General features: G+C 33.8%; 7 protein-coding genes across 12 annotated transcripts; 2 read left to right on the top strand and 5 right to left on the bottom strand.

Annotated features, from left to right (window-relative positions):
- The first annotated feature begins 1,463 nt into the window (after positions 1-1,463).
- On the top strand, positions 1,464-5,151 carry LOC123893146 (protein SCO1 homolog 1, mitochondrial-like). Its single transcript, XM_045943069.1, has 7 exons — positions 1,464-1,730; positions 1,872-2,063; positions 2,160-2,250; positions 3,267-3,494; positions 4,007-4,096; positions 4,189-4,321; positions 4,727-5,151. Exons 1-7 carry the CDS (start codon positions 1,587-1,589, stop codon positions 4,836-4,838), a joined length of 990 nt encoding a protein of 329 aa, XP_045799025.1. The 5' UTR covers positions 1,464-1,586; the 3' UTR covers positions 4,839-5,151.
- A 1,502-nt stretch (positions 5,152-6,653) lies between these two features.
- On the bottom strand, positions 6,654-8,188 carry LOC123892682 (inositol transporter 1-like). The gene has a single exon (XM_045942531.1). The coding sequence runs from the start codon at positions 8,186-8,188 to the stop codon at positions 6,689-6,691; it is 1,500 nt and encodes a 499-aa protein (XP_045798487.1). The 3' UTR covers positions 6,654-6,688.
- Positions 8,189-19,468: 11,280 nt separating this feature from the next.
- LOC123893057 (disease resistance protein RUN1-like) lies at positions 19,469-26,778 on the bottom strand. Of its 3 annotated transcripts, none has more exons than XM_045942978.1 (6): positions 26,499-26,778; positions 25,286-25,835; positions 23,955-25,056; positions 22,440-22,721; positions 20,463-21,344; positions 19,469-20,170 (listed from the first exon to the last, which is right to left on the bottom strand). In XM_045942978.1, exons 2-6 carry the CDS (start codon positions 25,831-25,833, stop codon positions 19,481-19,483), a joined length of 3,504 nt encoding a protein of 1,167 aa, XP_045798934.1. In that variant the 5' UTR covers positions 25,834-25,835; positions 26,499-26,778; the 3' UTR covers positions 19,469-19,480. The 3 variants fall into 3 exon arrangements, with proteins under 3 accessions (XP_045798934.1, XP_045798933.1, XP_045798935.1); XM_045942977.1 differs by having other exon boundaries at positions 26,399-26,596; XM_045942979.1 differs by lacking the exon at positions 22,440-22,721 and having other exon boundaries at positions 26,499-26,688.
- A 2,163-nt stretch (positions 26,779-28,941) lies between these two features.
- Positions 28,942-43,184, bottom strand: LOC123893056 (disease resistance protein RUN1-like). Its single transcript, XM_045942976.1, has 7 exons — positions 42,919-43,184; positions 39,984-40,575; positions 38,657-39,761; positions 33,732-34,013; positions 32,589-33,467; positions 31,374-32,095; positions 28,942-29,307 (listed from the first exon to the last, which is right to left on the bottom strand). The coding sequence occupies exons 1-6, from the start codon at positions 42,947-42,949 to the stop codon at positions 31,406-31,408; spliced, it is 3,579 nt and encodes a 1,192-aa protein (XP_045798932.1). The 5' UTR covers positions 42,950-43,184; the 3' UTR covers positions 28,942-29,307; positions 31,374-31,405.
- Positions 43,185-46,934: 3,750 nt separating this feature from the next.
- Positions 46,935-59,552, bottom strand: LOC123893059 (disease resistance protein RUN1-like). 4 transcript variants are annotated; one of them, XM_045942981.1, is made up of 9 exons: positions 58,786-59,548; positions 56,414-56,546; positions 55,198-55,419; positions 54,561-55,095; positions 53,064-54,159; positions 51,877-52,158; positions 50,839-51,726; positions 47,512-48,196; positions 46,935-47,150 (listed from the first exon to the last, which is right to left on the bottom strand). In XM_045942981.1, the coding sequence occupies exons 4-8, from the start codon at positions 55,091-55,093 to the stop codon at positions 47,540-47,542; spliced, it is 3,456 nt and encodes a 1,151-aa protein (XP_045798937.1). In that variant the 5' UTR covers positions 55,094-55,095; positions 55,198-55,419; positions 56,414-56,546; positions 58,786-59,548; the 3' UTR covers positions 46,935-47,150; positions 47,512-47,539. The 4 variants fall into 4 exon arrangements, with proteins under 4 accessions (XP_045798937.1, XP_045798936.1, XP_045798939.1 ...); XM_045942980.1 differs by lacking the exon at positions 55,198-55,419 and having other exon boundaries at positions 58,786-59,549; XM_045942983.1 differs by lacking the exons at positions 46,935-47,150; positions 55,198-55,419 and having other exon boundaries at positions 47,941-48,104; positions 58,786-59,552.
- Positions 59,553-62,754: 3,202 nt separating this feature from the next.
- On the top strand, positions 62,755-68,401 carry LOC123890625 (chlorophyll synthase, chloroplastic-like). The gene is made up of 15 exons (XM_045940265.1): positions 62,755-62,958; positions 63,201-63,245; positions 63,347-63,435; positions 65,412-65,499; positions 65,631-65,716; positions 65,815-65,901; positions 65,984-66,049; positions 66,137-66,220; positions 66,300-66,361; positions 66,730-66,805; positions 67,186-67,248; positions 67,352-67,433; positions 67,681-67,757; positions 67,881-67,928; positions 68,041-68,401. Exons 1-15 carry the CDS (start codon positions 62,838-62,840, stop codon positions 68,101-68,103), a joined length of 1,137 nt encoding a protein of 378 aa, XP_045796221.1. The 5' UTR covers positions 62,755-62,837; the 3' UTR covers positions 68,104-68,401.
- Positions 68,402-68,832: 431 nt separating this feature from the next.
- On the bottom strand, positions 68,833-69,386 carry LOC123890626 (protein SLE1). The gene has a single exon (XM_045940266.1). It carries the CDS (start codon positions 69,275-69,277, stop codon positions 68,939-68,941), a length of 339 nt encoding a protein of 112 aa, XP_045796222.1. The 5' UTR covers positions 69,278-69,386; the 3' UTR covers positions 68,833-68,938.
- Between the last annotated feature and the right edge of the window lie 1,764 nt (positions 69,387-71,150).

The raw sequence follows: 71,150 nt of genomic DNA, 5'->3' as shown, positions 1-71,150 counted from the left end.
AAGTTTAGATGAGGCTGGGATTTGGATTCTCTGAAGCTGAGTAGCCAGCAAAGTGTGAAAATCAACCATATATGATTTGTTATTGAATTGTTTACTTTAGTGGAGTCTTGTCTATGAGATCGAGATGTCCTAATATTTTGATCAAATATAAGAATTTGAAAAAAGAGATTATGTCTGGGTTTTTTTAAAGCTAAAGAGATTCATACTATCTAAATTTTTAGTATTTTGTTTATGTTCCTTGGTGTCACTTAAATCCTTAAGTAGGTGTGGATAATAATTCTGAAAATAAGTGTATTGAGCTTTGACTTAAACAAAATTATTTGAAATATCATTGTGATTGTTCTTATAGAGGCCATTAAGAACTTCAAAAAGTTTAACTAGACATACGTTTGGTATAAGAGTGAGTCTCTTTTTGTTTTGTTTTTTTTTTTTTTTTAATATATACCAATTGTCTCTTGAAGGTGTTTAAAAATATGTTTAATATTATTCTAAACGATTAGAACTATACAAGAGCAATATTTTAGGCCAGTCAGAAAAAGATCAATGATATTCAGACGAATTCCAAATATCCAAGTGACCTTTCGCGGAATATGTGTGACTGCTTTCATAATTCAAGCTGGCATGGTAAATCCTTCTTGAGTGTATACGGATGATGAATTGGTTCACGTGATAAGAATTTTGGTTCCCTTAAACATGTGGTCAGGGGAAACATGTGATCAGGGGGTTTGATTTCTGGCTCTGCAAATTGTGCAGTTGTGTCCATTCGGTATGATTCATCAATATTGATGTCGGGTTGGTGTTGGGAGCTATAGGATGCATTTGATTTGTACGAAGAGAAAAATTGAATATAACTACTATTATACTGTGTTTAATTATAAATCTTTGTTTGGAATTAGACAAATTGGAGTCAAAAATCTGGACAAAGACCTATTTGAAATAACTTATTTTTGAATATATGTAAATAAATAAGGTTTATGCCAGTTTATAAGTTCTCATTAATGAAAACTGTATTTTTATAAATTATTTTTTCATAAACTATCTTGACAAACTCATAATAATACATAAAATCTTATTTATTTACATATGATGTTTTGCATAAGTTAAAAAATAAGTCATTCCAAACAAGTCCAAAAACCAATTTTTTTTTATCTCGAGTACTAGTTTTCTAAAAAATCCAAATAACTTTTTGTACAACAAATATTTTATTTTATAAGATAATCGAGAGGGAAGGGGTCAAGGGAACCCCAGTAATCCACAGTTCAACCGCAAGGTTAGAAAAGTCTGGCCAATAATTGTTCCCATCAAGAATCGAACTCGAATTCTCTCGAACAATCCATTCTAAGAAAGTTGGTTAACCACTTGAGTTCAATATCTTGATCACCTTAAGCGAATTTCTATCTGCTAAAATATTTGATAAAAATAAATATAAAATATTGCAATAACACCCTAAGTTGAAGCCGTGATTGAGTAGCAAAAGAAACGAGTGGAGCATGAGGCATGATCGACCTTAAACCTTGACGTCTTTGAAATTACAATCACAAAACCCTCATACTTTTTCAGATTCACACAAGCATTTCATCAAACAAATGGCGTCCCTCATATCCACCAAAACCAACCACTTTCGCTACGCTTCTCGCTCTCTCATCTCTCACCTTCTCCGCAATCCCACACCCACTTCCTCTCTTCTTTCACCATCACTCTCTCCTCACCTTTCACCGCACCCTCGCCAAGTTCATTTTCTTCTCTTTTCACCTTCAATTTCATTATTATATAAAGTTCATTATTTTCCTCTAGTTTCTTTGTTTTCTTTTTCCATTTCAATTTGGTTTGTTCCAATTTTCATTTTTTATCACTTTTTCATGAAATTTTAGGTTGAGAATCAAGGTTATGGTAATGGGTCGTTTATGCTATATCAGAGATTTCTATCTAGTACTTCTAATCAAGATAAACCACCATTGAGTAATAATAATAATAATTCAGTTAAAGATGATCCTGGTCAAGGAAAAGAATCTGGTGGGGAAAAGGAACAGAAAAGTGATGCCGGCAAATCTATTCGTGGATCGGTGGGTATTATAGTTATTGTAGCAATGTATGTAGTTCTTTTTCATTGAGGATTTTGTGTTAATGTGCTTATTTGTTTTTGGCATTATGTGTTGCAGCCGGTTTCTTGGTTGAGTTTAGTTTTTCTGGTTTTAACTGGAGCTGGATTGGTATATTACTATGACAAGCAAAAGAAACTACATATAGAAGGTAGATTACTATGGTGAGTTAGTTGAGTAAGTGGATAAGATATATGCATGTGGAGATTATCTCAGAATGGTGTCTCTGTTAATTGTACGTCTTTTGGATTCGTTTTGTTCACTGAATTATTGTTGCGACATATCAGATGAATCTAGGTGTCAAATGTTAGCATTTAACCACTTAATCCACCGGAATCTAAAATTAGACAGACATGTCTCAACGAATCGGAACTAAGCTATTTGTAAGCAATTAGTTTTCTTGTAGAATACAAAATTAACAAATTCTGACTGTATGTCTTATAGAATACGAACTTGGATTGTATGTCTTATAGAATACGAAATTAACAAATTCTGACCGTTGAATCATGTGATATTATCATCTACCTGATCATGCATATCAAAGTTCAAATAATTTCGACATTCGCAGTTGTGATATCTAGTAATGGACATTTTGTATTTTAAGTTATATATATATATATATATATATATATATATATATATATATATATATATATATATATATATATATATATATATATATATATATATATTATCCGTTGTTGTAATGTAATGCCATGAAGTATTGATTAGTTTTCGATTTGCATGAAATTTTATAAACTGGTCCACTTTATAAGAACTTCAAATTCATTAGCCCGATCAATTAAGTTTTTATTTGACAGAAAGGTATTACTTACTGTAAGTGGTAAAGTTTGATACTTTATGTGGTATGATCCTTTTGCGTTATTATTTTTTATATAATTCTATGATTTATATAAGGGATTCTTCAAAAACATAAGGCATGTGTTCACTACTTGTTGATTATGTAGAACCTTAGCAGAGTAGTCAATTCTAGTTTGAGGGTGAAGTTTGTGTACATGATATCATTATCATGCCATATCTTTGTTCCTTAGTGGTAGCATGACAACAAATTAGATTAAGTATTTTCATTTCCTGTTGCATTTGAATATGATTCTTAAGTATCACCGACGTTTTCTTCATTTATTGATTCAACTTTTATTGCTGTAGAAATACATAGTGCTTCAGAGGCAGTTAAGCAAGGAGCAGTTAAGCAAGGACCATCTGCAGGAAAAGCTGCGATTGGGGGTCCATTTGAGCTCACCAACCATCACGGAAAACGTGTAACTGAAAAGGACTTCGTGGGTAGATGGACATTAATGTATTTTGGTTTTACTCACTGCCCAGATATCTGTCCTGAGGAACTACAGAAGTTAGTAGATGCAGTTGATAAAATAAGTAAGTGTTTGTTGGTGACATGCTGCTGCATTGCAAACTAAGTTTCACATTGAAATAGACGCAATAATTCTCATTGCATTTGTCAATGAACTCATGTAATTAAAATAATGTGATGTCTGAAATAGTTAAATTCCCATGAGGTGCATGTGTGGGTTTGCTGTTACATGGCAATAGTGATGAACATGAGTTGTTAGGATTTAGGCCCTGTTTGGATAAACAAATTAATTAAGTGCTTATAGTATAAGCGTTTTTCATATAAGTGCTTATTTATAAGTTATTTCTATAACAAAAGACACAATATAGTTAAACTGTTTCCATATAAACTATGAACTGTTTTCACAAGTTCTCCCAAACAGTCTTAAAGTGTTTATGTCACTAGATAAACTCAACAAAGTCAATCCAAATAGGCTCTTATAGACCACATGAGAAAGCACACTACAATGTTTTAGATATTAACGTTGTGATGTTGTACAAATGGTAATCATGTCCATTTCTCTTTTGGTTCCTTACAGAGGAGAAATCTGGAATTCAAACTGTGCCGGTTTTTATCTCTGTTGATCCTGAGAGGGATACTGTTGAACAAGTGGCTGAATATGTCAAAGGTGATTCTGTCATACTTCATGAATTACACTTTATTATATCTCATGTCAGTTATTTGTTGCTGAATTCTAATTGAATTATTTTTTTTCTTCAGAATTTCATCCAAAGTTAATTGGATTAACCGGTAGTGTAGAGGAGATAAAAAGTGTTGCCCGTGCATATCGCGTTTATTATATGAAGACAGCAGAGGAAGACTCGGATTATCTTGTTGATCACTCTATTGTCATGTATGTCATTTTATTCCTACTTCATATATAATATACTATTGGCTTCTTTTTAGAGGAAACAAAATTAGAAGGTATAAGACTTGACTGGAAAATCAATTGTTGAGATTATGATCTTATGCATGCACTTGAATACCAAACTACAAAATCGTTTGATTTCACTATTTCAGCCATTGATTTCCTCACCTTTTCCTCCAAAATATTCTTCACTTTAGATGAGTGAAATCCATTGATTTCCTGATAACCACTATCAAACGATTCTCTTTTTCATTTTCCTTTCTTGTCTTTGCATATTTAAAATTCTATATGCCGTTGCATCTGCAGGATTATATAGCTGTTACTTACATACATAGGATGATTCTTGTTGAATAATGAACACTATTCTTATAACATGTTAATTCTTTCCAGATACTTGATGGCGCCTGACATGGGATTTGTAAAGTTTTTCGGCAAGAACAATGACGTTGACTCACTTACTGATGGAGTAATTAAGGAGATAAAGCAGTATTATAAGAAGTAACATGCACGCCTGCGATATTGATAGGCACCTTTTCTTCATTGTTTGAAAGAAATTGGCATTGAGTTTAGGCTTTATGGTAGAAAACTGAACAACCAAGTCTGAATATAATTTGAAGGCTGGTTCCTTTTTAGCTGATTTTGGAGATTTGACAGTTTTAAAAGGGCAACTTAATTGATGTCTTTGTTTCAATTTTCTTTCTTTTTGACAGAGTCATTGTTTCAACTTTCAATGGTTATATTGTACTTGAAAAAAATTAAAGAAATTTTGAGATGCAACAATATTCCAATAACAAAACAACAACGTTCGTTAAACATTTGATTTATCTTATCTGGTATCCTGAAATTAATTTAGCAGTACTGTGGTTTTAGTTAATTGATCGATGTGAGACATTGGAATATGTTCAATCTTATATAAGCCCTCACACTGGATTCATAACTTTCCTATATTTGCATATTAGCATATATATTTTTACCTACCGAAATTGGAAGCAGATTTTAGACATATATATATCATGAATCAAATCCTTACATTTTTTTTTTGTCATAAAAAAATCCTTAACATATTTTTCATTTATACTTCAAAATATTTATCTTTATTATCATTTATCATGACGAATAATATTTTTGTAATGTACATATTTCAAATCCGGCTGTGGCATCTCATTATCCACTTTGTGGCTGGTTTTTATTTTTCTTTCTTACTTTTCATATATGTCTCTTAAAGCTACTCTATTATATTGACTAATTCATCGGTTTCTATGACATGATATGGACTAAACTTACTCTATTATATTGATCGGTCAATTGACTTGAAAATCGGAAAAAGTCAGGCTTGAGCAAACAAGAGAGATATGTATCTATGTAAGCTAAAAAAGCTTCACACCCTCAATTTCTATATTATCCAATAAAAAATTTTTTACAAGTATAATCGAATAAATTAAATAGCACAAGAATTGCATTTCGTTTTAAACAAGAAAAATTGTAAATTTCTTAGAGGAGAGTAAGAGTAAGCAATAGTTATGTTATATGGTACATAATTTTAAAGGATAAGAAAGATAAAAAAAAACCACCAAAGATAAATTATTCTCACATATAATTACATATAATCTCTACTATTCTTCTATCTTTTATTTTTTCTTCGTTCTTTTTATGATATATTTCTTTGACATGATGCATATTGTGGTCAGACTATGGATGCATACATAAGAGAAAGCTAATAGCGGCGGGGATGTCGAAGTTTCCATGATTTGACCCGTTGTATATATTTTGAGGGATACAACAGGTGTCAAAGAGTTGAGTTCCTCTTTTTTCTTTTCTAGTTTGAATATGGTAGTTTTGTCGAGGTCTTTACATATTTTATTCTAATAGAAAAACAACAAAAAATATTGAAAGGCAATTTCCTTCATTGAAAGGCAATTGTTAATTAAAACCATTAAGTCAAGTTCTATGGATGTGCTAACAGTTATTTTGATAACTATATGATAACAGTTTAATTACTTTTATTACATGATCATTTGAATGTTGTTGTAGTCATGCATTTACTTTTTGGATACAAAACAAAGTTTAAAGGAGATTTGGAAGTTATTGACTTAACCATTTCTTGGCATTTAGTAATTATTTAGAGCCAATCCAAGTAAATGTGACACAAAAGTTGAAGTCTGCAAACATATAAATGTATTTATTCATTTGTAACAAAATCCAATCCAGGTAATATCCAAGCTTCAGAGAAAAATATGAAAGACTTGGAGCATGGATCACTCTCTAGTGAGCTTAGTGAATGATCCATTCCACACATAAATACATTTATGTTGCATATATATGAAGAAGGATATAGAAGACTTAAACATTCATTCATTCACTTGCTTTCTCCGCGTGACTTTCTTTGTTGTAGTTCTTCCCATAGGCTCTCTCCTTCCATAATAAATTGACTTCTTCGAACGTCAATCCTTTGGTCTCTGGCATGTAGAATATTATAAATCCAAGAGCAACAATAGACACAGCCAATAGAACCATGAAACTCTGACCAAGCCCAATAGCATCGACAACAGAAAGGAAGCTGGTAGACATAATGACACTGCAAACCCAGTTAACAGTTGCAGACATACCACCACACATACCTCTATATTCTTCAGGATAAATCTCAGAGTTAACAGTCCAAGGTACAGGTCCCATTCCAGGTGCAAAGAAAGCAATATACAAAGCCAAACCAAAAACAGCAAGTTCACCATATAGTTTATTTGTATTTCCGTGTCCTATAATATAGCATGATACCGACAGAACTATCAATGCTCCAATAACACCAACTAAACTACCAAGAGCAAGCTTTTTCCTACCCAATTGGTCAATAAGGTAAATTCCAAGAACAGATCCTGCAGCATTCATGCCAGATACAATAAGGGAAAGGAAAAGAGCTGCTTGGTTTGATTTGAATCCAGCCATTTGAATAATGGTAGGACTGTAATACATAACAATGCTAATTCCAGCAAATTGCTGGAAAGCCTGAAGTCCAGCACCACATATAAACGCCATTCTAATTTCCTTTTGCTTGAAAACATCACTGTACTGAACTTTAGCCATACTTTTAAGTTCTTTCTCCAAACTATCTTCCAAAAGTTGAATCTCATCTTCCAATCGAGGAGACTCGTATATCTTGGAAAGAACACGGGTTGCTTCTTCTTTCCTACTCTTCATGTAAAGCCATCTTGGTGATTCAGGGAGAATAGTCATGAGAATAAGTTGAACAACAGCAGGTGTGCCAGCAATACCAAGCATCCATCGCCATGTACCGGGAACTCTTGTCAAACCATAATTCACAACAAATGAAAGAAATTGTCCTCCAGTAATCATAAGATTATTTGCACTCACCAATCCACCTCTAATTTCCGTGGGAGATGCTTCCGCGATATAAACGGGAGCAGTTACAGATGCCATACCCACACCAAAACCAACAAGAAACCGACCTGCTATTATAACATATGGATTTGGGGCAGCAGCCATTATAAGAGAACCAACAATGAAGTTAATGTCTGCGGTAATAGTGGCTATTTTACGCCCCAAAGCATCGTTTATTACACCTCCAATGGCAGCACCGAAGATTGCACCCAACAACGCCATTCCTACGATTAACTCTTGAATGAAGTTGCTTTTCTTGACCATATCAAAATCCTCTTTTATGTATAGAAGCGCACCGGAGATGACACCAGTGTCATAGCCAAAGAGAAGACCACCAATGCCTGCGGCAAATGTGGTTCCAAGAATGTATGGGTTTTGGAACATGGAGATTTTGCGTTCAGGATGCATCTCAAGGTAGCCGGAGCTTCCGGCCATATTCACTGGCAATCCAACAACCATTGTGACTCCTCAGTCGCAGCGGAACCTTGTTTGAAATTGAAATTGAAGTTAGACAAAATGAAGTACTAGAGATACAAGGGGATGGAAATTAGGAATAGATAGTGATGATGGAATGAGAATGGGAGAGAAAGGTGTTTAAAGATGATATATATAAAGTGTGGACAATGCTAAATATGGATGGATGGAGTTGAGACAGGTCATGTCTAGAGAGTTCGAATGAATTTTCCATGTAATTCTCAACCATTTGAGGTTTCAAATACAATAAACTAAAAAGGAAAGACGGCGTTGTTAGTTGTTAATTAGCGCGCAGGTAACTAACTAACTTTTGCATTCATTCATTGATGTATTCTTATATGAGAAATTCTTGAGGGAGTCCACACCTAACCATTAATGATTAGACACAACCATTTAGGGATGGCAATGGGTAGGGTATGGGTAGGGTACTATAGTACCCATCCCCATACCCGCAGTTTGAAAAAATACCTGTACCCATCCCCATACTCGCGTGGGTAACAACCTTTGTCCCCGTCCCCATACCCTATGGGTACCTAAGTACCTATACCCGTACCCGTTACCCGCATTTTTGCTAAAAATAAATCGATCGATTATAAAATATCATATTGTTTTAATATAATTAATTTTTTTTAAAGATTTTAATGTCGACTCATGAAAATTATAAACAAAAACTTTACCAATCTCATGTTAAAGTTCATTTATTTGTTAACATATTCACATTGTGTTTGTATTATATTATAAATAAACATTTTTATTAAAAATGTGTAATAGTTTAATAGTTGTTGTATTTTTTTAAATTGATATACATATTATTATATAAAAAAATATATAAAATAAATATATATACATTATGTGGGTATGAGACGGGGTGGGTACTAAGGTACCCGTACCCGCACCCATACCCGTTCATTTTTGCGGGTAATTACCCATACCCGTGCACGTACCCAAAATGCGGGTTTTTACCCTACCCGTTATGGGTAATTTTTGCGGGTACCCACTGGGTATGGGTCAAATTGCCATCCCTACAACCATTCATATAATTATAAATAATTAATTTATTAAATAATTACTAGTAATTAATAAAGTAGTCATTAAAATTAAATCAGTAAAAATAAGGAAAAAGAAAAACATGTGCATTATATAACTTTTTTTTTTCCAATCCTCGTATTTTTCTTGTTCCAACTAAGCTCTATTTTTTATTTTCGTTTATTTCTTTTTTTTATTTAATATTTTCGTTTATTTCTTGTTCCAATTATATTATTTTGCACTATTTCTCTTCTTTATATTTTAAGTTTAACTAGGTGAAGAATGTTTACATTTTTTTTTTAGTATACAGAGGAAATTACAATATTATTATAAACTCACACATATACTACTCATTCTTAATTATAAGCAAAAGTTTGCTTTACAGATTCATTGAATAATTAATGTATCTTTTATCTATATTATAGACCAGATTCATTAGTTATTGAATGAATCTGAAAAGTTGATTTTTGTTTATAACTAAGGATGGAGGGAGTAAGAGACAAATCGGAAGTTCGAACTCTGATCATAATGTTTAGCCTAACAATTTTAACATTTTTTTTATTAGCGCTAGAACTTATAGACAAATGTTTTAATTTTTTATACTATGACAATTTTATTGTTCCAATATTTTTTTATATCTATTATTGTTCTAATATTTCCTACATTAACCAGTTTTATATGTTGTTAAAAAAAAAAGAAGTTGATTTAAGTTGAGATCATGGTTCTACCTCTCTTTTTTTTTTTTATAATACATATTCATGTATCTTTGGTTTTTTTTTTTACAAAACATGTATCTTTGTTTTATAATTTCAAATTTTGAACTTATAACTTATTGTTTCAAAAAAAAAAAAACTTATAGTTTCATGTATCTGTGATGCTGACTGGGCAGCAGACCTTGATGACAGAAGGTCCACTTCTGGAGCAGCTCTTTTCTTTGGACCCAATCTAATATCCTGGTGGTCCAGAAAACAGCAAGTGGTAGCAAGATCCAGCACAGAAGCTGAATATAGAAGCCTAGCACAAGCCACTGCAGATACACTTTGGGTTCAAACTCTCTCAAAGAACCTACTGTTCCCTTTACTGCACCAGTAATTTACTGTGACAACTTATCAGCTGTGCACCTTGCTCACAACCCGGTTCTACATTCCAGGACCAAGCATATGGAAATAGACCTATTCTTTGTCAGAGAAAAAGTTCTAGCTAAGCAACTATCTGTTCTACATATTCCTGGCACTGATCAGTTAGCAGATATACTTACCAAACCTATTTCTTCAGATAAATTTTTACTCATGAGGAACAAGCTCAATGTCAGAAGCTACACTGAGCTTGAGGGGGGTGTGTAAGAGTATATGATGTAATCCTGTACTAGATAGAATACAAGGATTAACTAATCCTAATAGGATAAGATTAGAATAGCTATTGGTGTATTAGTCGGCTTATGTAAGACTAATACACCTCAGGTCTCTCTATATATAAGAAGACCCTAACCAATTGTAATATACACTGAGAACAGAAATAACAAGTAAATGAATCAGTTACAATTCAGTTGTGAATATCTCTCTCTTTCTCATCTTACAGCGAATCACATTTAAAGCTCGCCATGGTTTGAGTACGAAGGAATGGGGGTTTCATGTGCTAACCATGCAAGAAATACAGGGTTGAGGAACTACATCTCATATGCCAAGAAAGAGTGGTTCTTTAACAAAAGTTATTGGTAATGTAATGGAAAACAGCAGCCGCTTTGAGCCTAAAATCCAGCTTCCTTACAACTGGTTACTTTATGAAGAAGATGAAGTTGAGAATCATGTAGCAAAGAGGAAAGAAAATAATCTCTCTAATCTTGGCTTTTATCCGTTCATGTTAGAAGCACGCCGCAAACGAATGCAATAAGTGCAGCTAATGGGTTGAGAACCTGATGATACTGTTATAATTTAAAAACTAGATTGTAATCGTGTTGATCGATATTGTACAAAACAGGGAAAACAGTATGTTTTAGTTTTGCATGACATATAATTCAGCAATAACTGTCATTTCATCAAAATACCAAGTAGAGGCAGCATAATCATTTGAGAAGACAATAATAGAAATTGGGGTGAAATGGATTCCCCTTTATGGATCTGTCTGTAATCTTTGAATACATATAATACCTTTTCCGTTGAGTTGAGCGTAGAGATGATCAACAAAGGTGTTGCGCTTGTCAACACCTCTTAAACTAATAAACACATCGTATCTGTATCTATTTCTTTGGATGTTGTTAGAATCCTTTGAAAAACTAGCACTTGTATTTGTAACTTCTTGACCCAAGATGCTCGAATAGGAAAATGACTGAAGGCCACACATTGTAAGTAAAAGTCGCAAGAGCTAAGGTGTCGATGATCTGTACATTGTATGGATATGCCTCTAATCAATTAAAATATAATAACAAGGGAAACCACCTGTAAATTATTAGATTTTGATTGTGGAAATTATGAAGCATGGATACCAAACACGACATTGACGCCAACACACAGCACATAAAACAGTAAAGGAGCATCGTTTATAAAAGGTAGTAAAAATGATATTTAGTGATTCACATAATCAAAGTTAGAGGCATAGTTCAATCAAAGTTAGAAGCATAGTTCAATCAATTAAAAACATTCTTTTTGAAGAAGAAGCTAAATTAGCACACCCAAATTTGCACCTCAGACCTCAAGAAGAGCACACTCCCAGGTCCCAAGCCAATACCAATGCTCAATTAAAAACATTTAAATACACAAATATGCAAAACAAATAATTGAAACCGATGTTAAGTAGTTTTTCATATTTTGAAAGGGAAATTTACAATGTATATATACTGTTGGAATATATTTAGTTTCCTAAGTTGTTATTCTAAACATATCATTATTTCCTTTTATTTCTCCTAAAATCAAGGAGATAGTCAGTTGTACTTTTATTATAAATACCAGCCTTGAGCTGAGGAATAAATCAATAAAGCATTCTCACATATTTTTAACATGGTATCACAAGACCTAGGTTAGGGTTAGAGTGCTACTGTAAAGCTTTCCACAACTAGTGGGGTTCGACCCGTTCTTTTACCCGACCCATTCCCATACCCGTTTAGCCTCTCATGGCCGACCACAACAAGTGGCCTTCCCTAGGCCAGGCCTATACCGGATCCTCGGTCAATAACGATGGCCAACCTGCAAGTGCTGGCCGCGGAAACGGAGGAGGTGGCCGCGTAGACGGAGCTGGCCGCGGAGACGGTGGTGGCCGTGGTGGTGGGATACCAGACTTCAGAAAGATACCAGACTTTGTCGCTAACAGTAGCGGTAATGGCGGAAACAACGAAAACAGGAATAAACATGTTTATGGTGACAGAGATTTCAACACAGGCTTCAAAGACAAGGAGGGTTCCTCCCTCAAGGTCGATATTCCTAAGATGAACGGGAATAACTATAATCAATGGGCCCAAACTGTTCGCTTGGTATTGGATGGCAAAGGAAGACTTGGTTTTTTGACGGGAGCTTTCGCTGAACCGGCACAAGGAGACCCACTTCATCAACAATGGAAGTCTGAAAACTCCATGATTATTGCCTGGTTAGTAAGCACTATGGAACCTGGCATAGGCAAGCCTTACATGTTTTTGCCTTCAGCAAAGGATGTGTGGGAAGCTGTTAAGGAAACATACTCTGATATCCAAAACGCCTCTCAAATCTTTGGTTTAAAGTCACGATTATGGCATGCTAAGCAAGGTGACCGGAATGTAACTACTTATTACAATGAGTTGCTGACCTTGTGGCAAGAGTTGGATCTTTGTTATGATGACAATTGGAAATGCACAGAAGATAGTGTTTTATTTCTAAAGAGGCAAGAGAATGATCGTGTGTTCATGTTTCTCGCTGGGCTGAATAAAGACCTTGATGAGGTAAGAGGTCGAGTTTTGGGAAAGGTTCCATTGCCAACTCTTCGTGAGACTTTTGCGGAAATAAAAAGGGAGGAGGCACGACAAGGAATTATGATGGGCAAGACACCTCGCATCTCTGAATCTGAAGGCTCAGCTTTGGCAACTAGAAACCCCTACGAAGGAAAAAAAAAAACCAGACGAAGTTCCTCGATGTGATTACTGCAACCGCGAATGGCATACGCATGAAGATTGTTGGAAGCTCAAAGGCAAACCTCCTAACTGGACTCCTAATTGGAAGAAGAAGAAAGGTGGTACGCGTGCATTCCAAGCAAGTAATTCTGATCAAGGACAACAATCTACTTCAACTCAGGGTCCATTCACTACGGAACAACTAGAGAAACTGTTCAAACTCCTCGAGTTTCAAACTCCCTCTTGCTCTGTAGCAACAAAAGGTAACTCTGTTTTTCTTAGTGTCAGTCCCCATCATACTTGGATAGTAGATTCAGGTGCCTCTGATCACATGACAGGTGAATCCACTTTGTTCTCTTCATATAGTCCATGTGCAGGTAATCAAAAAATAAAAGTAGCAGATGGCTCTTTTTCAGCCATTGCCGGCAAAGGGTCAGTTGTGTTGTCTCCAATGTTAACTCTTAAAAATGTCCTTCATGTTCCCAACTTGTCCTGTAGTCTAATGTCCGTTAGTAAGTTAGCCCAAGATATAAATTGTCAAACTAATTTTTTCCGATCTCATTGTGTCTTTCAGGATTTGAACTCGGGAAAGATGATTGGCAGCGCTGAGGAGAGTGGAGGACTCTACTACTTTGACATTGGATCTGCATCACAACTACCTTCTGAAACAATAAGTTCCTGCTTTGAGTCTTTTTCTGTTTTGAATAATCATGATGACAATATTATGTTATGGCATTTACGATTAGGTCATCCTAGTTTTCCCTATTTAAAACACTTGTTTCCAAAGTTATTTCGTAATAAGGATATTTCTTTGTTTAAATGTGAAGCATGTGAATTTGCGAAACATCATCGTTCCCATTTTGCAATACAGCCTTACAAACCATCAAAACCTTTTTCTATTATTCACAGTGATGTTTGGGGCCCTAACCGTACAAGTACACTATCTCTTAAGAAATGGTTTATCGCCTTTATCGATGACCATTCAAGGGTATGTTGGGTGTACTTGTTAAAGGGGAAATCTGATGTTTGTCAGGCTGTAAAAGATTTTTGTACAATGGTGCAAAACCAATATCAAACTAATATTCAAGTCTTTAGAAGTGATAATGGCAAAGAATATTTTAACGCTAATTTGAGTGATTTTTTTCTTAAAAATGGAATTATACATCAAAGTTCTTGTCCTAATACTCCCCAACAAAATGTAGTTGCAGAAAGAAAAAATAGACATTTATTGGAGGTAGCTAGAGCTTTACTTTTCTCAAGTAAAGTACCAAACTATTTGTGGGGTGAAGCGGTTTTGACTGCTGCCTATTTAATTAACAGAATGCCTTCAAAAGTTCTCAATTTTCAAACTCCAATTGATACTTTCAAAGAATGTTTTCCTAGTACTCGTGTTTCAAATGATTTGACATTAAAAAATTTTGGTTGCACAGCCTTTGTACATGAACATAAGAATGTTGGAAAACTCGAACCACGTGCTATAAAATATGTTTTTGTTGGATACTCCCCAACCCAGAAGGGATATAAATGTTTTGATCCAAAAAACAAGAAAATGTATGTCACTATGGACGTTACATTTTTTGAAAACAAATATTTTTTTGATGATACTCATCTTCAGGGGGGCAATTTAAAGGAAGACTCGTTTCAAACCGAGGACATGAGTTTTTTTAATAATTTATCTTTGCCTGAATCAGAAAGTTCTAAGACTTACAGTTTTGCACCAACAGAAAATGGCCATGATTCTTTATCTGAGCCTACTCCTGTTATGAGTAAGGAACTTGGTGAATCTGAGCCTACATTTTCTCATGAAGAAAATCATGAGAATTTTCAAAGTAATAATGATGATCTAATTGAAATGCCACAAAGTAGTGAGTCATCTAAAGAGAATAGGTTTGAAGCAGAAAACAACATTTGGAAAGGAAAGGTTTTTGTGAGAAAGAATCACAAAGGAAGTGATGAGTCCACATCTCAACAGTGTCATGAATCTGAACCGGGGAATGATCAACCTCCTAAAAACCGAAAAGGTAAGTCTATCTCTGTTTCTGAGAGTCGTATCTTGTATCCCGATATAGATGATCCAGTTGCTGTTAGAAAACCTGTTAGATCTTGCACTAAACATCCCTTGTCTAATTTCATATCATATTCAAAATTGTCTTCATCATTTTCTGCTTTCACCTCAAAATTGTCTAGTGTAGAAATTCCAAAAAATGTACAGGTTGCTCTAGAAGTTCCAAAGTGGAGGGAAGCTGTACTTGAGGAGATGAAAGCCCTTGAAAAGAACAAAACTTGGAGTGTTATGACACTACCGGATGGGAAGAAGACGGTTGGATGCAAATGGGTGTTTACTGTGAAGTATAATTCAGATGGGTCAATTGAAAGGTATAAGGCTCGATTGGTAGCTAAGGGGTTTACTCAGACCTATGGTATAGACTACTCAGAGACATTTGCTCCTGTTGCTAAATTGAATACTGTTAGAATTCTCTTATCTGTTGCAGCTAACCTGGATTGGCCCCTACATCAGTTAGATGTTAAGAATGTCTTTCTCAATGGTGATTTAGAAGAAGAAGTATATATGGACATTCCTCCTGGTTTTGAAGACAGGTTTGGATCAAATGTATGCAAACTAAATAAGTCTTTGTATGGATTAAATCAATCTCCTAGAGCTTGGTTTGAAAAATTCACTCAGTCCATGAAGAAACAAGGGTACGTTCAAGGGCAGGCTGACCACACCTTGTTCACAAAGTTCTCCCAAGATGGGAAAGTAGCTGTCCTGATTGTTTATGTCGATGATATTGTTCTTACCGGAAATGATACAGTTGAAATGGGAAGAGTAAAAGAGAAATTAGCAGCAGACTTTGAAATCAAGGACTTGGGATCCATGAGATATTTTCTTGGTATGGAGGTTGCTCGATCAAAAGATGGTATTGTTGTTTCCCAGCAGAAATACATCATAGATTTATTGAAAGAAACGGGAATGAGTGGATGTCGACCGGCATATACCCCCATGGATCCTAATGCAAAACTTTGGGAAAAAGGTAATGTTCCTGTTGATACCGGAAGATACCAGAGATTGGTTGGGAAATTGATTTATCTGTCACACACCAGACCAGACATTGCTTTCTCAGTTAGTGTAGTAAGCCAGTTTATGCATTCTCCTTTTGAGGAACATCTTGAGGCAGTCTATAGGATACTGAGATATTTAAAGGCAACTCCCGGAAAAGGATTATTTTTCAGAAAGACTAATGAAAGAAATGTGTCTATCTTCACCGATGCTGATTGGGCAGGTTCGATTACTGATAGAAGATCAACTTCTGGATATTGTGCCTATGTTTGGGGTAATCTTGTGACATGGAGGAGCAAGAAACAAGGAGTTGTAGCAAGAAGTAGTGCAGAAGCTGAGTTTAGAGCTATGGCTCAAGGTATATGTGAAGGATTATGGATCCATAGAGTCTTAGAAGAACTTAAGATGAAAATTGAGCTTCCGTTGAAATTGTACTCTGACAGTAAAGCTGCCATTAGCATAGCTCATAACCCTGTTCAACATGACAGAACCAAGCATATTGAGATTGATCGACATTTCATAAAAGAGAAGTTAGATGCTGGAATCATATGTTTACCTTTTGTAACTTCAAGTCAACAAACTGCAGATATCTTAACCAAAAGTTTGGCAAGACCCACCTTTGAGCATTTGATAGGCAAGTTGGGCATGACAGATATCTATGCACCAACTTGAGGGGAGGTGTTGGAATATATTTAGTTTCCTAATTTGTTATTCTAAACATATCATTATTTCCTTTTATTTCTCCTAAAATCAAGGAGATAGCCAGTTGTACTTTTATTATAAATACCAGCCTTGAGCTGAGGAATAAATCAATAAAGCATTCTCACATATTTTTAACATATACATGTATACATAAGTCACCAAATAGGTAAAAGGATCAAGATATAAAAACATAATATCTTAAAAGATACTAATCATAAATACACATTATCTCAACACTCTCCCGGTGGTGCATATATATCATATTCATTCATCTTATCACATATGAAGTTATCTGAGGACTCCGTAGAGATTTAATAAAGATAACAGCAAGTTGATCCCTGGGGTTGGCAAAAGATTTTTTATAATTCTTGTGAGAATCTTCTCTCTAAGAAAGTGACAGTCAACTTCTATATGCTTTGTCATCTCCTTATAAACTGGATTGGAGGAGAGGTGTAAAGCTGGTTGGTTATCACAAACATGTTCCATCGGGCCAATTCACAAAAATGAAGTTCTTGCAACAAGTGTTTTAACCACAAAAGCTCACATGTGGCATGAGCCATAGCTCGATACTCAGCCTCTGCACTCAACCTAGCAACAACAGTTTGCCTTTTGTTTTTCCATGATTAAATTTCCACCAATAAAAACACAATAACCCGATGTAGACCGTCTGTCACGTGCATCCCCTGCCCAATCAGCATTTGAATATCCCATAATATTGGTGTTGCCTGTATCAGTAAAAACAAGCCCTTTTGTAAAAACGGAGTGATCAGCCTCACAACGGATCATCCCAAATTGTTGCAAGACTTTGCTAAATCTTCCAAACCATGTACGAGGTGATTGTTTCAATCCCTACAAAGACTTATAAAATTTGCGTACAAGATTACACTCCTCCTGAGCAACAAATCCAGGAGGCTGCTCCATATAAAATCTGGACTTTTGATTTCAGACAAATTGAATTCACTGAGCTGTCCATTTAACAGAGAAATATACAAAATTATCCAATAAAGTATTAGCCTTCAAGAAAAAAAATCAGTTTCAGTACAAAACAGTTACTCAAATCAAATACAACTCAGACACAATCTCCATTACAGAACATCCATATATATGCAATTACCACACAATACAGGATTAAAGACAAATAGAACATAATAACAATCAAATAAAAACCACAACACAATGCAAACTCTTCCCTATCCAGGACTGGAGATGCAAATTTTGATATCATTTATAATCCTTATAAACAACGCGACTATTGATCAAAGAATTTACATCCAGTTACAAATAGGGAACTTTTTGTTTCTTGTCCTTTCTATGCATGCTCATGATGACCGAGACAGCAAAGAACTCAGACTTTTTATACTCTAATTTCTCTCTTAGTTCCCTTTTTTTCTTCTTGTGACTTTACTTTTCTAACTCGCTCTCTGTTTCTGTTTCTCTAATACTAGAAAGCATTTAAATAAGAAACTTTCTCGTCTTATTTGAGCTCAACTTGAGTAAATTGAACTATCAGTAATAATTCAAACTTCAAATTAGCATAAAAGAACCAGATTTCCGAACTAGTTTTCTTAGATAGAATATAGAAACAATAAAGATGATAAGGCAAAGAGTTCTGCTGCACTAAGATAGAATATAGTAAACATGCACATTAGAGAGCCATGTGGTAGTGCAAGGAAAGTGATTCTATTCCATCTTTTAATGGAAAATTGTTCTAGATAGATATTCACATATATGTAATGTAACCATAAGGAAAGTGATTCTATTCCATCTTTCAATTTCAAATTACTATATAAAAACATAAATAAATTATCGTACCAACCAAAAAGTATGGGAAAGGTGAAGGCTGACTAAATACACAACTTATCATTATTAGTAACACTCTCACAGCATAAAAAAAAAACTGTAAACATATTGTTATATTAAAACACTTCAAGTTCCCAACTCTTAGCACCAGATTGATGTTGTCGAGTAAAACTGTTTTCCACAAACTTGAGTCCTTATAGATTAAGCTAGTGGTCATATATAGTTGCATAAGCAAAGATCAGAAACCATATCTGCAGCATACGAAAAGCATCCCCTGACAGAAAGAAAAAAATGTGGATCTATTATCCACATGAAAATGCATAAGAATGACGATGCAAGTTAGCAAAAAATGCAGTGTAATTCATATGTAGAGCGGAGGCCAAATTTGGAACAATAACTAAAAATCTCGAAGTATGTCTCAACATATGGAATGAAAATGAGCATGGTGTAACAGTGATATACATCATTAAATTAACCATGTAGTTAGTCAATAATTAACAATGGCATATAATTTCAATTAATATTTTGTTATAGACTCATATTTAAGAAGATAACTACCTCAGGACTGGGAGAAATATATTGTGTTATTTTCATTGTGAACTTTCAGTGTTTTTTTTTTTTACAACAATTGTGAACTTTCAGTTAAAAGGCCAAGATTAAAGAGATCAGTTTCTTTTCCCTTGGCTTCATCCCTCTCAGCTTCATCTTTGTCAGAAACAAACCAGTTGTAAGGAAATTGGATTTTAGGCATACAGCTACTGCCGCTGCTTCTTTGTTTTATATTCACATTCTCCAAAGAAAGAGATGGTGCATCAAATTCAATTTCTCCGCCCTCCTCTGTGTTTATCTTGGTTAAGGGAAGCAATCCCCATTCCTTGATAATCAAACCTTGGCGGGCTTTAAATGTGATGTGTGCCCCTGTTTTCACAAAATGGCAGTGTTCCTGAGAAATATAGATTACCCAAATGTAGTTTAAGCCGTCAATCTTGTTTAGTTCCAAATTAAGTGGCATATCAAAGCGTTCTTCGGTGTATTCACTCTCAAAAGAAAGATAAAAAGGATGTGGCAGTGACGAAGAGAGCGATTGATGTGAAGAACTAGATAGTACAGGGTGATTATTTAACTCAAATGTTACATAAAAGAGAAAACCGAGGCAAACATCCATGACAGGGTCATTTATTCTTACTATTGAACCCCCTTCAAACCGATGATGAAAAAATATTGAAATGAAGTGATTTCCAACAGAATCACTAGTATTCTTGTACCAAGGAAGAACAATGTCAAAGCCACACCGAAAGGAAAGAGGTTCCTGTTAAAAACAAAAAAGTTAACGGACAAAGGCATATTAATAATGTTACACCGCTCAATAACATTTTAGCGAATATAAATTTTATAAAATCTATCATTAGATTGAAAGTTTATATCATATGGATAATTCACGTAAATTTTTATAAAAATTTAAAACCATTTCATATGTTATTGAGAACCACCAAAATCAATGATTTATGTAGAGTTTGATGACATAATAGTATAGAAAAAACACATATAAACAATATAAATAAGGAAAGAAAGCAAGGGGAGATAGGCAGAGTATTACACACCTCAAACATTGTTAGTATCCATCTCTGGATGAGGGCGTTGACAAAGAATCTGCACTGCGTGCAATTGGGAGAGTCAAACACATATAATCCTGATCTATGATTACGGGATTCAGATGTTGTTTTAAAATATCTTCCCGCAGAATTTGATTGACCACTTCTTTTTGGGAGATAACGCAAACTTTGAAGCTTATGACAGTGAGACAAGTTTAAATATGATAGATTGTCAAGCCAACTCAAGCTGGAAGGAAGTTCAGTAAATTTATTTCCCTGAAGATTTAGTCTTTCTAAACACCTTAATTTTCCAATATCCTTAGGTACTTTAGAAATATTGCAAAAGCTTAAGTCCAGAAAAATCAGAGATTCTAGGGAAGAATGATCATTGACAACTCTCAGGGGCAGATTGGTAAATTTCAAGCAGCCATATAGATCTAGAGTTGTAAGAGATGTCATATTATTAAGGCCGTCAGGTATTCCAACAAGATTTGTGCACTCTCTCAAACTTAAAAATGTAAGCTCTTCAAGAGCCTCAACAGATTCATGAATTGTGGATAAACTTGCACATCGATCCATATCTAGGTACTGGAGATTTGATAATTCGGTAAAATTCAGAGTGTTTTCAAGTTTTGTACAGCCAGAGAGACTAAGAACTCTCAAAGACATTAGTCTTGGTGCATAGCGAAAAACAAGGGTGACTAGACTAGTACAGTTTTGCAAACTCAAAAATTCTAGTTTTGTAAGGAGTCCAATTGATGGATGCACCACCGACAAATTTATGCATCCTGTAAGATCTAACCGCTCAAGATTTTGCATCCCTTCAAACCTTGGAGTCACCTTTAGATTTTTGGAGTTGCTCAGTTCCATCCTTTTCAAATTGGGGAGATCCTGGGCAGCAAGAAATAACCACCAATATGTTATTATTGTTGTATTAAAACTTGAAATTCAACAATTCACTCAATTATGATTTCAAAACTGCAATAATAAATTACAGTAAGAAGCAACTTAATTACAAACCTACTTGCATTCAATATTTTTATACCACAAAAGTTTGCTTTCATTGTTGTTTTATGAATTTTCCTTTCTTCTTTTGATAATTTCAAAGGTATCTGTATTTCATCCAACGGTGGATTCTTTGCTAATATCCTCACCAATATCTAGCATTTTATGAGGCATTTTGTTTGAAGGAGCTAAAGAGTAATTTTTTTAAGTTTAGCTTAAATTAAACATGTAATTTTGTTACATGCTTTCAGTATGATATTTTGGATGTACGCTTACTATTGATTAAGTTTATGCGCATTTAAATACTAAATTTTTATTATAGAATTGCGTCTTGATTTATTAAATAATAGATCTAAATTTGATTAGTTTTTTTAATATGGATCTCAAAAATATAGTATAGGTGAATTCCTATCATGTGAAAAAGAAAAATGATGTTGTGGTACTAATAATTTGAATATTTTACTGCGAAATTACCTGGGGATTGTACCTACGGATCTACCTGAGGATTTTATCTATGGTTTACCTTTGGATTTCACTGAAAGTCATACCCCAACCTACTAAACCTTTATTACTCCAATAATTTTTTTTTAACATTCGTGATTTTGGTTCCCTGTCTTGGCTCTTATCTGTTCCGTCGCAGACTTGGCTAGAAATGGCCTTTGCTTGCAGTTAGTTGCTGCAGCGAGTTGTCGGTTGGTTATCTATTATCGTGTTGACGGTCAGTTTCGTTTGTCGTCCTTAAGAGATTGCAGTCTTTTACACCATTTTTATTTACAATCTATAGTTTCGGATCCCGAATTGGACTTGTTGGATTGTGCTTTGGATGTATGATTGTTTGCTTTGCATTTGGTTTCATTAACTTAATTTTAATCTGGTAGTGCTTTTTATACCATGTAGGTTGAATTTCTGTTGTATTAGACAGAGATAGTACATTTCTACGGTGGATAGGAAAATATGAAAATGCAATAATTAGAGACATACCTGGATTTCTTCCCATAGTTGCACAATGCTACTATCCGGCATATTCAATTCTACAAGGTTATATGGTTGAAAGTTTGATGGCAAACACGTCAAAGGACAACCATTCCACAAAAGATAGCATAGGGAATCGGAAAGAAATTTGGAGCTTCCTGAAAATTTTGATTGATTTAATATGAGCAGTTTCAAGTTCTCCATTTTTGATAAATCTTCATCCCTCAACTGTTTGAATTTGCTAACATCCTCCATTTGATTTAGAATTATGGCTTTAGCTTTTATTGCTTTCTGAAAAATTAAGAATAAGCATGATTTTAATTAGGCTTAACTACACATTTGGTCTCTTACGTTTATTTTAGGTTTCAATTTGGTCCCTTATGTTTAAAAAGTATCAATTTGGTCCCTTACGTTTATTTTAGGTTTCAAGTTAGTCCTTTCCGTTAGTTTTGTCACTAACACCGTTTGAACAGTACACGTGTCAGCGTGTCCAAGTGCCACATGTCAGTCCACATATGCAAATTGACTGCCACATGTGACAAAATTGACGGAAAGGACTAACTTGAAACCTAAAATAAACGTAACGGACCAAATTGATACTTTTTAAACGTAAGGGACCAAATTGAAACCTAAAATAAACGTAAGGGACCAAATGTATAGTTAAGCCTTTTAATTATGTTTTGTGAAACAGAAAATATTATTAAAGAAGTTAGTCTTAAGCACAAGAAGTACTTGAAAAGAGAAAAGAACAGGGACAAGAGCTAAAGTAAGTTCTGCCCCTACTAAGCACTAGAAAAGATAATACACATTAAATATATAACTCAAATCAAACCAAAACTGCACAAAAGAAACAATAGTAAAGATGCCTCATATTCGCTGTGTTGGAACAATTTGATTTCTTGAGGTTAAAGAAATTGAAATGAATGAATGAAATTAAGAGAGAAAAGAGACAATGTAGTGGAAATAAGATGTGTATTATTTCCTTCATGGACCAAGCTTATGTAGCTTATAATCCAAAGTTAGTAAAAAAAAATAAAAATCAAAAGCTCAAGCTGAGCTTACCACCCAGCTAAGGCCTGCGCCTATCGTGCCTATTGACAGGTTTGGCACAGCTTGTGCGTATCGTGCGCCTATGAGTTGCCAACCTCTAACAAACTAACCAACACTACTACCTAACATATTTTCTTAAGAAACAAGTTACAAAACAATATCCATAAAAAAGGATATGACTGGTAGAAAAAAATAAAAAACATAAACTCATCCATTTATAATAGCAATATATATTTATTATTTTGTATATTATTTAAAAATATATATTAAATTAAAAACGGTTCGACCTAGTTAAATTCCAATCCAGTCGATTGAACCTTAAACCTATAAGTATGTCGGCGTTAGATTCTGATTACTTTGGTTCATGTAACAATAACACATGTTTTCTTCACTTGTTTTGTCCTTTACCTTGGGGTAATGATAAAGTAAAATAATAGAGATGGAAAACATAGAATCTATAGAAAGATATATTACCAGTTTTCTAATTGCATCATTGAGATCACGATAAAGCCACAGTCTACTCCATAATCTTGGCTCATCAGGATGTTCTTTCCGAACAATTTGCTTCCCCAACTCTTGCAATATTTTATGCATATGAATTTCCTGGTTTCTAATGGTTATGAATGATTTTTCAACAATAAGTGAAATTCCAATATCAGGTTGCAATTCACAAGCATGTAGAATTCGCCTCACATAATCCTCCCTCTCCCCTTCAAAGAAACAAGCAACATGCAAAAATATTTCTCTCTCTCTATTTTCGAGTCCCTCAAAACTCGACTGAAGCACTTTCATAGTTCCACTATTTGGATTTTTCTCCAATCCATCCAAGGTAGCTCTCCATTTTTTGGTATCTCTATTAAACAAGAAAGATCCCATTACTCTAATTGCTAATGGAAGACCTTGAGCATATTCAAGAACCTTGGGAATAAGTTCGGCATAATCACTACTTGAATTATCACTTTGAAAGGCTTTTCTACATAAAAGTTTACGAGCGTCAATATAATTCATCAATTCAACCTTGTGAATTTTATCCGCTCCATACAATTCAAGAATATTCAAATCTATAGTGGTTATGATTATTCTACTTTCTGGATGAAGCAATCTAGGATTTAGGTGCAGTTCTTGTAGTTGCACAAAACTATCAACGTCGTCTAGAACTATAAGGACCTTTATGTTCTTTAACCTATTTATTATAATTCCAGATATTTCAGAGCGACTGTATGCATCAAGATTTTTTTCTTTCAGAGTTTGATGAAGAATTTGTTTCTGGACAGCAATAGCACCATCCTCTCTATAAATTGTGCTAACATTCTCGATAAAACAACAAGCACCAAATTGGTAGTGATGTGAGATTGTGTCATACAAGACAGTTGCAAGAGTTGTCTTTCCTATGCCATCCATCCCCCATATTCCTAAAACTAGACAACGGTCATCATGTGAGCTTAGTTTTAAAAGTTTTTCTAATGCTCTTACTTGAGGCTGTATTCCGATAAGGTCATCAGCATACCCTGAGAATTTATGACCCAACTTTTCTATTACAGTCTGGACAATATTTTCAATCTCTTCAACTTCTTGCCTGGAAGAGACGTGAACCAACAAAATTATTAAATCATCATTAAAGTAGATAAGGGAAAAGAAAAAAAAAAAGTGGAATTTACTTCCACACAAAAGAGAAATACATTTTGCTTAAAAATAGTTTGATCTTTAAAGTAGTGGTATGATGAACACCAAAACCCTCAGTTGAACACCATATATAAGTTATATTTTTGTCAATAATAACAACAAAAAATAACTTGTATACTTACTTATTCCTGACATCCCAACCGGTCAATCCAGCGAAACAAGTCATAGCTCTCTTCCACCCATCAACCTTGTGTGGATCATCTTTGAATTTCTCAGTGTGTAAAACAAAAGCATTCTCAAAAACTCCATTCTGGTTTCGCACGTGAGATGGATCAACATCATAGAAAACAGGAAACACAATTTGTTTAAATTTAGCACGGCAATCAGCAATGGCAGCCATTTCATCTAAACACCAAGTTGAGGAAGCATAATCTTTTGAGAAAACAATAATAGAACACCGTGAATGTTGAATTGCCTGTAGAAGTTGAGGTGAAATGGATTCACCTTTCTGAAGTTGTTTGTCATCTTTGAAAGTGAAAATACCTTTTCTAATGAGATGAGAGTAGAGGTGGTCAACAAAGGTGTTGCGCGTGTCAGGACCCCTGAAACTGATAAACACATCGTATCTATAGCTTTGGGTTTTATCATCTGTACCTCTCTGAACGGATGGCCGACGACCAGTCAGTGCCTGAATTATATGCGGGAGAAGGGGTATCCAAGAGAGTGACATATCTGTGATATATAAAGAAAGAAAAAATTTAAATGCATATGTCTGTGTCAAATAATAAAAATTAAAAGGGGAAGTTGTGTCTTTAAATATCTTAGAATTGAGTATTGGGTCTAACTCATCCTTACAAAATCGGCTTGTAAGGTGAGGATTGCCTCTAGTATATAAACACTTAGTCAGGCCATCTCTCAACCGATGTGGGACTCGTAACAAAAGAAGTGGAAATTCTTTCACTCACAATAATAAGAAACAAAGCACATCGATCACAGCGATAGGTCCTCTATCGAGTATTATCTTCTATGTATCACAATGTAAAATGTCTCTAACCAAATCATATAGTTTAATGAATAAACTTATAACATTTATGTTTATTCAGATTCCAAACTAAAAGGATATTTCTCAAAACCAAATGTGTAAGCACATTTTAGAACTTAAAACATGATAAGGGATAAAATTGACTATGTTGAATATAATCAATTTACACCTGGATAAAATTAAAAGGGGGAGTAGTGTCTTTAATTCCCATCAAAGAATAGATAAAACAAAAGGGATTTAATCTAAATCTAACCTCAGTTACTAGTATTAAGTTCTCTCAGCTGAAAATGAAGTGTATCTTTTCTCAATTCCTTAAAATCTGAATACACAAAAAGTAAAAGTTGAGTTCTCACCGTTATAAATATATAGGATAATGAATGAATGAGTTGATGAAATTGTTGCATCCGTTGTATAAAGAAGAAGAAATCATATAGAAACAAAGTGTGAGCATCTTTCCTCATACGACTGAAGGAGACACGAAACAGCTGGGTTGACCAAACTCAACTTTGGTACCACAGAAATAAGGCGTCACATAGCTACCACAGAAATTAATGACAAGGAAGGGAGGGTACTTTACGGTCCCGCCAGAGAAATCGGGTTTATTGCCTTTTTTGCAAAATAAAATAAATACTTAAAAAAACCATTTTTAAATAGTACTAGTATGTTTTTAAAAAAATTAAGAATAAACTAAAATAAGTTAACTATAATTGTATGGATTTTTTTTTTTTTGGTACATCGGATTAAACAAAAGAAAACAAAAGAAAACTAGCTCTAGGGTAGGCCTTCCTTAGAGTATCGGATAAGAGAAGTTGCTTCATATCATTGGGTGGTGCATCCCACATGGTAAACTTCTCATCATTAGCCGATCTCAACTTGGCGAAAAAGTCAGCACAAACAATCTCTGATGCAATGTAAAATGGTTTCCTCACAAGAAGAACATCTCGGGCAGATATCGTAGGATGCTAGATTCCGACGACAAAGGAAAGATAGGGTGGGAATCGCATGATGGCAAATACACCAAATGAAAAATGTAATCTTCTCAGGAGCAGCAAGTTTTCAAATCCAAGACCAAGATTGATTGTTATGTGTAGATCCTCTTTGTTGAAGCAACCAATTATAACCAGATGCCACAGAATAACCACCATTCAAGTCATGGTTCCAAATAAAACAATCGGTGGTGTCATTACTAAGAGTAAGATTAGTATTCATGACTAAATCAGTAATGTAATTGTATGGATTTTTTTTTGTAAATCGGGTATCCTCTGCGCACAACTGCAGAGACTAATCCCTCGAATCTTGTGGGGCCCAAATGGGTGGCAAACTCTTCCTGGGGCCCAAATGGGTGGCAAACTCTTCCTAAGAGTTTTAACACTGCTACATGCCCAAGACAGGGATCGAACCCAGGACCTTGTATGGATTTTGAAATCATTTAAGTTTTTGAAATTATTTAAGTTTTTTATTTATTTATTTATTATACGATTAAAAACCTATTTTGTCTCAAATCTCCTTAGATTTAATTTAATCCCTAACAAAAAATAATACCAAATTAAGGTCAGTTAGGTCTAATTTATCCAACTGTAATTTAAGGTCAGTTAGAAAACAAAAGAAAACTAGTTAGAAAAAGTCAGTTAAGGTCAGTTAAGGTCTAATTTATCCAACTGTAATTTAAGGTCAGTTAGAAAACAAAAGAAAACTAGTTAGAAAAAGTCAGTTAGGTCTAATTTATCCAACTGTAATTTATCCATCATTCTAGTCTTCCACACTTCTTCACTACTATTGTCTTTAGCCAATAATTTTAAATTTTTCATCATTCTTCCTTTCCAAACATCATTTACTCCAGTGTCCTTTGATAAATTTTTCATCTTCCAAACATCTTGTTTTTTTTGTCATCAAGCAGCCTTGATCTTCAATCTCATCAACCCATATAAAGAAATTACAATTATACGGATGATTCTAAAGAAGAAAAAAAATCAAACGAAGTTTTTCTAAAAAATGAAATAACAAATTAACAAAACTCATAATTATACACCATATTATCATGATTGTATCAAATTGTGTCAAGCCAATTCACACACTAACCAACACTATGCATGTGTTTGGTTTATAGCTTATATTTGCCGGAGTCGCACATCTGGGAGTGATATTGCCGTAAAAGTGAGAAGCAACTTTTTGTTACTTCAAAAAAAATGTGTGTCTGGTGACCTTATAGACGCGGAAACAAATACAACACATGTGTGCGATGTATTGGAATGAAAAAGAATGCGGTATTTTGGTCCCTTTTTCGTCATGGTTAGGAATTAATGAACATGTTGCTTACACATTAAAATTGCCTCATGATGCCAACATTCGGTTTACATGCATGTGTCTCAGTTGAAACCTTTTAATGGTGTTAGTGTTGAACAACCATACAAGTCTTTACCTCCCAGAAGCTGTCCTGCAACACCATTGTATTTTCAGAGCCAATACTACTCACATTCCCCTAGGGCTTATTAAGTGGAAAAGTTTTGAATACGCTGCTTCATTCATGATTTCATGGCAAGACAGACATGAAAGCTTCCATCATCAGTGCAAGCAATCACTTTGGCTTTTGAGGGACAACTTGTGCATAGCCAAGGAGTTGTTACAGTTACAGTGCAGACCATCCAATTGAGTCATATTGCATTTGAAACTAATAACTGCCAACAAAATCTAATCGACACTACAAACATAATGTCAAGATTAACCTTGGCTAAAAGAGATTATATTCCATATTTTAATGGAAAATTATTCTAGATAGATTTTCACATAAATGTAATGTAACCATAAGGAAAGTGATTCTATTCCATCTTTCAATTTCAAATTAACATATAAAAACATAAATAAATTATCGTACCAACCACAAAGTATGGGACAAGTGAAGTCTGACAAAATTCACAAAGCTTATAATTATTAGGAACACTCTCAGTATAAAAAAACTGTAAACATTGTAGCCAAAACACACAAAAAGTCATATTTATATTAAAATTTAAAACACTTCAAGTTCCCAACTCGCAGCACCCAGTTGTTTTTGTCTGTGTAGTACATACGGTTCCACAAACTTGAGTCCATATAGATTAAGCTAGTGGAGAGGTCATAGCTACCAAAGCAAAGATCAGAATCATATCTGCATACAAATAGCATCCCCTGAAAGAAAGGAAAAAAATGTGGATCCATATGAAAATGCAGAAGAATGAAGATGCAAGCTAGCAAAAAATGCAATGTAGTTTCCAATTCATACGGACTGGGGGAGGCAAAATTGGGTACAATAACTAAATCATGAAGCATTTCTCAACATATTGATTGAACATGTTTTAACTAAGTTAGATGCATTATACTAGGGGTGTGCAAAATATCCGGTCATATGGATATGACTATATCCAAATCCAAAACCAACTCCAAATAACCAGTTATTTGGAAACAGATATTAACCAGACCATTCTAAAAATGGTTGGGTATCCATTATGTAAATCCGGTTTTTTAATTAAATGCCCATATCCATGTCCAAATCCATTGGATTAGACTTTTTGCGCATTTCTTCATTTTTTGATATGAAACTTTTGACTATTTTTTTTACGCTAATTATCCTATAAAAACCTAAAATCGGCCAGCAACCCGAAAAATCGGCAGAAAAAACCTAAAATTGGCCAAAAGCCCAAAAATCGACTATAAACCCTAAAATCGGCCAAAAATCCAAAAAATTTGCCGAAAAACTTAAAATCGGCCAAAATTCCAAAAATTGACTATAATCCCTAAAATCGGATGAAAATCCAAAAAATCGGCCGAAAAAACCAAAAATCGACCGAAAAACCCAAAAAATCGGCCGAAAACCTAAAATCGGCCAAAATCTAAAAAATCGACTATAAACCCTAAAATTGGCTGGCAACCCGAAAAATCAGCAGAAAAAACCTAAAATCGGTCAAAATTCCAAAAATCAACTATAAACCCTAAAATCGGCCGAAAACCCAAAAAATCGGCCGAAAAACCAAAAATTGACCGAAAACCCAAAAAATCGGCCGAAAACCTAAAATCGGACAAAATCCAAAAAATCGACTATAAACCCTAAAATCGGACGGCAACCCGAAAAATCGGCAGAAAAACCTAAAATCGGCCAAAATTCCAAAAATCGACTATAAACCCTAAAATCGGCCGAAAACCCAAAAATTCGGCCGAAAAACCAAAAATCGACCGAAAACCCAAAATCGGCCAACATCCAAAAAATCGGCCGAGGAATCTAAAATCGTCCCTAAACCCAAAAAACTCGGCCGAAAACCTAAAATTGATCCAAAATCCTGAAATTGGCTATAAACCTCAAAATCGGCCGAAAAACCTAATATCTACTATAAACCCATTTTTCGGCCGATATTAGGGTTTATAGTCAATTTTTTCGTTTTTTGGTCGATTTTTCATTTTTCGGTCGATTTTTCGTTTTTCGGTCGATTTTAGGGTTTATAGTCAATTTTTGGGTTTTTTGCCGATTTTAGGTTTTTCGGCCGATTTTTTGGGTTTAGGGTCGATTTTTGGGTTTTCGATTAATTTTTTGGGTTTTCAGCCGATTTTAGAGTTTATAGTCGATTTTAGGGCTTTTGGTCGATTTTAGGTTTTTCAGCCGATTTTAGGTTTTTCCGCCGATTTTTTCGGTTTTTCGGTCAATTTTTGGGTTTATGGTCGATTTTATTAAAATAAATAAAATTAAATGAAGGAAATTCAATTACATTATCCAAATAAAATATAGGAATTTATTCTATGTATAAAATTCTGATTTCTTTACTATTTTTTTTACGCAAGTTTTACTAAATTTAGATTTTTTTCAAAAAAAAAAGATTTTTTTTAAATTGTCTTAAAAGCAGTTTTTAAAATGAAATAACTGATTTTTTTATCAGATTTAAAAATAACCGGTTAAAAATTGGATTTAAAAAATGACCACTTTTAAATTTGGTTTGGTTAAAATAACTGGTTATATATCCATAACCAAATTTATAACCAGTTTTATAACCGGTTTATAATAAAATATGGTTATGGTTATGAATCTAAATCCAATTAAATGGTTTCGGTTTGGATATGGTTTGGTTTGTCAAATTATCCGACCATGCACACCCCTACATTATACTAATGCAGTGATACATCAATTAACCATGTAGTTAATTAGTAATTAACAATGGTATATAATTTCAATTAATGTGTTATAGAATCATATTTAAGAAGATAATTACCTCAGGACTGGGAGAAATATATAGTGTTATTTTCATTGTGAACTTTCGTTTAAAAGGCCAAGATTAAAGAGATGAGTTTCTTTTCCCTTGGCTTCATCCCTCTCAGCTTCATCTTTGTCAGAAACAAACCAATTGTAAGGAAGTTGGATTTTGGGCTCAAAACTACTGCTTCCGCTTCTTTGTTTTACTTTCACATTCTTTAAAGGAAGATGTACTGGTACACTCATTTCCATCATTGAGCCCTGTGTGTCTTTCTTGGTTATGAGACGCAACCCCCATTCCTTGATAATCAAACCTTGATGGGCTTTAAATGTGATGTGTGCTCCTGTTTTCACAAAATGGCAGTGTTCCCGAGATATATAGATCATCCAAACATAGTTTAAGCCATCAACCTTTTTTGATTCCAAATTAAGTGACATATCAAAGCGTTCTTCTATGTATTCACTCTCAAAAGAAAGATAAAAAGGATGTGGCAGTGACGAAGAGAGCGATTGATGTGAAGAACTAGATTGTTCAGGATGATTATTTAACTCAAATTTTACACAAAAGAGAAAGCCAAGCCAGTCGACGTCAATAACAGGGTCATTTATCCTTACTATTGAACCCCCTTCAAACCACTGATTGCCGAAAATCTTTGAAATGAGCTCATCTCCATCAGAATAACCGGGATGCTCATACCGAGGAATAACAAAGTCAAAGCCACAACGAAAGTGAAGAGGTTCCTGATAAAAAAGAAGATAATATACAAGGCATACCATTACTAGAGATAGGGATGACAATTGAATCAAATTAATGGACCCATACTAAACGGGTACTTGTGAAAAATAGGCAACAAACTTACACTACGAGTATGAGCATAGGTATGGATGCGGGTATGACTACTTCGGTAGCCACCCCGCACCTATGTGTTTGTGTCTGTGAATATATTTAAGGGTTTGGTCCATATTATGTACCAAATACATCACATTTTTAGTGTACCAAAAAAATTTAATGTGTGTAACCGGAGGGAGTATATGATAACTTTTATTTTAATGGGGGAGTATATTCCTATTGATTATAAATTGGATGTTAGGAAAATGTTTAAGCATATGTCAATGAAACAAATTTAAATATATTGGATTATAGTGTCTGATGACATAGTAGCTAGAGAAAAAACACATACGCTATAAATAATAAGGAAATAAAGCAAGGGGAGATAGCTATAGTATTACACACCTTAAGTAATCTTCGTATCCAATTAGTGATGCGAAAGTCGAACTTCCAAGCGTACTTCGACCAATTGGGAGAGTCAAACACATATAATCCTGATCTATGATTACGGGATCCAGATGTTGTTTTAAAATATCTTCCCACTGAATCTGATGGACCACTTTCTATTGGGAGATAAGGCAAACTTTGAAGCTTATGACAATGTGACAAGTTTAAATATGATAGATTGTAAAGTCTATTGAGGGTGGAGGGTAATTCGGTAAAGTTATTTCCCTGAAGATTTAGTCTTTCTAAACATCTTAATTCTCCAATAGCATTAGGTACTAGAGAAATATTGGAATAACTTAAGTCTAGAAAAACCAAAGATCGCAGAGAATAAGTGGAATTCTGACTCAATGACAACCCAATTAATTTAGAGCATCCATGAAGATCTAGAGTTGCAAGAGATGTCATTATATTAAAGTTGATAAACAATTCAGCAAGATTTGTGCAGTCTCTCAAACTTAAGAATTTAAGGTTTGCAAGAGCCCCAACAGATTTATGAACTGTGGATAAACTTGTGCATCGATCCATATCAAGGTACTGAAGAATTAATGTTCCACTGAAATTTGGAGCGTTTTCAAGTTTTGTACAACCAGCGAGACGAAGAACTCTCAAAGACCTTAGTCTTTGTGCATTGCCAAAATCAAGAGTGACTAGACTAGTACAGTTTTGCAAACTCAAGAATACAAGTTCTGTAAGAAGTCCAATTGATGGATGCACCTCCAACAAATTTATGCATCCTGTAAGATCTAGCCGCTCAAGTTTTTCCATCCCTTCAAAGCATGGAGTCACCTTCAGATTTTTGGAGTTACTGAGATCTATCCTTTCCAATTTGGGGAGATGCTGGACAGCAAGAAATAAGCACATAAATGAAGGCACTTATAAACCTACTTGTTTGCACTAAATACTTTTATTCCACAAAAAATGAATGAAGTTTGAATTATGGAGTACTTGTTAGGAACCCGTAAATGTTATCCAATAAAAAGAACACTTTAATTGTATAAAAAGAAAGTTTAATTGCACTTTTGGTCCCTCTATTTTAAAATTAAACTTTTTGGTCATCTATTGGACGGCAAAAAGATGAAAATTGCGTAATTAGAAAAGTACCTGAATGCCTATCCATAGTTGTTCCATGTTGCTATCAGGCATATTCAATTCTACAAGATTGTATGGTTGAAAATTTGATGGCAAAGACATGAAAGGGTAACCATTCCACAAAAGATAGCATAGGGAATCAGAAAGAAATTTTGGGCTTGTTGAAAAATTTGAATGATACAATATGAGCACTTTCAAGTTCTTCATTTTTGTTAATTCTTCATCCCTCAACTGTATGAATTTGCTGACATCCTCCCTTTGATTTAGAATTATGGCTTTAGCTTCTATTGATTCCTGAAAAATTAAAAATAACCATAATTATGGATTTAGAATTATGGCTTTAATGAGGTCTGCCACTTCTAAGCACTAGAAGAGCTAATACAAATTAATATAAACCAAATCAAACCAAAACTTCACAAAATAACACTAGTAGAGACTAGAGATGCAGTCTGTCCACTGCCACATAATATTATCAAATGGAATAAAAGTTATTACTTGTTAGTGTTGGAAAATATTTAATTTCCTAGTTTGTTATTTCTAGGAGATTCTAAGCTTATCTATTATTTCCTTTTATGTTTGTACTCTTCCTATTTAAACCAGCCTTGAGCTGAGGAATAACACACAACAATATTCACTTATTATTTTCTACATGGTATCGAGAGCTCCCGATTTTGGGGGTCTCGCTTCCGCAAAACCCTAGCCGCCGTCGTGTTTACAATCCGACCACGACAACTGATTTTGTGCGGCACTGTTCACCCGTGGCACTGTTCATACTACACTGTTCATTCTGTAGTACTGTTCACCGACAGCACTGTTCACACGCACTGTTCACGGAATTACTGTTCGCGCGTACTGTTCACCGGCGTTACTTTTTTCTTTGCTGCTTCTGGTACTACTTGGCTAAGATTATTAATTATGACGTTTTTTTATTCTCGACGACGATCATCCACTTTCAAATATCGTCGTGAATGCAAATATTGTCATCGTTTGGGACATACTATTTTTCAATGTTGGAAATTACATGGTCTTCCGCGACCTTCAAATCGGAAGAACAAAGGTGGAGGTGAGAGTCATACATTCCAAGCCAGTAATTCTGATCAAGAGCAACAGTCTTCTTCAATTCAGCTTTCATTCACGATGGAACAACTAGACAGACTGTACAAAATTCTTGAATCTAACACTCTTTCTGGCTCTGTTGCCCCAAAAGGTACTTCTGCCCTTTTTAGTGTCAGTCCCAGTCATGCTTGGATAGTAGATTCGGGTGCAAGTGATCACATGACAGGTGATTCTACTCTGTTTTCTTCTTATAGTCCATGTGCAGGTAACCATAAAATAAAAATTGCAGATGGATCCTTTTCAGCCATTGCGGGTAAAGGTTCGATTGTGTTGTCTCCAAGTCTAACCCTTAAAGATGTTCTTCATGTCCCAAATCTATCTTGTAGTCTCATGTCTGTCAGTAAATTAGCCCAAGATAGAAATTGTCAAACTAATTTTTTCCGTACTCATTGTGTTTTTCAGGATTTGAACTCGGGGAAGATGATTGGTAGTGCTAAGGAGAGTGGAGGACTCTACTACTTCGACATTGAACCTGAATCACAACTACCTTCCAAACCAATAAGTTCATGCTTTGAATCTTTTTTAGTTCTGAATAATAATGATGATGATGTTATGTTATGGCATTCACGATTAGGTCATCCTAGTTTTCCTTATTTAAAACACTTATTTCCTGAGTTATTTCGTAATAAGGATTTGTCTTTGTTTAAATGTGAAGCATGTGAATTTGCAAAACATCATCGTTCTCATTTTCCATTACAGCCCTACAAACCATCAAAACCTTTTTCTGTTATTCACAGTGATGTTTGGGGCCCTAACCGAACGAGTACACTTTCTCATAAAAAATGGTTTATCACATTTATAGATGATCACTCAAGAGTTTGTTGGGTGTACTTGTTAAAGGGGAAATCTGACGTTTGTCAGGCCGTAAAAGATTTTGTTAAAATGGTGCAAAATCAATTTCAAACAAATATTCAAGTATTTAGAAGTGATAACGGCAAAGAATATTTTAACACAATGTTGAGTGATTTTTTTCGTGAAAATGGAATTGTGCATCAAAGTTCATGTCCTAACACTCCCCAACAAAATGGAGTTGCAGAAAGGAAAAATAGGCACTTGTTGGAGGTGGCTAGAGCTTTACTTTTCGCAAGTAAAGTACCAAATTATTTGTGGGGTGAAGCAGTTTTAACTGCTGCATACTTAATTAACAGAGTGCCCTCCAAAGTTCTTAATTTTCAAACTCCAATTCATATTTTCAAAGAATGTTTTCCTAATGATCGTGTTTCAAACGATTTGACCTTAAAAATCTTTGGTTGCACTGCATTTGTTCATGAACATAAGAATATTAGCAAACTCGAACCGCGTGCTATAAAATGTGTTTTTGTTGGGTATTCTCCAACCCATAAGGGATATAAATGTTTTGATCCAAAAAACCATAAAATGTTTGTCACCATGGATGTTACATTCTTTGAAAACAAACCTTTTTTTGACACGCATCTTCAGGGGGGGAATTTAAATGAAGATTCGTTTCAAACTGAGGACATGAGTTTTTTTAATAATTTATCTTTGCCGGTATCACAAAGTTCTAAGACTTATACTTCTGCACCAACGAAAAATGACCATGATTCTTTATCTAATCCTACTCCTGTTATGAGTAGTGAACTTGGTGAATCCGAGCCTAAATTTTCTCATGAAGAAAACAATGAGAATCTTGAAAACGATGATAATGGTGATCTAATTGAAATGCCACAAAATAATGAGTCATATAAAGATAATAGGTTTGAAGCAGGAAACAAGACTTGGAAAGGAAAGGTTTTTGTGAGAAAGAATCACAAAGAAAGTGATGAGTCCACATCTCAACACTGTCATGAATCTGAACCGGGGGATGATCAACTTCCTAAAGAAAGAAAAGGTAAGTCTATCTCTGTTTCTGAGAGTCGTATTTTGTATCCTGATATCGATGATCCTGTGGCTGTTAGAAAACCTGTTAGATCTTGCACTAAATACCCATTGTCCAATTTTATATCATATTCAAATTTGTCTTCGTCTTTTTCTGCCTTCACCTCAAAATTGTCTAGTGTAGAGATTCCAAAAAATGTACAGGTTGCTCTAGAAGTTCCAAAGTGGAGGGAAGCTGTACTTGAGGAGATGAAAGCTCTTGAAAAGAACAAAACCTGGAGTGTTATGACACTACCGGATGGCAAGAAGACGGTTGGATGCAAATGGGTGTTTACTCTGAAGTATAATTCAGATGGGTCAATCGAAAGGTACAAGGCTCGATTGGTGGCTAAGGGTTTTACTCAAACCTATGGTATAGACTACTCAGAGACTTTTGCTCCTGTTGCAAAATTGAACACTGTCAGAATTCTCTTGTCTCTTGCTGCTAACCTAGATTGGCCCCTACATCAGTTGGATGTTAAGAATGCTTTTCTCAATGGTGATTTAGAAGAAGAAGTATATATGGACATTCCTCCTGGCTTTGAAGACAAGTTTGGATCAAATGTATGCAAACTAAATAAGTCTTTGTATGGATTAAAGCAGTCTCCTAGAGCTTGGTTTGAAAATTTCACTTATTCCATGAAGAAACAAGGGTACATTCAAGGACAAGCTGACCACACCTTGTTCACAAAGTTCTCCCAAGATGGAAAAATTGCTGTCCTAATTGTTTATGTTGATGATATCGTCCTTACTGGAGATGATATAGTTGAAATGGCAAGAGTAAAAGAGAAATTAGCATTAGACTTTGAAATCAAGGACCTGGGATCCATGAGATATTTTCTTGGTATGGAGGTTGCTCGATCAAAAGATGGTATTGTAGTTTCCCAACAAAAATACATTCTAGATTTATTGAAAGAAACAGGAATGAGTGGATGTCGACCAGCAGATACTCCCATGGATCCTAATGCAAAACTTTGGGAAGAAGGAAGTGTTCCTGTTGATACTGGAAGGTACCAGAGATTGGTTGGGAAACTGATTTATTTGTCACACACTAGACCTGACATTGCTTTCTCGGTTAGTGTAGTAAGTCAGTTTATGCATTCTCCTTTTGAGGAACATCTTGAGGCAGTCTATAGGATACTGCGATATTTGAAAGCAAATCCTGGAAAGAGATTATTTTTTAAGAAGACTAGTGAAAGAAATGTGTCTATCTTTACCGATGCTGATTGGGCAGGTTCGATTACTGATAGAAGATCAACCTCTGGATATTGTGCCTATGTTTGGGGTAATCTTGTGACATGGAGGAGCAAGAAACAAGGAGTTGTAGCAAGAAGTAGTGCAGAAGCTGAGTTTAGAGCTATGGCTCAAGGTATATGTGAAGGATTATGGATCCACAGAGTCCTAGAAGAGCTTAAGATGAAAATTGAGCTTCCATTGAAATTATACTCTGACAGTAAAGCCGCTATTAGCATAGCTCATAACCCAGTTCAACATGACAGAACCAAGCATATTGAGATCGATCGACATTTCATAAAAGAGAAGTTAGATGTCGGAATCATATGTCTACCTTTTGTAACTTCGAGTCAGCAAACTGCAGATATCTTAACCAAAAGTTTGGCAAGACCCACCTTTGAGCATTTGATCGGCAAGTTGGGCATGACAGATATCTATGCACCAACTTGAGGGGGGGTGTTGGAAAATATTTAGTTTCCTAGTTTGTTATTTCTAGGAGATTCTAAGCTTATCTATTATTTCCTTTTATGTTTGTACTCTTCCTATTTAAACCAGTCTTAAGCTGAGGAATAACACACAACAATATTCACTTCATCTCCTTATAGTAAAATAAAAATAATTAACTCAAGAGTTTTTCTGGACATTTTGTCCTTGGGTAACAATAAAGTAAAATAATGGAAATAGAAAACATCAAATCTATAGAGATATATTACCGGTTTTCTAATCGCATCATGGAGATCACAATAAAGCCACAATCTACTCCATAATCTCGGCTCATCAGGATGTTGTTCCCGAACAATTTGCTTCCCCAACTCTTGCAACATTTTATGCATATGAATTTCCTGATTTCTAAGGGTTATGAATGATTTTTCAACAATAAGCGAAATTCCAATATCAGGCTGCAATCCACAAGCATCTAGAATTCGCCCTACATATTCCACCCTCTCCCCTTCAAAGTAGCAAGCAACGTGCAAAAATATTTCTCTCTCTCTTAGCTCTAGTCCCTCAAAACTTGACCGTAGCACTTTCATAATTCCACTAAAATCTGAATTATTCTCCAATCCGTTCAAGATCGCTCTCCATTGGGTGGTATTTCTAGTATACAAGAAAGAACCCATTACTCTAATTGCTAACGGAAGACCTTGAGCATATTTTAACACCTTAGGAATGAGTTCTGCATAGTTGTTGCTTGAATTATCACTTTTAAAAGCTTTTCTACATAGAAGTTCCTGAGCATCACTGTCATTCATCAAATTGACCTTATGAATTTTATGCGCTCCAAACAATTTAAGAATATGCACATCTCTAGTTGTTATGATTATTCTACTTCCAGGACAAAGCAATTCGGTCTTTATGTGCAATTCTTGTAGCTGCCCAATTTGATCAACATCATCAAGAACTAAAAGGAGCTTCATGTTAAATAGCCTCTTTGTTATAATTCCAGATATTTCAGAGGGACTGTATGCATCCAGATTTTTTTCTTTCATAGTTTGATGAAGAATTTGTTTCTGAACAGCAACAGCACCACCCTCTTTATAAATTGCGCTAACATTGTGGATAAAACAACAAGCACCATATTGGTAGTGATGTGAGATTGTGTCATACAAGACAGTTGCAAGAGTTGTCTTTCCTATGCCATCCATCCCCCATATTCCTAAAACTAGACAACGGTCATTATGTGAGCTTAGTTTTAAAAGTTTTTCTAATGCTTTTACTTGAGGCTGTATTCCGATAAGGTCATCAGCATACCCTGAGAATTTATGACCCAACTTTTCTATTACAGTCTGGACGATATTTTCAATCTCTTCAACTTCTTGCCTGGAAGACATGTGAACCAACAAAATTATTAAATTATCATCAAAGTAGATAAGCGGAAAAAAAAAAGTGGAATTTACTTTCACACAAAAGAGAAACATTTTGCTTAAAAAAACTTTGATCTTTAAAGTAGTGGTATATATAAGTTATATTCTTGTCAAGAATAACAACAAAGAATAACTTGTATACTTATTTCCTTCAAAAAAAAAAAACTTGTATACTTGCTTATTCCTGACATCCCAACCTGTCAATCCAGCGAAACGAGTCATAGCTCTCTTCCACCCATCAACCTTGTCTGGATCATCTTTGAATTTCTCAGCGTGTAAAACAAAAGCACTCTCATAAACTTCATTTTGCTTTCGCACATGAGATGGATCAACATCATAGAAAACAGGAAACACAATTTGTTTAAATTTAGCACGGCAATCAGCAATGGCAACCATTTCATCTAAACACCAAGTTGATGAAGCATAATCTTTCGAAAAGACAACAATAGAAACCCGTGAATGTTGAATTGCCTGTAGAAGTTGAGGTGAAATGGATTCCCCTTTCTGAAGTTGTTTATCATCCTTGAAGACGAAAATACCTTTTCTGACGAGATGAGAGTAGAGATGATCAACGAAGGTGTTGCGCGTGTCGGAACCTCTGAAACTGATAAACACATCATATCTATATCTATAGCTTTGAATGCTATCAGAATGCTGGGAAGAACTAGACGTTGCACCTTTTTGGTCCAGCATGCTCACATCGGAAAATGACTGACAGCCACACAGGGCACGTAACGGTCTCAAGAGCCAAGATCTCGAAGTAAAACTATCTGTGATATGGTTAAGAAATGCACGTAATTAATTAAAGGGTAAATAGGGTTTTACCCCCTGCAAAATAGGTCAGTTTTGCGTTACCCCCTGCAAATTTTTTTTTTTGTGATTACCCCCTGTAAAATGAAGATTCCATCATTTACCCCCTCAGTCGACAACATGGATGTTGACTGGACAAAATTGATGACGTGGGATGCATGTGTGGCTTTTCATTTATTTTTTATTAAAGTTTTTGTGCCACGTAGATAAATAACTTAATATAATTATTAATTTTTCAAAAAGAAAAAAAAATTAAAAAAAATTGTTAATGAAATTTATTTATAAACATTCTTGTTCTTCTTCTCGGTGTAATCATAAATCAAATCTCACACAATCAACAAAATCTTCTTACCCAAATTTCTCTCAAATTTCACATCTTATTAACAACCCTAAATTATTTATCTTCTATAATCACAACTATTGAAGAAGATGAACCTTCAACCCCAATTACTATCGTTTTTTTCTTTTTTTTTTCAGTTTTTTTTAATTAAAAAAATAATAATTATACATTCATTAATGAATTGACAATAAAAAAATAAATATAAAATAAATTAATTCCACTTGTACGTGCCACGTCATCATTTTTGTCCAGTCAGCATCCATGTTATCGATTGAGGGGGGTAAATGATGGAATCTTCATTTTACAGGGGGTAATCACAAAATAAAAATTTGCAGGGGGTAACGCAAAACTGACATATTTTGCAGGGGGGTAAAACCCTATTTACCCTTAATTAAAATATATTAACAAAATGAAATTACTTTTAAATGACTAGATTTGATTATAAGGGGTTTATTAACTGTGGATACTTAACATGATGAATTAATCCATTCTATACGTTCTATAATTTTGCGAATACTAAAGTTTACCGGAGAGGAAAAAAAATAGAGATTGAAAACAGAGTTAAGATTTTTTCCCAAAATATACCTCATGTCCCTTTAAAATTCCCGTAATATCCCTCTCCCAAATTGTTTTCCCAAAAAAACAATACTCTGGTCAATCTGAATGGCGACATTCTGAATGTCGCTACCTCCTTTCCCTGCTGCAATTGCAGAATTTGTCCCCTCAGAGGGATATTACGGGGAAAAAAATGTGGAGAGGATATTACGGGAATTTTAAAGGGACCTGGGGTATATTTTGGGGAAAAAATCTGATTCTAACTCTAACATGATAGACAGTAGACGCATTATTAAATTTCGTTTTTTAGTTCTATAAAAAATTTCAGCAAGTTTTAGTCCTCAAATATTTTCTATCATTCTTTTGGATTCCTGCTTTTCAATCAACTCGTGTATATCATTTAAATTTTATTTTTTTTTTCGCGGTCATGTTTAGTGTAATATATAAATCTCTCTTGCAAAAGCTTAAATCTTTTAACAAGGGATGAATTAAATATGAATTGTTTTTCGCGCATAAAAATTCATAAATAATTTATCTTATATTAAAAAATTCTAAATTTTTCGAAAGAAATTCTTATAAAATAAATACAAAAAATCATTAAAAAAAACATGAAAGAGCACAAGAGTTAATTAAAAGTAGGATCATACATAAAGTATTTGAGGGACCAGAAATTATTGAAATTTTTATAAAAATTAAAAACAAAATTTGATATATTTATAAGGATTAAAATGTTATTTAACCCAAAATTTAATTAGACTATTCAATTTCATTCTACTAAGGCACTGTTTGGTAAGTCCAATAAACTAGCTTATAGCTTATTGAACTAGCTTATAAGCTTGTTTGAAAAAAATGTGAAGTGTTTGGTAACGAGCTTCTCTAACTAGCTTATAGCGTTTTTTGAGATGCTATTTCAAGTAGCGTATGAGCTTATAGCTTATAGTTTTTTCATTTTATTCCATATTTACCCTCATTAATTTTATTTATTTATTTTTTAAAAATTATAATAACTACCCACTAACACTTACAAAAAAAAAAAAACTACCCACTAACCACGTATTTTTATGTCATTTTGAACTTACAACAGCTAAATTTGTCAAACACTTTAATTTTATTCTACTAGCTTTTCAGCTATAAGCTACCAGCTATTAGCTATTAGCTATAAGTTAGCTTTTCAGCTATAAGCTAGCTTATCAGCTATCAGCTAGCTTATAGCTTATTTTTACCAAACAGAGCCTAATACTATATACCATCAATCTAAACATATTTTTGGTTTTTACAAAACTGACTTGTATTCTTTTATACAAAAATTCAAACATTAAACTCTTTATGAAATGGAACTTGATTTATCCCAATACATACCCTAAAAGAAAGATTACCCAATTAAAAAAATAGATGGGACAAGTTGTACCAGAATTTGTTGACGATGAGTTTGAGTCCATCTTCTATGAGTTCCCAAGTTGGAGAAGGCGAGGAGGGTGTGATCTTCCTCCCTTTTAAAAGTCTTTGTTCCAAAAGAACCTTTACTTTCTCACAACCAAACTGGAAGCACCCACGAAACAGAGTCAAATAACAAAACAAAACTAGTATATACTCCTATCTTATCTAACGATGTATACATGACAGGTGGAACTTTGCAGCATCCTCACATACATTGGATCCAATTTTGTTCAAACTTTATTTTTAAATTATAATAGTAATAAATAAATAAACAAATACAGATTTAGTCCAAACTTTGCGAGATGTGGGTTTTGGTTTTAATAAAAATGGGTTGATGTTGCTTTGATTCATTTGATAATATTTAGGCCTGATAATTGTGATCAAGAATAATGAGTTTTGGACACTAATTTTGATTTGTGTAGAAACAAGTTTAGGCACAACCTCTAGTGTACATGATGGTGGTATGACTAGGGTTATTATCTTATAAATAGATAGGTGACTGCAGTCTGGCAAGTGGATCAGTTTATTGTCGAGTAATAATTCACACTCTAGTATTTAGAATGAGTTCGTGCCAAAACTACTAGTTTCACTTAAGAATTTAGACAATTAAACAAATAAAAGTGTTTTGTATCAGTTTTGTTTGTTTTGAAAAGGTTTTGAATAACAATTAAATAAGAGAGGTGCAAGTAGATGAGAACGGGTGGTTAAGTACTGATGAGTTCTTATCGGTCACTATTTTTAGAGTCTTTTTAATTAAGTTTTTAACTAAATTTTATTAGTTTAGTGTTTAATTTAGGGTAAATTCTAATCTATTGTTCTCATGGTGGACCAGTCATGAATAACACACTAAAAAGGATTATTGGTGTGGTTTCTTCGGATTCACAACAAATCCAAATTCCAATTCAACGATTTTCACAAAATGACATCCGAACACATCCAAAAATATTCAGTTTTTTGCAGTTTCCGATTTTAATTAGGATTTGAACACTCATACAAACTTTCTCAAGTAAGGTCTTAAAACCTCATTCATCAATGCTTGAAATGTAGATGGAGCATTGGTCAAACCAAAAGGCATGACTAAGTATTCATAGTGACCCTCATGGGTCCTAAATGCAGTCTTTGCTATATCTGATTCTTTCATTCTAATTTGGTGGTAACCAGATTTTAAATCCAACTTAGAAAATATGATAGCTCCTCCTAATTCATCTAATAACTCTTCAATGATAGGAATAGGAAATTTATTAGCCACTGTTACCTTATTAAGAGCCCTGTAGTCAGTACAAAACCTCCACCCCCATCTTTCTTTTTTACTAACAAGATAGGACTTGAAAAAGGACTTGTACTATGTCGGATGATTCCTGCCTGTAGCATTTCTTTTACCATCTTCTCAATTTCATTCTTCTGGTAAAAAGGATACTTGTAAGGTCTCAAGTTAGGGATGACTGCATCTGGTTGTAACACTATGGCATGATCATGTTCTCTAGGTGGTAACCAGTTTATATTGGAAGTTCTAAACTTCCTCAAAGCATAGAAGCACGAGAACCAATAAAAAACGCTGATGAGACAATAAATTAATGTAAAGTTATATTAACCTAACTTACTAACAAGTATGGCATAATTTGTTACCTTAAAAGTTTGAAGTTGGGTCTGAATTCACTACTACACAGTACCGAGAAGCAATATTGCGTCGTTGAAGGCTCAAAAAGATTGAAAATGAAGGCCCTTCTTCACTGAAATAAAGCCTGGCGTCAAGAATAAATTTAACTTCTCACGAACTAAAGACAACATGTAACGGATAAATAGATTCTAGGGACGAAACCGATAGAATCAAATCACAAAGTAGGAATTCTAATGAATAGAATTCGGTACAAATGAGAAATGTAAAGATAAATTAAGAGTTGTTTTTAAAGAAGAAGATAATTTGTTCATTCATTGATTGATTATCAAATGAGGCTCAAGGTCTTTAAATACAACCCTAATGAATAAAAATGTAAAATGACATAAAATAAACTATTATTTAAAATAAACTATTAATTGATATTTAATTCCTGTCACACAACAGTGGAAGGAGCAACCAAGAAACCACGGAAGTACTACGGCTACAGTAGCGATTACTTTCGAGGCAAAGTCTAAGTGCACAAGTGAATAACGTGCATAAGTGAATCACATGTTTCATGATGCACAAGTCTCGAATAACATTATAAATAATACGAATTTTATAAAATCAATTGTTAGATCGAAAGATTATATAACATAGATCATCTATAGAAATTTATGGTTTATGAGTTTTTATTTAATACCGTTAACTTTGATGAGTCTCAATAACATATCAAATTATTTTTAATTTTTCTAAAAATTTCTATGGATGATCTATATGATATAAACTTTCAATCCATCGGTGGATTTTGTAAAATTCGTATTCGTTATAATGTAATTGCAAACTTGTGCATCATACACCATATGGTGCACTTGTGCATGTTAGACAAAACCTACTTTTAGACTTCGTTGTTCTTTGTTTGTATTTATTTTTTTCATCACCAATTTAATCTGGTTCAGGAGTATGTTCTTACATCAAGTGATTTCAACCCCTCTCAATCGCAGTTGTGAGGATTGAAGGTTGACATTTCCTCTATCGTCACACACATTAATCCTCCGTGAGCTTATTTGATATGCTTTTTTAAAATAGAAAATAAAATATATTTTTAGTTCTTTTAATTATATTAAATTTCTAAGTTCGATCTTCATTGCCAACATCGTAAACCAAAAAATATATTAAATTTCAACCAATCGTTAGTTATTCAGCGGTGATTGACATCGAACTTAGTAGGAAAGATCACGGTTCGACCCCCAACTGCGATTTAGCTTTATAGAAACACCTTTTTCTCATAATTAATAATCAATAAAAATTCTTTTTACATATTTTCATGAAACTTATTTCAAAGAAAACACAAAAAATCATATTTCAAATTATCATATTTCACTTTTCTTAATAAGTGTGAAATTATTTTTTTTGCTTATATCATGGGACGAATAGAGTAATTATCTCGTTAGATCTACTCTACTATTCATAATTATTTATCCTTCGATTACAAGTTAGTTGTGAATATCGCATACAAATCTTATTATATAGTTTTGTCTCATTGATTAATGGATAAATACTGTTAAATTATAAATGGGTGGTTTAGAAAAAACCTAATCTGGTCCGGATGTCAATTTTGACATCAAATGGTTTCTGCCCCCTCCCGATCGCAGATGCGGGGATCGAATTATGGTTCTTCCTACCAAGTTCAACGTCAATCACCACTGAATCAACCAATGATTGCCCCTTCGAGTAAGGACTAGATTTTTAGCTAGATTTTACTTATTGAAAACTTCCTGCCCCTAGGAACCACCAAATCACTCCCCTAGGACAATTTTTAGCATCATCTAACTAGATGATCTACACATAATAAATATATTATTTGGAAAAAAGAATCATTATAAATTGATCAACCACCGAATCGAACCAAACTGGTTGGTTTGGTTTTATTTATAAAAACACTAAAAATTAAGCCAAACCGAACCAATGAACATTTCACCGATTTAAACATTTTTTAACTAAAAATCAGTTCAAACAAAATTGATTACACCCTACCAGACCGGGTCAAAAGAGAGATTGCCCTGCGAGTGCTATTCCCTATACTTGCATCTATCCATTTCAGCAATTAAAGTTGTTTCACTAGACACCATCTTTTGTAAATGTTGGAAGTTGGAACATTAACCTTCAATCAAAGGTTCTATTCTCTCACAGCAGAATATTGAAACAGAGAAGATGATGAGCCAAAGAGTTTTTTTTTGTTGATAAGCTGATGAGTCAAAGAGTGATTTGCACTCGACAATAAGTCAGTTGACATGCACATTAGCGAGCCATGTGGTACTTATAAAAACATAAACTTGTTGAGAAAATGAGATCAACCGAAAAGCAGGGGACAAGTGAAGCCGGACTAATTAACAGACAAAACTTCAAATAATTAGAAGCACTCTCACAACATTAATACTAAAATTCGGAAAGCTAAACACATTGTTATATTAAAACACTTCATCATGTTCCCAACTCCCAGCACCCGATTGTTTTTGTCTGTGTAGTACTATTCCGCAAACTTGAGTCCTTATAGATTGAGCTAGTGGTTATAGATGCCAAAGCAAAGATCAGACACCATACATCTGCATACAAAGTGCATCAACAATTATGGATCCATGTGAAAATACATACAGAAGATGCAAGCTAGAAAATCTGCGATGTAATTTTAAATTCATATGTACATAGAGAAGCCAAATTAATTGGAACAAGTATAAAATCATGAACCATGCATGTCTCAACATATTATTAACTGAAGAGATCATTTCTTTGATATACATGGTTTACCTAAGTTGGTCTCATTAAAATAATAATAATAATCATTAATTAAAGTAGTTGATGTTATTTGCTGCCAAAAAAGTAAATTAGTTGATGACTAGTAATTAACAATGGTAAATAATTTCAATTAATATTGTGTCATGGTATCACATTTAAGAAGATAATTACCTCAGGTCTGGAGAATATATTGTGTTTTTCACTGTGGTATTTCGGTTGAAAGGCCAAGATTAAAGAGATCGGTTTCTTTTCCATTGGCTTCATCTTTGTCAGAAACAAACCAATTGTAAGGAAGTTGGATTTTGGGCTCAAAGCTACTGCTGTCGCTTCTTTGTTTTACTTTCACATTCTCTAAAGGAAGATGTACTGGTACACTCATTTCCATCATTGAGCCCTGTGTGTCTTTCTTGGTTATGAGACGCAACCCCCATTCCTTGATAATCAAACCTTGGCGGGCTTTAAATGTGATGTGTGCTCCTGTTTTTACAAAATGACAATGTTCCTGAGATATATAGATCATCCAAATGTAATGTTCTCCATCAACCTTGTTTAGTTCCAAATTAAGTGCCATATCAAATCGTTCTTCTTTGAATTCACTCTCAAAAGAAAGATAAAATGGATGTGGCAGTTGTGAAGATGACGATTGCTGATTATGATTATTTAAATCAAATGTCACATAAAAGAGAAAGCCGAGCCAGTCGACATCCAGAACAGGAACAGTCATCCTTGCTATTGAACTCCCATTATACCGGTGACGGAAATACCTTGGAATGGCAAGATTTACATCACAATCAGTGGTATGATCTCCATGCAAAGGAAGAACAATGTCAAAGCCACATCGAAAGTGAAGAGGTTTCTGGATAAAAAAAAGAAGATAACATACATACAAAGGCATGTTAGTACTAGAGATATGTTTGTATATCCTTGCAAGGTATGGCTATGTTTGTGTATCACAATCATCGACCTAAGCGGTGTATCTGTACATATCCACATAATATGTGTATGTAGTGTTCACCATATTTAAATACTCCATTTTGTTTTATTTTTTGGTCGGGTCCATTTTATATATAAGGAATATATCAAGTGAGAGAAGTTTTTAGGTGACTACTTCTCTACCCTCACATAAATTGAGGATAGTTGCCCTATGCTGATGTGGCACCAATGAAATTTATCCGCGTGTATTTAAGTCAACCATAATTAATTTTTTACCATAAATTATTTTGACTTCTTTTATTTTCAATTAATTATATTTTATGTTACTAGTTTTCTTTAATTATATTTTAGACTATGTGTAAATATAATTAGAATTAATTTGATCATTGAATGCTTGTTTCTAAACATTATATATTCATTCTAAAATATCAATGTTATTAGTAAAAAAAAAAAATCATTGTTGTAGGCTCGAAAAAATAAATATATATCAATGTTAGTTTAAATAAAAATAATAAGAGAACAAAAACAACAAAGAAAAAAAAACTAATATCTCTAATTTAAATATACAATTCCACTTGTACATTTATTAAATGAAGTCAAATAATGCTTCAAAAAAAATCAAATCAAATAATTTATGCTATTCCGGTGTAAATACTCCCTCCGTTTCAAATTACTTGTCGTTTAAGAAAAAAAAATTGTTAACTATCTAAGTCACTCATGTAAATTCCAAATATTTAGGAGTAGTCGAAACGGTAAAAGATTTATATATTTGGAAAATTAAAGTTTGTTTTTTTAAGTTTTCAAAAAAAAAATGTTTGTTTTTTAAAAAAATTGGTACATAACATATTAAATTTATTGGAAAGATAAAATGCATGGAAAAAAACAAATTAAGCTTATTGGTGAATTAAAATAAGGTATAATAGGAAATTAAGTGCTAAAATACATTTTCTTAATTTTATTTTTTTCTAAAACGACAAGTAATTTGAAACAGAGGGAGTATATAGTATTTATTTTTTCAATCTCTTTAAATCATTGCATAGATTAACGTTGGTTGACATGATGTCGATCTTAGAAAAAAAGAGGGGAAAAAAATTAGGTTAAGTAATTAGGTTTAGGTTTGCGACAATGGTCCGACCTTTCTTTTAGTTCATATGAACTATTTATATTTTTACTTGTGATCAATAGTTAAACCCTAAACCCTAAACAAGTTCAAGAGTTAGTTCGTCTTCTTATAATAGTCGAACCTTTTCATTTTGATCGGATAAATTTCAGGTAGACCGCACTTGTGATCGGGCGAGCTCCCGTGTGTATGTTTTCCGACAATGGTCCGACCTTTCTTTTAGTTCAGATGAACTATTTATATTTTTACTTCTAAACAAGTTCAAGAATTAGTTCGTCTTCCTAATTTTCTCCTAATTTCGTTTTGTCTTCTCTAAACTATTTTGTTTTCAATTTTTTCCCGATATGAACAACCAAAGAAAACAAAAACAAAATGACGATGAATAGGAATCACATTCTATGACATAACAGGAAAAAATAAGGAAAAAAAAAAAGGAAAAAATACGCTAAAAAACATAACATCTAAGAAATTGAAAATCACAAGTTTTAGAATCTTGAAGAAATCCGGTAGATCGGTGGCGAAGGCTGCAGTAAAGATTGACATCGGATAACACAAAAGTGGAGGAGCCGTAGAATGCTAACATGACGGTGGTGGAGGCTGCGGCAGAGATTGAAAGCATTAAGAAGAAGAAGAAAGTTTTTTGACAATAAGAAGAAATTTTTTTTTTTTACGCGAAGAAGAAAGTTGTTTGAGACGTAATACAATTTGAAGAAGAAGCAAACAAATCAAAAGTAATTAGGTCCAAAATATAAATTCATAGAATATAATACATAAAATATAATTAATTAAAAATAAAAGTAGTCAAAATAATTTATGGTAAAAAATTAATTATGTTTGACTTAAATAAATGTAGATGAATTTCATTGGTGCCACATCATCATAGGGCACCTATCCTCAATTTATGTGAGGGTTAATTAGAAAAAACCAAGTTGGGGTTTTATTATGAGAGATGGGAGAGTTAAATCACAACTTATTGACAAATTTAAATATGTCAATTATTGTGATTTAACACACAATCCAATGGTAAATTCTAATATGAACCACTTCAAGTGGTCCATTGTGGATCGTTCTTAAAAAATATTTTAAATTTTAACGACGATATATATTGTTGTTTGAAAATACAAGTTAATGATCATCCTCATTTTTACGGTTAAAATAATGACTTAATTGATACCAGTTTAACTAAAACAACGAAAAATAAAAATGTAATCTGTATGAAACTTTATCGACAGTCGTTAAAATTTCTCGTAATTTTAAGCACTGGTTCACGGTGGACCACTTGTGATAATGGTTCACCATAGCACTATCCACAATTCAATATGTCAATGGAACAATATTGGATTGTAGAGTCTCATCATGATATAACAGCAGCAAAAACACATGCAAGCAATTGAAATAGAGAAAGAATGAAAGCGAGGAAAGGTACTAGGCAGAGTATTACGTACCATAACTAGTCTTTTTACCCAGCGAGTGAATAACCAACCGAAATAATATTCGTAGTCATAGAAGGATACATGCTTCTTGTAATTGGGAGAATCAAAAATATATAATCCTGATCTATGATTACGGGTTCCAGGTGTTGTTTTAAAATATCTTCCCACTGAACTAGATCTTGCTGGTAGGAGATAAGACAAACTTTGAAGCTTATGACAATGAGACAAGTTTAAATATGATAGATTGTCAAGTCCACCGAAAGTGGAGGGTAGTTCAGTAAAGTTATTTCCCTGAAGATTTAGTCTTTCTAAACACCTAAATTCTCCAATAGCATCAGGTACTTTAACAATATTGCAAAAACTTAAGTCTAGAAAAATCAAAGATTGCAGAGATTGAGAAGTGGAAATATGTCTCAATGACAGCTTATTGAATTTAGAGCATCCACAAAGATCTAGAGTTGTAAGAGATCTCAATAATTGTGCAGGTATTTCAACAAGATCTGTGCAGTCTCTCAAACTTATGAATCTGAGGTTTTCAAGAGTCCCGATAGATTCATGAATCGTGGATATACTTGCACATCGGCCCATATCAAGATATTGTAGAAAAATCAATCCACTGAAATTCGGAGTGTTTTCAAGTTTCTTGCAATCAGAGAGACGCAAAACTTTTAAAGACCATAATCTAGCTGCATTTCCAAAATCAAGGTTAACTAGACTAGTACAGTTCTGCAAACTCAAGAATTCAAGTTTTTCCAGAAGTCCAATTGATGGATGCACCTCCGACAAATTTATGCATCCTGTAAGATCTAGCCTCTCGAGATATTGCATCCCTTCAAACCTTGGAGTGACCTTTAGATTTTTGGAGTTGCTGATATCCATCCTTTTCAAAAAGGGGAGTTCCTGGGCAGCAAGAAATAAACACCAAAGGTATTTTAATCTAAAAATCATCTAATATGCTGCTACATTTAACTTTTCAATTGTTTTTTGAGGGGAAATGTTTTTTTGCAGTCCAGAGGGGAAATATGAAAAATACAATAATTAGAGAAATACCTGGATGTCTTCCCATAGTTGTACAATGCTACCATTAGGCATATTCAATTCTACAAGGTTATATGGTTGAAAATTTGATGGCAAATACGCCATAGGACAACCATTCCACAAAAGATAGCGTAGGGAATTGGAAAGAAATTTGGAGCTTCCTGAAAATTTTGTATGATTTAATATGAGCACTTTCAAGTTCTTCATTTTTGCTAAATCTTCATCCCTCAACTGTTTGAATTTGCTAACATCCTCCTTTTGATTTAGAATTATGGCTTTAGCACATATTGCTTCCTGAAAATTTAAAAATAAGCACAACTTTTTTTTTTGACACAACTTTATTTACTTTTTTAAAACTGCAAATATTATTAAAATACTCGGTCTTAAGTACTTAAAACAACAGAAGAATAGATATGCCCACAAGTTCTAGCTCAACTGACAAAAAATTCTGAAATTGTTAAGCCAGATGTCATGATCGGGGTTCGAACCCCGATGCTCCCACTAGTATGTATGAGTTTATAATAGCTTTGTCCTTTTGTCTATCTACCAAAGAAAAGAATACAAGAGCTAAAGTAAGGTCTACACCTTCTAGCCACTAGGTACCATAAATAATAGGGTACCATAATTCAATGGCTCAATTCAATAAGGGTAAACACAGCAATGAAGGTAGGAACAACAATATGGTAACATCCGGATACCATTGCTTCGTCCACACTTATTTGCCAGCAATAGGAACAACATATCAACACAATAGAATCAAATAAATCTCAATGATTAACAAGATAATCTACAAATTGGAGAAAAAATAATCCAATTTTATATATATCCCAATCAACACAATCAAACTCAAAATATACACAGAGGGGAAAATGGAAGCATGGCCATTAGAGCTCAAAAATCAAAGTAGTCACCACCAAGAATCTATCTTGTGTAGTTTTTTTTTTTTTTTTGACTAATCTATCTTGTGTAGTTGAAAATGAAAGCTCTATAAAATAAAAATAAATTGAGAGTGAAACGGTGCAGAGCATTACTCCTATATCTCTACTGTTAAACTAATCTAACGGTTGTAATAGTGTAGTAGAGATAGTTGCAGGGATTTTTGCAGCCGATCGAGGATCGAAATTCATATACGAATTAGGTACCAAATACCAATAAATAATGGAAATGGAAAACATAGAATCTATAGATAGAGATATTACCGATTTTATAATCGCATCATGGAGATCACAATAAAGCCACAATCTACTCCATAGTCTTGGCTCATTAGGATGTTGTTCCCGAATAATTTTTTTCCCCAACTCTTGAAACATTTTATGCATATAAATTTTCTTATTTTGAATGGTTATGAATGATTTCTTAGCAATTAGTGAAATTCCAATATCATGTTGCAATCCAAAAGCATCTAGAACTCGCCTCACATAATCCTCCCTCTCCCCATCAAAGAAACAAGCAATATGCAAAAATATTTCTTTCTCTCTTCTCTCAAGTCTCTTGAAACTTGACCTGAGAACTTTCAGAATTTCACTATTCGGATTCTTCTCTAATCCTTTCAAGGTATCTTTCCATTGGGTGGTATTTTTATTATACAAGAAAGAACCCATTACTTTAATTGCTAATGGAAGACCTTGAGCGTATCTTAGTACATTAGAAATAAGTTCTGCATAATCATTGCTTGAATTACCATTTTTGAAGGCTTTTCTACATAGAAGTTCCCGAGCATCATAATCATTCATCAATTCAACCTCATGAATTATATTCGCTCCATACAATTCAAGAATATGCACATCTCTAGTGGTTATGATTATTCTACTTCCAGGATGTAGTAATTTGGGATCTATGTGCAATTCATCTAGTTGCTCAAATTGATCAACATCGTCAAGAACTATGAGGACCTTCATGTTATATAGCCTATTTTTTAAAATTTTAGATATTTCAGAGAGATTGTATGCATCCAGATTTTTTTCTTTCAAAGTTTGATGAAGAATTTGTTTCTTGACAGCAATAGCATCGCCATCCCTATAAATTGTGCTAAGATTCTCAATAAAACAACAAGCACTAAATTGATATGCGATTGTATCATACAAGACATTTGCAAGAGTTGTTTTTCCTATGCCATCCATCCCCCGTATTCCTAAAACCCGAAAAGCATTGTCCTCTGACTTTAAGTTTAAAAGTCTTTCTAATGCTTCGACACGAGGTCTTACTCCAATAAGATGATCATAACACCCTGACAATTTCGGATTCAATGTGTTTGTTACATCCTGAACAATTGTTTCAATCATATCAAATTCTGGCCTGAAAGAGTGGGGGAAAATGGGATTACTAATTTACCGGGGAGGAAAACAAGAAAAAAAGCATGTAGAAATATTTGTTAAGATATACTCCCTCTGTTCATTTTAAAGTGTCGTTTGAGAATCGTGCGCATTATTCATATAATCTACCTTGATCGTAATTTTTTATTAATATATAAAAATAAATATTAGCATATAAGATGTTGTTCAATTTGTCTCGACGAGTATTTTCAAAATATAAAATTTTCATAATTTTCTATAACGGATAATTAAAAATATTAGTTATCAAAGTTGTGCATTGACATATGTGCAGTGATCTATAACGACACTTAAAAGTAACGGAGGGAGTATAAATTGCTTGTGAAAATTGTATAACAACAAGAGAGCATGCTTTATTATACTTACTTATTCCTGACATCTGTGCCACCTAATCCAGCCAAATAGGTCATAGCTTTCTTCCACCCATCAACTCTGTGTGGCTCATGTTTGAATGACTCAGTGTGTACAACAAAGGCATTCTCATACACTCCATTTTGTTTTCGGACATGAGATGGATCAACATCATAGAAAATAGGGAAAACAGTCTGTCTTAGTTCAGCACGGCATTCATCAATGGCAGTCATTTCATCCAAACACCAAGTTGAGGAAGCATAATCTTTCGAGAAGACAACAATAGAAACTCGTGAATCTTTAATTGCTTGCAAAAGTTGGGGTGCAATATATTCTCCTCTCCGAAGTTCTATGTCATCTTTGAAAACGATAAGACCTTTTCTAACTAGATGACCGTAGAGATGGCCGACAAAGCCATTGCGAGTGTCAGAACCTCTAAAACTGATAAATACATCATATCTATATCTATTACTTCGGATACTGCAAGAACCCAAATCCAATAGGTTAGGATCGGAAGATGGTTGAAAGGACGAGCAAGAGGCAGACATATCTGTCATATATGATATGAAAATGCATCTAATTAATAATTAAAAATGCCAAACAACATTATGTGTAGTGGAAGGAAGACCATAAATAAATAAAAACTTGTTACCTGAAAATAATATTGAAGTTGGATATACACAGTGCCGAGAATGAGAAGCTTGTGCCGTTGAAGGAAGACAAATGAGCTATTAATATACTGACTGACTCAAGGCTCCAGCCTCCAAGAAGGAAAACTAAGGGTGTGGTGTGGGTCAGTGACTCTTAATCTCCACCCATTCCTCCTTGTCCTTGCCAAATTATCTCTTCACGTGTCCAGCAATAATTTCATCACCTAGTGTGGAAAGAATCAACACTCAAGATAAATATCTGGATTTGGGGTGTGTTTGGATGGAGTAATTAGAAATTTTAGAGGTTTTGAATTTTTCACTCATTCAAATGATTGTATTTGAATTACTTTATTTTGAATATTTTGGGCCACTTTTATAAATTTGGAAAGTTTTGGGTTAAATTTGAAAAATAGGGACCAATTTGCAATTTTCAAAAAATTAAAGGACCAATTTGCAAACGTTGGCTATAAATTATTTGTGGGTATCACATACAAAGTACTTATATGGATAAAAGTTGGTTACAAGTTAGTTGTGGTACCACATATAAATACCAAACCAGATTATATGTATTGTATATAGTACCTCGAGCAACATAGCATAGGCATAAGGTAAATAAATAAATAAACCGAACTGATATGGCATATATATAAAGGTGAACAATGAGAGAAAGGAAAATTTTGCGAATACTAAAGTTTACCGGAGAGGGAAAAAAATAGAGATTGAAATCAGAGTTAAGATTTTTTTCCCAAAATATACCCCATGTTCCTTTAAAATTCCCGTAATATCCCTCTCCCAGAAAAAATTCTTATAATATTATAAAATAAATACAAAAAATCATTAAAAAACATGTAAGAGCACAAGAGTTAATTAAAAGTATGTAACCAAAAAAAAGAGTTAATTAAAAGTAGGATCATACATAAAGTATTTGAGGGACCAAAATTTATTGAAATTTTTATAAAAATTAAAAACAAAATTTGATATATTTATAAGGATTAAAATGTTATTTAACCCAAAATTTAATTAGACTATTCAATTTCATTCTACTAATACTATATACCATCAATCTAAACATATTTTTGGTTTTTACAAAACTGACTTGTATTCTTTTATACAAAAATTCAAACATTAAACTCTTTATGAAATGGAACTTTATTTATCCCAATACATACCCTAAAACAAAGATTACCCAATTAAAAAAATAGATGGGATAAGTTGTACCAGAATTTGTTGACGATGAGTTTGAGTCCATCTTCTATGAGTTCCTAAGTTGGAGAAGGCGAGGAGTGTGTGATCTTCCTCCCTTTCAAAAGTCTTTGTTCCAAAAGCACCCACGAACTTTCTCACAACCAAACTGGAAGCACCCACGAAACAGAGTCAAACAACAAAACAAAACAAAACTAGTATATACTCCTATTTCTTTATCTAACGATGTATACATGACAGGTGGAACTTTGCAGCATCCTCACATACATTGGATCCAATTTTGTCCAAACTTTATTTTTAAATTATAATAGTAATAAATAAATAAATACAGATCATCGTGTTACCGTTGGTTTTTATGTTAGAACTAGTAACAGACCCCTGCATTCGCACGGGTAGTAACGTACGCCGTTAATTTTTGTTAGTCACACTTTGGGATACCAGATTAACAAAAAAAAAAATTGAATATACAATCTAATTAAATATAATTGTTCGACAACTTATTTTTAATTTGCTGAAACATATCAATAGATAGTACATAAGTCAAATGTACAAAAGATGTCAATAATATTTTATCAATGAAGTAATAGATGATGTAACTTATCAATGACATTTGAATATAATTGTATTGATTGAAGCATTGGAATACTAATAGAACAAAGATAAGTATGAATTTTGAAATCAACTTAGATTTAGATTCATAATAATTGTTATATAGTGGCAAAACAGATGCATAACTTAGATAAGTATGAAATTTGAAATCAAGCAGCCAACATATTACCCAAACCATCATAGGTAAGGTTTTGTAACAATGTAAATGCATCATAAAACTGATACAAAATATAGGACATACAACTTGAATACCAATTAAGGGTGAATTTGTTCAACTGACATACATTACAAATTACTAATTAGAGGACATACAACTAACTAAAATTCATTGTTAATGTTGGTACATAGAACTTCACATTACATTGATCATGTGATAAATTCAACAGAACTTCAAATACAATTTGAAGTAACATACAACATGTAAAAAATTGTCACTGATCTAAAGCTCCCTAATATGGTCATTGTTATTTTCGAACAATGTCGACGTGAAGAATATTTGATCCCCTCTCAAGTTCGAAAAATGGGTTGATGTTGCTTTGATTCATTTGATAATATTTAGGCTCGATAATTGTAATCAAGAATAATGAGTTTTAGACACTAATTTTGATTTGTGTAGAAACAAGTGTAGGCACAATCTCTAGTGTACATGATGGTGGTATGGCTAGGGTTATTATCTTATAAATAGATAGGTGACTGCAGTCTGGCAAGTGGATCAGTCTATCGTCGAGTAATAATTCACACTCTAGTATTTAGAATGAGTTCGTGCCAAAGCTACTAGTTTCACTTAAGAATTTAGACAATTAAATAAATAAAAGTGTTTTGTATCCGTTTTGTTTGTTTTGAAAACGTTTTGAACAACAATTAAATAAAAGAGGTGCAAGTAGATGAGAACGGGTGGTTAAGTACTGATGAGTTCTCATCGGTCACTATTTTTAGAGTCTTTTTAATTAAGTTTTTAACTACATTTTATTAGTTTAGTGTTTAATTTAGGGTAAATTCTAATCCACTGTTCTCATGGTGGACCAGTCATGAATAACATTTTACAAAATCCACCGTTGGATTGAAAATTTATATCATATAGATCATCCACAGAAAAATTTAGAAAAATTGAAAATCGTTGATGCCACTATGATCCACCAACATGCAATAAATTGAATTTGTATTTTTCCTTGGCTTGCATAATAGACATAGGAATTCTTAATTTAAGCATGACCAAGTACAGAATGATTCCAAAACACACAAAAAAGGCATAGAAACATAAACACTTGGAAATGGAAGCATGAAATGTTCACACATTTTTATTATTGTATTAAACACTTTCGAGCTTCTCAACCCGCTGCACTGTATTGCTTTTGTCCATGTAGCACCATTTGACATACTTCAGTCCATATAAATTAAACCAGTGGTTTTTAGCTGTGAAAGTTGAGGCATGAACAGGAAGAAAAGACTTGAGCTAGAATATCAATCTAAATCAAAGATAAAAAAATCATGTATGGACACGAAGTGAATCGGCCGGGAAAAATGCAAATATGTTCAATTAACAAATCTGCAATGCAATTTCCCATTTGACATCTTCATATGTGCAGGGAGTGGCAGAAGAGAACAATAATTAAATAATGAAAAATGTCTCGATATATTAACATCGGAGAAATTCTTAGACTTGGTTGACCGATGCTGAATGCACTTTCATTGATAATGTTTTATGAACTATCAATTATAGTAAAGAATGCTTAACAATGGTAATTTATTTATTATTAATACTTTTAACGGATAATTACCTCATGGCTCGGAGAAGATACTGCGTGGCATTTCGCTGTAGAATGCTTGTCTAAAAGCCTAGATTAAAGAGATTAATTTCTTTCCCCTTAGCTTCTTCATTCTCAACATCATCTTTGGTAGATAGTAACCAATTGTAAGGAAGCTGGATTTTGGGAGCAATGTTGCTGTTGTTGCTGCTGCTTTCTTCTACTCTCTCAACCTGTAGTCGTGTTCCTCTTGTCACCATGTCTTCCCAGTTTAGCTTGGCCGAGTACCATAAATCAGACATGTTTAACCCTTTTATGTCTTTCCTGTTTAGCACGTGGAAGCCCCACTCGTTCTGTTGAATCTCATTGTAATCAAGTTTTCTATCGATAGTGGAACGGAGAGCTCTCTCTCCCCCAGAGTAGGTTGGTTTTAACCGAACTGGGTATTCATCGTGTTCTTTATGGCTTTCATAGTTTTAGCTTTTGTGTTTAATTGCTTATTCCATTTTGTTTTGGTTACTTATTCGTTTGCTTCACACACTAAAAGGATTATTGGTGTGGTTTCTTCGGATTCACAACAAATCCAAATTCCAATTCAACGATTTTCACAAAATGACATCCGAACACATCCAAAAGTATTCGGTTTTTTGCAGTTTCCGATTTAATTTGGATTTGAACACTCATACGAAAAAGCAAACAGTTTATATTGGAAGTTCTAAACTTCCTCAAAGCATAGAAGCACGAGGACCAATAAAAAACGCTGATGAGACAATAAATTAATGTAAAGTTATATTAACCTAACTTACTAACAAGTATGGCATAATTTGTTACCTGAAAAGTTTGAAGTTGGGTCTGAATTCACTACTACACAGTACCGAGAAGCAATGCGTCGTTGAAGGCTCAAAAAGATTGAAAATGAAGGCCCTTCTTCACTGAAACAAAGCCTGGCGTCAAGAATAAATTTAACTTCTCACGAACTAAAGACAACGGTGGAAGGAGCAACCAAGAAACCACAGAAGTACCACGGCTACAGTAGCGATTACTTTCAGGGCAAAGTCTAAGTGCACAAGTGAATAACGTGCATAAGTATGAATCACGTGGTTCATGGTGCACAAGTCTCGAATAACATTATAAATAATACGAATTTTATAAAATTAACTGTTAGATCGAAAGATTTTTATTTTTTTTTTTCATCACCAATTTAATCTGGTTCGGGAGTACTTCTTACATCAAGTGATTTCAACCCCTCTCAATCGCAGTTTCGGGGATTGAAGGTTGACACTTCCTCTCTCGTGACACACATTAATCCTCTTTGAGCTTATTTGATATGTTTTTTTAAAATAAAAAATAAAAAATAAAATATATTTTTAGTTCTTTTAATTATATTATATTTCGAAGTTTGATCTTCATTGCCAACATCGTAAACCAAAAAATATATTAAATTTCAACCAATCGTTAGTTATTCAGTGGTGATCGACATCGGACTTAGTAGGAAAGATCACGGTTCGACCCCCAACTGCGTTTTAGCTTTATAGAAACACTTTTATCTCCGCTTCGCCCACTAGAGATTTGAAATTCCCTACCCCTACTTTTAAAGTAAAGAAGATGTCATACATGGGGACTGCATCTCTCTTGAGTGCAGACCTTTACGTAGACGGTTGTGTCAAAGTAGTAAGAAAGGCGGCAATAATGAAATGTCTCTCTCTCTCGAACGATTGAGAGAGAGCTGGATTCCAAAACTGACTCTCAAATCAGATTAAACTGGTGGTAAAAATAAACAAAAAAGAGAGCCAAAAATATAGCCAAATAGATAATTGAATCAAAGAACTTTGTAACCAAAAAAAATATTGAATAAAAGAACCACTTATATTAAAAACAACACTCTAAATTGTCACAAAGCATGCACAATTTAGATGTTAAATAAAATTTAGTACATAGAAAATAAATAAAAGATAGAAAAAAGTTACGCATCTTATCAACCCAAATAAAGTAACGGTTGCTATAGCCATGGGATGAGAGAGTTGGGGGTGCCAACATAGTTGGAATGTCCATCCTTTTTCTTGATGTTTAGACACTCTTAATTCAGTAAAAAAAATGTAACGGTTACTAAAGCAAAAATTAAAAGCACAATTAAAACTTTAAACTTCACCTTGAATAACCAACAAATATGAATTTTTATTTGAGGGGACACTAAATTTGCATCAAAAGCTTTATTAATGAAAAAGAAATCATTGTGAGCCCTCTAAAGCAACCAAAGGTAAGAATGCTAGTAATGGACGATATGCTTATATTGTAAGAGCAAAGGAGGTTATTCTCATTACTTTCCAATGTGTACCACACTCCCTTATATAGGCAAAGCACCTTATATAAGTAGTGGACTTGAATATAACACATTCATATTGGACTTGCACAAATCTAGGCCCAATATCTAACATATATTGGTAACATTGTTGTTGCTGCAATAAAAAAAGCCGTGCCAAATTCATCCTTAAGAATATCAGAAGTAGTGATCAGAGCTGAGACGTGCTACATCTACATGTACCAAGACTTTCATTTAACCTCCTCTATGTTAGTAAAATATGAAAGACTCGAATTGAAATGTGAAGTTATTTAACACGCATTGCATTTCAAATTAAAATATAAATATCACGTAATAAATTCATTTTAACTCTAAAGCAAGAACATGACTCAAACAATGAAGAACAATATCATGGTTAAATGGGTCTTCATCTTCATTTAATAAACAAGCATTTAGTAGAAACAAGCATTTCTTGACCGCAGTAAATCCTGGTCCAAAAACATGCCAATGCTACGTAACGCATTTTGCCAATGCTACGTAACATGCCAATGCTATGTGGGAAAGTGTTTACAAGCCAATTTTGGCAACATCTAATGTGAAAATTGGAATGCAAAAATATATCATTTTTGAAATTTAATCATGTCTAGTCTAAGTACTAAATTTATATTGCAGTGTATTATTATCAATTTTTTTGAGATCTGATTCAGTGTTTTGTCTTAACTTAAGGACAAAATCAAGATGGCTGAGCTTTGTTCCTTGTAGTGAAAGACCTATATATATCCCACACATTTTTGTTGTAGGGTAGAATATCTATAAATGTCACGAATTTGGAAGTATTTACACAACAATAAGAATAAAATCATATACATATGAAATAAAAGTTAGTTGTGGGTAACACATGTAAATTCTTTTACGTGCCTTGTTTTTATTACTTGTTAAATAAATACTCTCAAATTATTAAGGAATAAAGTAGACTACACCTTATTGTTAATACACTTGATATCTATTTAGAGATTTTGACAAGTGGGTCATGTCACATGTTAAAGTATTCAAATTAAAAAAAAATGCATTAAAATATACAAAAAATAATGTTAAAATGGTTGATTGAAGTATAAAAAATAACCAAAATATTAGGTTTAAGTGGTTAATGAATTTTCTCAAGAATAGATGTTCTCAGAGAACCTAAGAATCTGAGATATCAAATGTAATAGTATAAAATTAAGATGTTTGAAAATCTAAAATAGGTCCCTAATAATACAATATACACTAACATTACATTTTATAGAATAAATAATTGCCAAAATGACCAATGATAGGTAGTTTTCTCACATCAATTGAGTTTAAATAATATTATTTTTTGACACATTGTGGCTCTGCTGAGTAATACCACTCCCGCTCCCGATGTTATGTATATGCTCAAAGTAGTATATCTTTTCAAACACATAAAATATCTTTAGAGATATCAACCGAGATGTACTTACAAAATAATAGATAAATTAAATTTATATATACTCTTGCTCAAGTAGTTTAATACTGTATTATTTTTTAATGTAAACCAAAGTTCAATCATTTTATTTTTTTTTACTTAACCAAAGTTCAATCATGTTTGATCTAATAAACTAAGCAAACAAAAATACCAGGCAAGATCCGGGTCAAATATAACCCGGTTCGAACCATATAAGAAAAAATATTTATTTTAAATTAAAATTTTATCACACCAACCAAAAACATCGATAACTCTACTCTCTTCAGTGTGTGGCATCTCAAAGCTCGTTCGTTGTCTTCAATGGCTTCACTTATTAACATGGTTTCAGTTTCACCAAAAATATTAACACCCACAAAAACAACAAGAACCTCTTCATTTCAAACACGACCAAATTTGACACCGTTTTCTGTCTCTTTTACTAGTACGTTGACTTATAAAAAAGCACTTTTTGGTTACTCATAGAGTGAACTTTTGTGTGCACATAACACCCTTTTGAGAGTACTTTTCAATTGTCATATCAAATGTGCTAACTAAACATATGAATCTGCATAGTTTTTTAGCTACCAACATAGTTAAAGTTCAGGTTTTTATGTTTTTTGTTGTGTTTTTTTTTTCTATGTTTGTCTGAAAATGGAATTTTTGGTGTTTGTGTTGACATTGCAGAGAGAAGATTAACTATTAGAGCAGCTGAAACTGATACAAATGAAGGTTTTTTGTTTGTTGGGTTTTGTGGTTTCATATTGTTGTTAATTTTTCATTATGTTTTGTGTTTTTCAATTTGAAGTTTCTTTTTTTGGTTGTTTGAGCAGTTAAATCTGAGGCACCGGATAAGGCACCTGCTAAAGATGGATCAAGCTTTAATCAGCTTCTTGGTATTAAAGGAGCTTCCCAAGAATCAGTGAGTTAATCTCAACCTTATTGCTATTTCTTTCCATTCTCTGATTTGGATTTAAAAATTTGTTTTCAAATTTTCATTGTGGATGGATGTTAGAAATGCTCACAATTATACTTTGGCCTTGTTTGTATAAACTTAATTAAGCACTTTTAGCAAAGTGCTTATGTATAAGCTATTTTTATCGTAAAAGATGAAATGAATTCAAACTATTTTCGTATAAGCTAGAAACTGTTTTCATAAGCTATACTAGAGAACTTATGGAAATAAGCTGAAAACAGCTTATGGATATGTCATAAGTTGTTTCCGTAACCTCTTGCATCCCCTCAAGCCTAGGACTGGACTTCTAAAGTGTGGACAAATATAGTACCCAGTTACGCATCTGGGATAGGCTTTACACCAACTTAGGATGTGAATTATAGACCTAAATCAACAAGCTGAAACTTAGCTTTACTGCTGAATCTCTTTGGTCTTATCGATTGCAGAAAGCCAAAAAATCACAATTTTGAGCAGTTATACCCGCCATAAAACGCCACGGCGCCACCATCCTTCACAAATTAGCCATGGGAGTTGTTAAAAAATATGCCGCCGCAATCCACTATGGCCGATATTTTTTTTGACAATCAACAACTCATATCATTTCATTATTCAATAAAGATGTAATACAAAGAGGGACCAAATCAAAAGTGTAGCGACTAGACCAAGAAATGGCCGCCCTAGCAAGCGTTTGAGCAACCATGTTCGCTTGTTGCTTGATAAACTTTACCACAAAGTTGGAATTTCGAGACAAAACATTCTTAATGTTACAAATTAAAAAGCTAAATTCTGAGTTACAACTACGTGAGTTGTGAACTGCATCTACCAAACTTTTCGAATCTGATTCAAAAATCACGTGTGATCCCTCTATGTTCCATTTTTTTCATAGCTTCAAGTAAGACAAGTGATTCTCCTTCAATTGTGGAACATGTTCCTTGACTCCATGAAGTACCAGCCATCACAAATTGTCCCGTGTGATCTCTCAAGCACCAGCCTGCACTTGTTTTATTTAAATCACGGTGAAAGCATGCGTCGACGTGACATTTGTACCAACCAAATAATGGTTTCTGCCGCTGCATTTGTTGCTCGTCCGTTTTCCTTCGACGCGTTCCAGACAAAGCTGTTCCTGTTATTCCATGCTGTCCAAATCAGCCCAGCACAGCGACCTGCTACCTCTTTCTTCTCCTTTCGGCAGATGTCCAGAATTAGATCTTTTGCTGCGCTAAATTGTTGCATCCCAGCAGTTTGTCGGGCTTGAATACTATCATTACAGTTAAATAAAATATGCCGTTCATCTTCATTACAATTCTCACAAAGTGGATATTCCAAGGGCCAAGGGATACACCTCTCATGTAACCGAGTTCGGGTTGGTAGACACCCTTTGCAAATACGCCAAAGTAGGTGATTGGCCTTTGGCAGGGCATTCCATAAGCAACTCCAACCATCTTGGTCTTCCGAATTGGCTCCCCTCCCCTCCCTGTAACATTCAACATCATATTATATCCACTTTTAACACTATATTGGCCATGTTTCATCATTCCAAACTAATTTGTCCTCCTCAAATAAAGGAATATCAAATAGCCCCTCAAATATATAAGATAGGATTTTCTTGTCTTTAAATTTCTGTTGCCGGAGACACTGACGGGCTTTTCAATTGAATATCATTTAGCCCCCCAAATATATAAGATAGGATTGAAGAAAAGTTGTTTTCTTTGTCGCAGTAAACAAACATAACTGAATCTGAGATAGGGAATTGTGTGATGCTGTTATTGGCAAACTCTTCCAAATCTGCTTTGAGACACGGTAACTCAGAAAGTATAACTTTGGTGTTAAGTAACTGCAAGTTTACTGCTTTATTGCATAGTAAAGTAATATAATATGATAAAAATTTCAGTTTTCGAAAAAATATTGACAGTTGATAATTCATAGTGTAATATATCGTGCAGAATATATGGAAGATTCGTCTTCAACTTACAAAGCCTGTAACATGGCCTCCATTAGTTTGGGGTGTAGTTTGTGGTGCCGCTGCTTCTGGTAATAAATTTTTGTATAACATTAAAATATGACATGCATGTTATATGCAATGCTTCATCTTCATGGTATATATGACCGTGATTGGTTATAGCTTCGCAATGTTTTCTGAATAAACTATGCCCTCTGAGTAGGAAATTTCGAATGGAACTTTGAGAATGTTGCTAAATCAATTTTGTGCATGATGATGTCTGGCCCGTTCCTGACCGGATATACACAGGTACTATTTTCTTTGCTAATATAAATTTTTACAAACCGCCATTAGATGGGAGCACAATACTAACGTTTCATTGAATTGTTGGTCTCTAAACTTTTTAGACTTTGAATGATTGGTATGACCGAGAAATCGATGCAATAAACGAACCTTATAGACCAATTCCTTCTGGTGCAATATCTGAGAATGAGGTATCTTGTAAATCTGAAACTTACATGTCTTTTCCTTTTGTTACTTGTTTATTTGTTCATCTTTTTGCTAAAAATTCTGCAGGTAATCACTCAAATATGGGTGCTGCTACTAGGAGGTCTTACTTCGGCGGGTATATTGGATATATGGGTGAGTGTACTGACCTAAAACATTATAGTATCCATCTCTTAATGCAAATTATCAGAACCTTGGTTGCTAAAATCTTCTCCTTTACAGGCAGGGCATGATTTCCCTATAGTTTTTTACCTCGCATTGGGCGGATCCCTGCTGTCATATATATATTCTGCACCTCCTTTAAAGGTAGTTCTTTTAAAAATTTCTTCATTTTTTTACCTTGTGCCTTTGATGTTCATTTGACTAAGTTCTACATATTTTCTAGCTAAAACAAAATGGATGGATTGGAAACTTTGCCCTTGGAGCAAGTTACATCAGTTTGCCATGGTGTGGTACCTTCTATTTGATAACTAGTTGCTATACTTTTAAAACCAATGTTTAAAAAACTGGATTGAATCGGCCGGTTCAGCCACTTGAACTGGGAACCGGTCAATTCACTGATTGGTTTGATCCTAGTTACATTACAGTCTAGTTGAACCAGGTTTGAACCATGGTTAGTTCAACCGGTTTTCCCTTTTTATTCTTTTTTACATTTATTTGCCATCTGTTTCAACCGTGGTTCGACTGATTGAACCATAACCAGGAGGTCTCATCATGGTTTGATCTCTGGTTCAGTTTTTAAAACATTGGTTTAAATTGTTATCCTTGTTATGAAATTTAGTTTTTGTTAATTCGTTGATTTTATTTTCAATTAGGTGGGCTGGTCAGGCTTTGTTTGGGACTCTTACACCAGACGTTATTGTTCTTACACTCCTATACAGCATAGCTGGAGTATGTACTATATTCTTCGTGACATTTTGTTGGAAATGATAATATATTAACATGGGCGTATTCAGATAAACAACTGAATTAAGTGCTTATAGCATAAACGCTTATCATATAAGTGCTGATGTATAAATTGTTTCTATAACAAAAGATAAAATAAAGTCAACTGATTTTATATAAGATATCCTAAAGAGCTTATGGAAATAAGTGAAAACAGTATATGGACATGGCTTAAGTTGTTTTCATAAACTTTCTCACACAGTATCACAGGTGGTTATGCCAGTAGATAAGTTTAAATAAGTCATTCCAAAAAGGCCCTATGTCAAACATGACCTGCCTTATACCGGTTATTGACACTATTCTTGACTTTCTGTATTACATTGCAGTTGGGAATTGCCATTGTAAATGACTTCAAAAGTGTTGAAGGAGATAGAGCTCTAGGACTTCAGGTCTACTATACTATTCTTTGCTTTTCAGTAACTTTAATCTGAACTTTTTCATGCATTGAAGTAGCTGTTGCTAACTTTTCTCTTGACAATCTTGTTTGATTAGTCTCTTCCTGTTGCTTTTGGTTCTGAAACTGCAAAATGGATATGTGTTGGCGCTATCGACATTACACAATTATCTGTTGCTGGTACATTTTGATCTCTCAGATATATGCAAATAATTACTCTATTCTATTATGCTCTAATATTTTGCATGGTAATACAACAATGAAGTTTGAAACTTATCACCATATTAATATTAACTTGTTCATTACTTGTGGATAAATGTTGTATTAACTTTTGCTTCATTCATCTAAACCAGAATGGTACAACCATAATAGCAACTTTGTGTTATCATAGACTCATAGTCAAAGTTTCTTTGTAATATGGTTGCAGGATATCTACTTGGGGCTGGTAAACCATATTATGCATTGGCTCTACTTGCCTTAATAGCTCCACAAGTTTTTTTTCAGGTAAAATACACAATTACACTCACAATGTAAAGAAAATGTTAACAATTTTTTTTTTCAAACATTTGAACTGTTTTTATTTACTGTGGCATCTCATTGATTCTTATCATATCTTGTGCCTTGCAGTTCAAGTATTTCCTCAAGGACCCTGTGAAATATGATGTTAAATATCAGGTACATATGATAACCTCTAAAACTTCATCATCTAAGCATTATGTATATCACAATCACATCATGGCAATGTTGTATGATATCTTTTTTTGAATAACTTTTCTTATGTTGATAGGCTAGTGCACAACCATTTTTGGTTCTTGGTCTGTTGGTTACTGCTCTAGCAACAAGCCATTGAAAAAGATGTGAAGGGAGTCACCAGTTAGATGTCATCTACCTTAAAGATGTCTGCCATAATTTTTGTTTTATCTGATTTTTGTGTTGTTTCTATCTTCTCTTATCCACTTGAGTTTTTCATAATTTTTAAGTTTAGGTTGAGAAAAGGTTTCTTTATAGGAAACATTAAAAGAGACCAATTGTACAAAATGTATTGTAGACATATCACATATACAATTCCCTTTCCTGGTTTAATAAGTATAACCTTGACTCCTTTTTATGGTTTATTGATAATAAAACCATTATATTATAGGACCAAATACATGAGTGATATTATTCTCTATGCCACATCAACTATACCATTGTACTTGATCATGCATTAATTATATGTAACATTCAGTCATCAATCACATTCATCCTGCACTATATAGACAGGACACAAAACACAGCTTGATTGTGACATTTTGCATCTCATAGTCCCATATACTTTCATGAAGTAAAGATAGTGCAATCTAAGAGAGGTGACTACACTACAAGTCAATCATATTTGAACTGTTTGTTTAAAATCTGATCTTCTGATCATAAAATTTGGACTGTCCGATATTAATTGGATGGTTGGATATTCAGACTGCAGTGTGACTACCCACAATCCAATTCTCATAACCAAACACACTATATAAAAGGAGAAGTTTATCACTTCATACAACATAAAAACATTCACATTTTTGTTGGTACTAACAAACAAAATAAACACACACACAGACACACACACATTTATGAGTGCTCCTACATCTTTAGCTAAAGAAGTAGAAAAAACAAGTACAACAAAACACCAGAACTAAGAACATGCATGTTTTTCAGTGATTTCTAAACTTGGACTCATCAATATCCATGCCTTCCTCTGCAGCACGTTCTTCACCAGACTTATTCATAGTGCTAAGGCCTCCTTTGCGCCCCATTTCTTTATACCCTTCTATCCCCATCTGTTCCTTCCTTGTCTGTCCTCCTTTTGTTCCCATCTCTTGATATCCTTCTGACCCTAACTGTTGCTTCCTTGTCTGCCCTCCACGGCTCCTTCCTTCAGCAAGGTGTTGTTGAGCTTCCAGACTCTTTCCACCAGTTCCACCAGGAATAACAGTTTCACCAAGCCTTGCCCTCTCCTCAAGTTCTTCACGGTTTTGTTGTTCAGATGCCATCTTTTCTTCTTCTTGTACTATACTAACAATTGTTCACAACACTGAGGGAAAAAAAAAGGTTCATTGGTCTTATTTATAGATTGTAAAACGTGCATGGAAAGTAGTAAACTAATTCATGCATGGCAATAACTATAGAAATCTTGGAAAAATATCTAAGGCTACAACTAGTTTATTTGTGAAAAAATGTTTAGTGCAACCAAGCATGGACACGTGTAACGTTGTTAACAAGCGTGGCTTAAGGAAGGATGACACGAACACATGTTCCATTCTGAAAATGACATGTCATGACACATATATAGGAGTTTTGGCACAGTGAATTCTAGTAAGTAGTAATCGGTTGCGGTGGTAGCTACATATATTTATCACTTAAATAGTTGAGCTAAGAGTTAAAAAGTTGGAGATCAAGGTTCAAAAATTTTGGCAAGGTGAAAAAACTAATATAACATTATAATATAGTACTAACCACTACCAATTTATCATTAAAAAAAAAGTAATATTATTTCTGTAAGATTCTTTTTAGATCTTATTTTGTCCCTTTTTTTTAAGATCATTTTCGATTTTTTAAGTTTTTTCTAATTTACTCTTTCATAAATTGAGAATATTTACCCATCACCAATGAGCAATGGTGGATGCATGTATATGCCAATGGGGGCTCAAGCCCCCACAAAAAAAATTCCTTTAATAGTAGTAATATATTTTATTTAAGCCCCCATGATTAGGCATTTAGGCTCATTAATCACTAACCACTCATCAAAAATTTATCATTTTATTTTTCTAACTTTTCATTACCCTAATTTTTTATTTTTCACACACACTTTTTCTCTTAGAGAAGCATCAAATCTTTTTCTCCCGACCTTTTTTTACTCTTCCTCTTCTAATCTTCTTCTTACTTCCCATTTAAAGTTTAGATTTTTTTACTTCAACTCAATTAGTTTTGTCTACTAGTGCATTCACTCACAAAAGTATTGATATTTTACTCGATCAATTTTCTTTTTCTATTCAAAATACGAAGCATCGTAAAAAATAATTGTAATTTATTCAAGTTTTTATGTATTTTGAGTTTTTTTATCACTATAATTGTGTAGTTTTTTGTTGTCACTATAATTGTGAATGAGTTAAAAGAGGTTCAAACATGTCAGGTTGTTGGATTGAATGATATTGAGTTTCACGTTGATGATGTATGATATTAGGTTGTTTGTTATCGAAAAAAAACAGACACCATTTCCTAGCCCCACCATCTAAAATTTATGGATCCGCCACTGCCAATGAGAACAAGCTATATGCAAATCCACATGTGCAAATTCAAAAATTTGTTACAAGTTTCTTAGACAAATTTTGAGGATGAGTGTTGTTGTCCACCGGACACATGCTTGGGTCGGCCCTAAAGAAGAGATATATAAATAAAAGTATGGTTGCTCTTCGCCCCCCCTCCCCCCTTTCTCCTCCTAAATTGATCATAATTCCCTTCATGTCCCTCTATCTTTTTCGGTATTGTAAATTTTACTTAAGAGTGTGTTTGGATGGGAAATTTTTTGAGGTAAAGTAATGTTTTGAGGGAATTCAAATGATTTGAGGTGAATTCCATTGTTTGGATGGAAATTTGAAGAATTTTCAAAATGAAGGAAATTTATGAAGTATTTTGTTCAAGTTAAATTTAGAGAATTTCAAAATGACACCTAAAACCAAAGAATTTGAAATTCCTTCTTCTCTATAAACTTTTAAAAATTACTAATTGATAGTAAAACCTAAAATTAGCCGAAAAACCTAAAATCGACGATAAACGCTAAATCGGCCGAAAATCCAAAAAAATCGGCAGAAAAAACCTAAAATCGGCCAAAAGTCCAAAAATCGACTATAAACTCTAAAATCAGCC

This window comes from Trifolium pratense, linkage group LG6 (assembly GCF_020283565.1).
Source record: "Trifolium pratense cultivar HEN17-A07 linkage group LG6, ARS_RC_1.1, whole genome shotgun sequence".
NCBI classification, from domain to species: domain Eukaryota; kingdom Viridiplantae; phylum Streptophyta; class Magnoliopsida; order Fabales; family Fabaceae; genus Trifolium; species Trifolium pratense.
The sequence above is the reverse complement of the archived record's forward strand: the minus strand, read 5'-3'. Positions and strand labels throughout refer to the sequence as shown.

Bases quoted from the DNA above. Each gene is read 5' to 3' on its own strand.
- LOC123892682 (XM_045942531.1), bottom strand. From the start codon at position 8,188: ATGGTTGTTGGATTGCCAGTGAATATGGCCGGAAGCTCCGGCTACCTT.
- LOC123893056 (XM_045942976.1), bottom strand. From the start codon at position 42,949: ATGGACTCAAACTCATCGTCAACAAATTCTG. The intron at 39,762-39,983 runs GCAAGTATACAA...CATGTCTTCCAG, and splicing joins GGTTGGGATGTCAGGAATAA to GCAAGAAGTTGAAGAGATTG. The intron at 32,096-32,588 runs GTGTGTAATACT...CTTTTTTATCAG, and splicing joins GGATACGAAGATTACTTAAG to GAACCTCTTCACTTTCGTTG.
- LOC123893057 (XM_045942978.1), bottom strand. From the start codon at position 25,833: ATGTCACTCTCTTGGATACCCCTTCTCCCGCATATAATTCAGGCACTG. The intron at 25,057-25,285 runs GTAAGTATACAA...CGTCTCTTCCAG, and splicing joins GGTTGGGATGTCAGGAATAA to GCAAGAAGTTGAAGAGATTG. The intron at 21,345-22,439 runs GTATGTCTCTAA...CTTGCTGCCCAG, and splicing joins AACTATGGGAAGAAATCCAG to GATCTCCCCAATTTGAAAAG.
- LOC123893146 (XM_045943069.1), top strand. From the start codon at position 1,587: ATGGCGTCCCTCATATCCACCAAAACCAACCACTTTCGCTACGCTTCT. The intron at 4,097-4,188 runs GTGATTCTGTCA...TTTTTTCTTCAG, and splicing joins AGTGGCTGAATATGTCAAAG to AATTTCATCCAAAGTTAATT. The intron at 4,322-4,726 runs GTATGTCATTTT...AATTCTTTCCAG, and splicing joins GTTGATCACTCTATTGTCAT to ATACTTGATGGCGCCTGACA.
- LOC123890625 (XM_045940265.1), top strand. From the start codon at position 62,838: ATGGCTTCACTTATTAACATGGTTTCAGTTTCACCAAAAATATTAACA. The intron at 63,436-65,411 runs GTGAGTTAATCT...TATATCGTGCAG, and splicing joins AAGGAGCTTCCCAAGAATCA to AATATATGGAAGATTCGTCT. The intron at 66,806-67,185 runs GTATGTACTATA...ATTACATTGCAG, and splicing joins TCCTATACAGCATAGCTGGA to TTGGGAATTGCCATTGTAAA.
- LOC123890626 (XM_045940266.1), bottom strand. From the start codon at position 69,277: ATGGCATCTGAACAACAAAACCGTGAAGAACTTGAGGAGAGGGCAAGG.
- LOC123893059 (XM_045942980.1), bottom strand. From the start codon at position 56,444: ATGGACTCAAACTCATCGTCAACAAATTCTG. The intron at 52,159-53,063 runs GTAATATCTCTA...TTAAATTTTCAG, and splicing joins ATGATGCGATTATAAAATCG to GAAGCAATATGTGCTAAAGC. The intron at 48,197-50,838 runs GTACGTAATACT...TTTTTTATCCAG, and splicing joins GGGTAAAAAGACTAGTTATG to AAACCTCTTCACTTTCGATG.